A 72,089-nucleotide genomic window follows, 5' to 3' on the forward strand; every position below is an offset into this window, starting at 1 on the left:
CTAACATGCTACAATTACTGCATAAAATTCTGTGCTCTGAATCTTGACGTTTTGACATCACCATCGCGTCCGGAGCATGCCAAAACCCTCAAAACAACTCTTGAAGCTTTGAATTTCGATTCCAGATGAGGGACCAACGAAAAAACTCAGTTTTCATTATGTTCTCTTGTTTTACGCGCGATTAGGAAGCATCGGGTGTTAGTGTAAGTCCAAGCATAAATTTCATAATTATGATTAGTTATCTTAAGTATAATATATAATATCATGTATTTATATGATATTGTATTATCAAATTTATTGCTCTATTTGTAAGTTATAAGTTTAAACTTATTTAGTAATACTTATATAATTGTCCTTAGTACTATTAATTTATTTGTTTTTAATATAGATTATTTTAGAATATGAGATTTAAGATATGCTTTTATTGAAATAAACTTTATTTATAGAATACCTTGTTATTTTCTTAATGTGGTTAATTTTTAGAAAGCTTTTCTAGCTTTCTTTATAAAAGCAATAGGATCGTGTGCAAAACATGAGAACATGTTAAAAACTAAGTTTTTTCGTTAGTCCCTCATCCGGAATTGGAATTCAAAGCTTCAAGAGTTGTTTTGGGGGTTTTGCCATGCTCCTGATGCGATGGTGATGTCAAAATATCAAGATTCAGAGCATATAATTTTTTGCAGCAACTACATCATGTTATAGAATACCTCTTGACTCTTAAAACTCTGTATTTCAATTGATATTTGTACTTTCTTTGTAATTATATGTAGGATATGAATGCAAATATCCATGTAAAACTATAATATATAAATAAGGATGGCAAACCGTGGCTTTTGCCATGGGGAAGATTGGGCCTAATCGTGTGTTTTTCTCTTGTCTTTCTCAATATATTGAGTTATTCAAATCCTCTTATGTATTATAATATTGTTTGTATTTAATAGTTGAGATGTTTGATTTGTTAGATTTTTTCACTAAGTTCTATTATGTGTGTCATAAAGTTGTTTATGATTGAGATTTGATTTTCCATGTGTTCTGCTTCGTAACAGAAAGGCAATAAACTAAGTGCTCTAGAATAAGCTACCTCCTCCATTAAAACAAGTGATAGACAAATCAAAGCTCCTAAAGTCCTCACCTGACTTAAATTGAGACTCACAGGTAAGATATGACAAGGCATGATAAACATGGCTGCCTCTTATGTCTTTTAGCCTTTGACGTCCCTTTCTTCTTCTTTCCCCCTCCTAAACCTGCAACAAAAGCTTTGGTGAAGGTGGATCCACTGGCAACCTCTTTGGTGCGCTCGTTGTGCTCCAAAACAAGTGGGGCAAGCTCCTCCCATAGAAGCTTCTCACAAGTCCTCGATGTAAAAAGGCTAGTGTAGAAGACATCAAACCGAGGAGATGGCAGCTAAGTCAAAAGAATCATAGCCATATCCTCTAAAGAGATCATTCTACCAAAGGACACAAACTCATCCCTCATATCCTCCAACTTGTTAATATGATCCTTCATGAATTGAGAATCATCAACAATGAGCATCTGTAATTTCTTTTTAATGTCAAGAATCACGTGGTGGGGGGACTTGCTTAAGCTGCTACACCAAACACACACTGTATACACAAGAGGAAGCTCACTCAATAACACAAGAAGAGAGATGGAGGGCAAAACGTTTTCTTGTTGGTTTTTTCTTCTTCTTTCGCACACTATACGATGTACACAAAGTATATATAAGATACAACATAAAGGAAAATGGCCTACTAAGTCAAACAGTGCATAACTGACTACACTAATCGACTGGCGCTATGTCTTTGCCAGCTGTAGGTAGGTGTAACAAACTAAATATAATAAGTGATAAGTCAGTGGCCATGTGAGTATCATAATGACCACTAACGTGCTAAGTGTAGACGTGTAAACCCATCTAGCTAGGCGGTCCATCATCAATGTCCGCACATGTTGAGCTTGCCATCTCAACACTCCCCCTCAAGCTCAACTCTATCTCTGCAACTCCAAGTAAGCTTCGAAACTTTCGAAGCTTCTTTGCACCCAATGCCTTTGTGAAAATGTCAGCTATCTGATCCTGTGTGCTGACATATACCAAGTCAATCTCTCCTGCAAGTACCTTCTCTCTCATAAAGTGGTAGTGCACCTCAATATGTTTTGTCCTAGCATGGAACATTGGATTCCTAGCTAGCTGTATGCTGCTCATGTTGTCACAATGAATGATAACTGGACCATCTCCTTGGATGTCCAAATCACCTAATAACTTTTGCAACCATACCACCTCACATGCTGCCATAACAGCACCTCTGTACTCGATAAAGCAACTATAGGTTGCTTTTTGCTGCTCCATATAACTGCTGCACTACTAAGGGAAAACATGAATCCACTTGTAGATCTTTTGTCTAACATGCTACCAGCCCAATCTATATCTGTGTATCCAAAGACCTGTACATCCTTACCTACCTCATAAAAAAGTCCATAATGTAAAGTGGACTTCACGTACCTCAATATACGTCTAACTGCATCCAAATGAGGCTTTCTAGGCATCTGCATAAACTGACTGACTAGGCTAACAACATAGTCATGTAAATCAAACTCCCTACTATCCTCCTAAACATAGTAGGGTCTTCTATCTCATCCCCAACATCAGCACTCAACTTCACATTTTGCTCCAATGGTATTGAAAGAGGCTTACATGCTATCATACCATACTTGGATAACATATCCAAGCCATATTGCCTTTGGGACAACCATATACCATCATCATATCTGATCACCTCAATACCAAGAAAGTATCTCAGCTCACCCAAATCTTTCATCTCAAACTTCTTCTTCAAGACGTCCTTAACTTCAGCAATCCCATTGTCACTATCACATGTAATAATCAAGTCATCCACATAGATGACTATGATGACCAAACCTGCATCTTCCTTTCTCACATAAAGTGAGTGATCATCATTAGAAATACAAAATCCAATATTGACAAGATACTCTTCAATCTTGTCAGACCATGCTCTAGGTGCTTGCTTCAACCCATAGAGCGCCTTCTTTAACCTGCACACATATGTGGGATGCTCTAAATCCTCATAACCTGCTGGCTGCACCATATACACTTCTTTTTGCAATTCACCATGCAAAAAGGCATTCTTAACATCCATTTGCTGCAAACTCCAACCTTTGACTGCTACCAAGGCAATCACACACCTAACAGTTGCCATCCTAGCAACTAGATTGAATGTCTCTTCATAATCTATGCCATATGTTTGAGCTTAATCTTTTGCAACCAGCCTAGCCTTATACCTGCTAACTGAACCGTTTGCATTATGCTTGACTTTGTAAACCCACTTACAGCCAATAGCTTTCTTACCCTTAGGTAAGGGTACAAAATCCCAAGTCTTATTGGCTTCTAATGCAGCCATCTCCTCATTCATTGTTGCATCCCAATGAGCATGACCAACAGCATCCTCAAAATAGGTGGACTCAACATCCTCAACTAGTTTCACCATATAAGCATAATGGTGAGCTACATAACCTTCAAAACCAAATCTTTTAACAGGGTATCTAACCCTGCTAGATCTGTGTACCACCGGATCACTCAATGGAGCCTTTACATTACTATGAGCTCTCTGTCTGAACCACTAAAATCTCCATCAAATCCCAAATGACTGGTAGATGCATCATTACCATCTAGCACTTTCTTCTTTCCTTTGTCCTTCCCTGCAACACTTATAGATCCACCTAAAGATGTGGGACTACTCCTTAGTCTCCCAGACCAAGGGCTCATTGTAGGTATAGTACCAGATGATGTTTCTGGTCCACTAAGACTCTGTGATTCTTGTTTTTCTTTTTGTACATAGCTGTCTTTATCATTATCATCATCTAATACATCACCAATAGGTGCATACCAGCTGCCCATCTCATCAAAGATAACATCCCTGCTCACTTTGAACTCACCTGTGACATGGTTATAACAGCGATACCCTTTCTGCTCTAAATAGTACCCAATAAAAATACATTTTTCAGCCTTTGGATTAAGCTTCTTCCGTAGCTCATCTGGCACATGAACATATACAACACATCCAAATACCTTCAAGTGCGATACATCGAGCTTCTTGCCAGTAAAGCACTCTTCAGGAGTCACCCCATGAACTGCAGTTGTGGGAGTTTTGTTTATAATGTAGACAACAATATAGATAGCCTCAGACCAAAAATGTTTGGGAATATTCTTTTCAGCCATTAATGCTTGTGCAACTTCTGCAATATGCCTATTTTTTCTTTCTGCAACAACTGTTGTGGGGTATACCTACAAGTAAATTGCCTCTTTATCCCATGAGATCCAAGAAGCCATTGAACTCATTAGAGAGGTACTCTCCCCCTCCATCTGATCTCAATCACTTTACTTTTAAGCCTATTTCTGTTTCAACAGCTACCTTAAAAGATTTGAAGTGCTCAAACACATCACTCTTTTCCTTCATGAAGTATACCCATAGCTTCCTTGAATAGTCATCAATAAATGTGACAAAGTATTTGCTGCCACCAAGAGATACATTTTTTGTAGGCCCCCAAATATTTGTATGTACTACATCAAGTAATTTCTGCTCACTTCTCTATCATGCGAAAAGGGTTGTCTCGCTTGCTTACCAAACTGGCATGCTTCACAGACTTTATGCAATTCTGCAACTCTAAAAGAAGGCAACCATGTAACCAATCCTCTGGACTGCATTAATTTCAGCCTTTGCACATTTGCATGTCCAATATGTTTATGCCATATTTCAATATCTGCAACTACTCCTTTTCCTTTAGCATACATAGCAGCATCCATTGCAGAAATTCCAACATCTAAAGTGAACATTCGGCCAACTCTACTTCCTTTTGTGACCAACCTACACTTATCATTAAAGTTTTCTACAAAATAACCTTTTGCATTGAATCGGACCTGCAACCCCTGCTCTACCATTTGGCCAACAGATACTATATTCTTTGTAATTGATGGCACATGTAATACATCTGTCAAACTCTTTATCTGGCCATCATATAAGGACAAGGGAACCTTTCCAATGTGTGAAATTGGGTGGCATGAATCATCACCCGTCTGCACATAACCTGGGTTTTGTAAGTCCTGCATCTCTCCAAACCATTCAACATGACTAGTCATATGATTAGATGCACCTAAATCAACATACCATACATCATCATGTGTCCCCTTTCCTGTTGTTGGGGGTAAAGGCACCTCTGCCTAGCCGCCTGTGTATTACTACACTGACAGTCAACTGCCATTGCACATTGCAGGTGGCGGGCGCCCGTCGCCGTCACTTTATTCTTTATTCTTTTAGTGACAGTTTGAATAAAGGAAGGCTCGGTCACACATTGTGACAGTTGGAATTCCCATTTCTAGTCTCTCCCTTTCTTGCTCTTGCTCTCTCGCCATAGCTCTCGAGTCCAACCTTTGATCGTCGCTCCCTTTCAACTGGTATCAAAGCTTTGCTTTTCGACTCTTGAGCTTGGTTCATGGCATTCTGAGCATCCCATCGACTCCCTACTTGCGTTGGGTCTCCTTCTCGGCAGCCATATCCGACTCCTTCGAGCTCCCGTCACTCCTCGGCTTCCCGAGCACCTTCCCGGCATTGTTGGGCACCTTCAGGGCATTACATTAGAGGTATTTGATCATTTTCTTCAAGGTTTACTTCAGTTCTCAGGTCTCACAGGCTGTAAACAAGATTGGGGAAGCCACCATTGAAGCTCTCTTGCTTCATATCTCACTTGCCTTTGAACAAGACTTACTAGAGCTTGTTTAAGGCCTCCCTAGCTTTAACCGGACCCCTCCGAAGCTTGGCCACCATTTTTTGCAGCCCCAGGACCAGCATTTACAGTTTGCGGAATCACACAACCCTCCCATATGTGTCTTCAGCATTGACAGTCACAACAGCAGCTCTCCCCCTCCATCGGCACTTGGAAAGGCTCCATTTCAGGCATATGAACATGCTTTGATACTTGGTTTTGATGGTTGATGTGTTGGCATAGCATTTGGACTGATTTAACATTGTTTTGGGACTATCATAACAATCCACAAGTAGTTTATGACAGTGTTACATTGACATTTGATGCTACAGCTTGTTTGGCATTGTCATTTGATGCCCGGTTGGTCCCGTTTGATGCCCAGATGTTAGGGGAATATATGCCTATTGTTTGACAACCGTTTGGAGCTGATTTTGGTGCTGAAATTCTCAGTTTTGAACAATAAATCACTGTTGTACACAATTGGGCTGAAGTCATTTTACTCATGTATACTTATGCCTATGCTTTTTGGGTTATGTTTCAGACATATATGGTGATGTATTGACACTTGGGGCTTGACATAGAGCTTGGTTTTGATTCGGGATTGTTGGTTGAGCTTGAGCTCGCTTTGCAAAGAATTTGGATGCTCCATCTTGGTTGTACTTATGGCATGTATGTTGCTTATGCCTGATCGGCCGTCTTGACATGCTTAGCCTATGGCATTACTACATGCTAGTTACATTGTTTGGATCCTATTGCTAATGGAGCTCGGTCTTGGCTCGACCTTGGATTCCCAGAGCTTACTTGAGCTATTTATTGGCTTGCTAGAGTTGTATCTTGGGATGTACTTGATGTCTTACATGCTTATGGATGCTACATACGGATGCTCTACCGCCTACATGTTCGGGATGTACTATTGATGTATTGTCTTGGACTTATGTCTTTGGCATTGTGTCTTGCCTTGGCTTGAGCTCTTGAGCTCGTACATACAGCTTTTGTGCTAGTGGGAGCATTCTTGAATGCTTATCAGACATTGAGCAGGTGGTACTTTTATGCATTGAGCCGTTACATGCTATTGAGTAGTTGCAAACACTTGAGACTTTAGGACTTCTTACCTTTTGGGATGATACATCATATGTCTTGGTTCACTGTATGCTTATGAGCTAAGTCTCAGATTTGGATCCGTATCTTTGTGAGCTAACACCTACTTGTGTCAAGTTTTGGTAGTGGCAGGAACACTTTGCCCCGTTGATTGGGGGGTGTGCCTATTCACTGTGGCAGATGTTTGTATGACATGTTTGGGTGTTGGATTCATGCTTATCGACCGTCATATGCTTATGTTATGCCCGCATGATGTCAGCTTTAGTCTTGGCAGTATCTGATTGCCTTGGGATCCGACTTTGGCACTATTAGCTCTCTTTTACTGAAATTTGTAATTTATTATAGCAAGCATATATGTATGGACTGACATGGATTTTTCGTGCTGAAACATTCTGAAATGACGTATCTTCACTAGTACTTGGTGGGCAGCAGCTTTGGTTCCACTTTTCTCGTCATTTTTCCTCGATTTTGGTGATTTTTTGGTCATTTTCTGTAGTAAACTGCAAGTAGTTTTGAACTATCTACAGTCTTCCAGCCTACATTATGGCGAGTTCATCCACTGATCATGCTATTTTCAACATCACTAAGCTTGATGGTATGAATTACTCTTATTGGAAGAGCCAGATTTGGCAGGTGTTGGTGCAGAAATTGCAGATCAAACCTTTGAGGTTGAGCGGGCATCCGCCTGCAACTATGTCAGATGAGGAATGGCTTGAGCTTGATGAGTTATGCAAGTCCACTATTGTATTATCTCTCACATAACAAGTTCATTACAATGTCTTTGAGAAAGAATAGAGTGCATGGTAGTTGTGGGATAAAATCAAGAATCTCTATGACAAGAAAAGTCCAGCGAGTTAGATGTATTGGCTGAAGTAGCTTATGGATCTGCGCATGAAGGAGAATGTGACCATGTCTACTCACTTGAGCTAGTTCCATGCTATACTCAAGAACTTGACTTCGCAGGATATCACTTTTGCAGAGGCTGTCACTCCTCTTTTCTTGCTTGGTACTCTTAATGAGTCATGGGATGTATTCCGCACTGCATTATGTGCATCTACTGCTAACTTGAAATTATCTGACGTTGAGAGTGCTCTTGTGCAGGAAGAGGTTAATCGTAAGAATTTGGATGCCTCTCGTATGTCGCATGCTATGACAGTTAGAGGCAGGAATGATGGATATGGAAAGCATGGCAGTGGCAGTGGTCGTGGATGGGATTCTCAAAAATCTCGGTCCAAGTCTCGTGGGAAGTCACATCGCAAATCCCGTGGTAGGAATGGAGATGTTACTTGTCACCATTGTGGGAAAAAGGGCCATATTAGGCCACAATGCCATGAATTGTGCAATGAAAGGCACAAAGATAAGGGGAAAGACAAAGTGCAGGATAAGTCTTCTGATCGCAGCATAGTACCTGCAAAGTCTAGTGTTAAAATTGAAGAGATCAATGTTATGCAGCCTGAGAATGTTGATGATGATGATTATATCCTAGTAGCTTCTTCTAGTGCTTCGCAGATGACAGAGATACACTCTATATATGCACAGTGTTGGCTCTTGGACTCAGGTGCGTCCTTTCATGTGACACCTTGTCGAGAGTGGTTTTATTCATACTGTATTGTTTCAGGTTCTGTGCGCTTGGGTGATGACAGCTCTCTTGATATTATGGGCATTAGTGATGTTAGGCTGCAGTTTTCTTTTGGCAGCAGTTTTGTTATGCAGGATGTACATCATATACCTTCTTTGACACGCAGTCTCATGTCAGCTGGATAGCTTGATGATGCAGGATATCATGTATGTTTTGAAGACTCTGCATGGAAGATCACTCGTGGGAGACTTGTGATTGCGAGAGGTGCCAAGGCGCTGGCAGTCTCTACCCCTTGATTGTATCAGCTTCTTCCCTTGATCATGTTTTGTCTGTGGGTTCTATCCCACATGTATCTCTTTGGCATGCCCGTTTGGGCCATATGTCTTTGAAGGGAATGAAAATGCTTTCTGGTTTGCAATACTTACCGCCCCTTGATTATGCATGTTTTGATTCATGTGAGCATTGTCTTTATGGCTGGCAGACTAGGTCTATGCATAAGAAGTCTGGCAGGCCATGCATGAGTGAGCCCTTGGCATTGGTACATTCGGATGTCTATGGGCCCATGCCTTGTCAGTCTATGGGTGGTGCAATGTATTTTGTTACGTTCATAGATGATTTTTCACGGAAAGTTTGGGCTTATCCCATTAAGCTGAAATCTGATGTCTTGGCTGTGTCTCAGAGATGGCTTGCATTGGTTGAGAACCAGTCTGGGTATAGGCTAAAATGCCTAAGGACAGATAATGCGGGTGAGTATGTCTCACGTGCTTTTGAGCAGTTATGTGATGAGAGGATATTAAGCGTCAGTTCACCGTCCCCTACCCCCCCCCCCCCAGAATGGTTTGGCTGAGTGGATGAATAGAACCATCCAGGAGCGTGTACGCAGTATGCTTAGCCATGTAGGCCTACCACAGAGCTTTTGGACTGAGGCAGTTAGTACAACTGTGCATGTCATAAACATATCACCCTCTAGTGGTTTGGATTTCCAGATTGCAGAGGAGGTATGGACTGGAAAACCTCCCTCTTATGCGCATCTCCATGTCTTTGGATGTGAGGAATTTTGCCATATGCCCAGGGACAAGAGAAGTAAGCTGGATCCCAAGAGTGTCAAATGCATTTTCCTTGGTTATGGGGATGCAGGCGAGATGGGTTACCATCTCTAGGATCTACAGGCGCGGAAAGTCATCCGCAGTCATGATGTAGTCTTCCATGAAGACAAAATGCATAGGCAACCTGAGAGAGTTATTGAGATCCACAGGGTCATATTTCAGGAGGAGCCGAGAGCTCCCGCACAGCCAGTTGGACAGCCTACAGCTGCAGTAGATGCTCATGGTCAGGGTGTTGGACACGCAGCTGGGCAGGCAACAAAGCCTACCATGAGATGCAGGCAATAAAGTCCTTGAGCGCTTCCGCATGCAGGACGTAAAGCCTATTGGTTGTCCATTGCCTTCTTAGGTGAAGGTATCACAGGCTGATTGTCCGCAGACAGATGAGCAGAGGGCCGAGATGGCCAAGATTCCCTATGCATCCGCAGTGGGCAATCTTATGTATGCCATGATAGCCACTCGTCCAGATATTGCCTTTGCAGTTGGTGTTGTGGCACGCTATATGGCTACACCTGGCAAGAAGCATTGGGATGCCGTGAAGGGTATCATGAGGTACTTGAAGGGCACTGCAGATATGTGCATATGCTATGGCAGCAATGATACAAGAGTCATGGGGTACACTGATTCTGATTATGTAGGACATGGAGATAGTAGGAAGTTCACTTCCGGCTATGTATTCACCTATGCTGGAGGTGCTGTTTCTTGGATGTCTAGGGTGCAGAAATGCATGGCCCTTTTTACTACAGAGGCCAAGTATGTTGCAACCACAAAGGCTTGTAAGGAGGCCATTTGGTTGGGTTGTTTAGTTGCTGACCTTGGTATTGATGCTATCCCTACATTGCATTCGGATTCTATGAGTGCTATTCAGTTAGCCAAGAATTTGGTCTTCCATGCGAAGACGAAACACATTGAGGTGAGGTATCACTTCATACGTGGGGTCGTTGAGGACAAGTCTGTTGATCTTGTCAAGATCTCGACTAACCAGAATCCTGCAGATCTGCTCATGAAAAGCCTCTCTATAGAGCGCTTTGCCTTCCTTAGGAGGTTGATGGGCGTGGGATGAGATGACACCTTTCCTCATCCTGTTGTACATGTGTACTGTTGTATTGTCTTTTTTTCTTTTTCTTTTCACTCCTCACTAGGACAGATTTGCCTTTAAGTCGGAGGTTGTTGGGGGTAAAGGCACCTTTGTCTAACTGCCCGTGTATTATTACACTGACGGTCACCACCACTGCACACTGCAGGTGGCAGGTGCCCGTAACCGTCACTTTATTCTTTATTCTTTTAGTGACAGTTTGAATAAAGGAAGGCCCAGTCACACATTGTGACTGTTGGAGTTCCCATTTCTAGTCTCTCCCTTTCTTGCTCTTGCTCTCTCGCCATAGCTCTCGAGTCCAACCTTCGATTCGTCGCTCCCTTTCACATGTAACTGCATTCATCATATGTTGCATAACGAACACACACTCATTTTTGTCTTCATTCTGTCGTGAAGACGATGCATAGTTTCCTTGCTACAATTTACCACTGCGAATATCATCCTTCTTTGCATAGCAATGGGCTGCAATATGGCCTGTTTTGCCACAATAATGGCAAACAATAGCAGAATTTCCAGAACCTCTATTCTGCCATCCATCTCTTCCTCTAGAGCTCCCCCTGCCTCTAAAGTTTTCTCTACCTCCAGAAACCTGCATTTCACCAAACTATTGATTGAACCTGTTTTGCTGGTTATCGCCAGCACGTTCCTTACCATGGCCTCTCGAAGAGGATCTACCACGTCCCCTTCCTGAACTCGAGTAAAATGCTTGGACCTATTCACCATTTCTTTTAGACGAATCACCCTGCATATTGATCTCTTTAGTAATCATGAGAGAGATCAGCTCATTAAAATCTGGTAATGGCTTTTGTACATATACTGAAGTAACAAATGATTTCCATGCCTTCTCATTGTTAAGGCTACTCAGAGTGGATGAAACCGAATCATCATCATCCAACATTGCATCAATTGCTGCTAAAGCATCTACAATGCTCCTCACCTTCAACACATACTCATTGACAGATATTTTTCCTTTCTTCAAGGCATTCAACTCTTGCTTGAGTTGAATCTTTCGTGCCTTTGTATTTACTGAAACATGCTCTCAAAAATTGTCCAAGCTGCATGTGAAGTTTCTGCATTCCTGATATGTCCCAGCATAGTATTATCAATGACTGCAGATAGCCAGTACATCACCTTTTTGTCTTTCGCATTCCACTCTTTCCATGCTTTTAACTCATCAGCAATCGGAGGGATACCCAGCTCTGGCTCATTTTCTTCACCTGAAGCAAACTCATAAAGGCCCTCTCCAATGAGGAAGTTCGTCACATGGAACTTCCATGAAGGGTAGTTCTTCTTGTTGAGCTTCTCAATAATGGGATTTCCACTATTCTCTGCTATTATCACAAACAAGGATATAGCACAGCAAGTTAGTCTTCTGCAATCTTTCACAACACGTGCACAGCACTACACCAAGCAATCTTTTTCACTGATGATTGCTCAATACTACATGTAATCTGCAACCTATTTGCAGATAAACCTTATGTTTACTTTCTGCAAACACCTCAAAAATTACAGATTCGCAATCTATAACCTACGCACCCACTTTTGGTCAATACAACCGAAATCACAATGTACCCTGAAATTGCTGTCCGCAACCTAGCGGCTCTAAAACGAGGCCTGAAATGGTCTCAGACGCCCAAAATAACGGCGGGTCAGCCCTAAAGGGCTTCTTACAAAATAAACAGTGATCTAGTTGCATACCAAATCTCATACCAATCTAAGATTTTTGCTCGACCCTACTTCTGGTGCCTCCACAGGCACTATCCAAGAGAGAGAGTGGAAGAATGGGAGAGCTTCTTACCCGTTGCTTGCTTGCTCGAACCTTGCTTCTTCTCCTTCATTTCAGCCTCTCTCAGTAGCGTGGCTCTGATACCATGTCAAGAATCGCGTGGTGGGGGGACTTGCTTAAGCTGCTACGCCAAAAACACATTGTATACACAAGAGGAAGCTCACTCAAGAACATAAGAAGAGAGATGGAGGCCAAAACGTTTTCTTGCTAGTTTCTTCTTCTTCTTTCACAGACTATACAATGTACACAAAGTATAGATAAGATACAACATAAAGGAAAGTGGCCTACTAAGTGTAGTGGGAGCTCACGCTCAACCGCCAAGACCCACGGACCGCTTATTGCTTCAAGTGTTTCAAGCGAGCTCTAATGGCTATCTCTCACCTAGCCGACGCACCGTTGATCCTATGAGTGTAGTGAGCTTACCTTGATGCCGATACGAGTTGCCTCCTCTCTCGTACACCCCGGTAGCTCCATGATCCTAGATGCGAGCTCAAATATCCTCAAGCCTCCTCCATCTCCAAGCTCCATCCTCCATAGCCACGTGCGCGAGAAAAGAGAAGAGAAGAGAAGAAGAGAAGAGGAGATGGTGAAGAGCTTCACCCTCTTGATCCCTCACTCTCACACACTCACTCTTCATACTCTCACACTCCCTCTCTCAAGAGCACACACAAGCAAGAAGATGAGGAGAAGAGAAGAAGAAGAGAGCTCTTGTTAGCCACACACCAAAGAATGAGCTTCCATTCATTTTTTGAACTTTATATACAAGCCCTAAAATCCCATGGGCACCCATCCCTTTTTTACATGACCGACCATTGTGGCAAGGTCCTTTTTCCATTTCCCTCTTCTAGCCTTATGCCTCTAGCCTACACCCGTCTAGTATTTTACAATTGGCACAGGAGGGAGCCTGGTGCTCTTTTACAAGAGTTTTCTAAGTTTTTTGAGGCGTCTTTCATTTAAAATTGCGCTTTTTGCTCCGGATTAGCTTTGGAGGTCGCCTGCGTGTCTTTGCTCTTTTTTCATGTTTTTTTCTACTTTTTCCTTCCTTTTTCTGCCATCTCGACTTGGGGTTAACATTACCCCCCTTCTAGATGGGTGCCAGTCCCATGGCACTTCTGTGTTGTTGTAGATTGGTAGGCAATCGGCCAAGTGGTATAAATGTGAAGGCCACTTGGAGACTCAGGTGCTTTTGGAAGCTGTGAAATGATTTTTGTTAGAGAAGCCAAATGGATATTGTGTGGTTGATGGGGGCCTCCGAAGTTGGTGGTTTATTGCTTTTTGTGATGCCTGAAAGGAGAAGGTGCGGTGCTATTCCTAAGGGGAGTGCCTACCTCATTGTGTTAGTGCATTGTGCTCGTGCTAGTGGAATGGGGAGGTGGGTCTAACCGCATGCAAGCCTGGGTGATATCCCACACTTGAGGACCCCATTTGTGCCAAGGGAGGTGCGGTGCAAGTGGCTTAGGGTGACATGTCTAACCATAGGCGAGTGTTACCTCCCTAGGTATGTCCTACCCTTGATGTGCCCTAAGCGTGAAGTGGGGGAACAAAAGGGCTAGGGGGTTAGGAGTGGAGCCGGCCGACCGAAGCCACCGGGCACGCCTTACTTGAGAACCCCTAGGTGCAGTGATCGTGCTTTATGTGGTGGTAAGTGCTTCTGCAAGTGGGCTATGTTGTCCAGTCAGTGGAGAGTGTTTTTCATGCTTTTCCTTTCATGCTGTTCTTTTCTTCGCTTTTACTTTTTTTTTTGTTGAAGTTACAGTAGTGGAATGACAATCAGGGCCTAATTCTCTTCATCTAAATGAGGAGGGGAAGGGGGTCGGATGGATTTGCTCAAAAATTGGTAGCTTTGCATGTATCCTTTCAGATTCATGCGAACGTGGAGAGAGGTGGTGGAGAGGAAAGGGTGATTGCATCTAGTAAACTGGCTGTCATTCATGTCTTCTAGGAGAGCTAGGCAAAAAGAGGGGAGGAGACTAGCCCTCATCCTTAGACGAGCCATGGCACATCTGTCAATGGCGTTAGGGTTGAAGAAGAGGGGAGGCAGGCCGCGCTCTTGTGGAGTTGGGTCCTGCTTAAGTAATAGCTTAAGTAATCTAAGGTAGTTACATGTAGTTACAAAAGCTCGATCGGGGCATGAAGAGAAATCTGCGAGGAAGCGCGTCATAGAGTCATCTAGGCTTTCTGAGTTAAAGAGGAGGGCATGTTCGAAGGACACTACATTGGAGTTATAGATAATGGGAAAGTCGTAATGCCCGTGGAGGGTGGTATCAAAATCCACACCTACCCTTCGAGGGTATGCCATGTATGCGGGGTTGTTCCTCTCGAAGGGCAGCGTGTTACAAAACGCCATCCAGGCGAGCATACTAATGTCGCATACTCGCCTTCTCCACATGGGTTGGCTTTTATAGCCCTGTACTGTATGTGGAACTTCAAAAACTTTATTTTGCCAGTAGTCGGCCTCTTCAGTTCCCCAAGAGGTGGGGGTCTTCTCTCTCTCTTCTAGCCACTTTTGCCCTAGTCGGCTACCAATCGCGATCACCTCCTCCATCACCTTAAGCGGAAAGACCCTTCGCAGGCTGTTGGGCAGGAGAAAGCTAAAGGTGAATGGATCCTTTTCTTTTTCTTGTCTCTCCCAAACCACTAGCTCTGCGTCATGGAATCCAGCTGGGATGTCATCAGGGCAAGGTGGGAGGGGTGCGGACGGCTGCACGGATGTCTTGGCCCTTAATTGCTTCTTGGCTTCTTCGACTAACTTCCTACGTCTCTCTTTAAGTGCGGCTTGTCTCTCCGCAGATGGGTCCTCCTATTGTTGCTCTTGAGACTGTGGCGAGGGGGGTTGTGGGATCACACCCTCTCTGAATCTGCCCATGTCGAATTGGAGTTCTGCTTTCTCCCCTTGCCGGTCTCCTTGTTGTGCTCCCTCTTGAAATCCTATGGCATCTATTTCCTGGGGGGTTAGGTCGGCCAGCAGTAGGTATTTCCTTTGCTCTTCCAGGCTCAGTCTAACCTCCGTAGGTTGGGGTGGCATCTGCAGTCTTGCATGCAGGGCTCTGTGTGCAATGTTAAGGTTCTTTTGTGCCACCTTCAACGATTCTCCCTCCTTTGGGCGGGTGGTATCCATGATTGTGTTGAGAAAGGCCTTTTGTTAGGCACCGAAGGCCACCTAGGCGGCTTCTGCCTTGTTCTCTGCGACGATCTTCTCTTTTTCCACCAGAGCAAGGCGCTGTGCTAGTGTCTTCACCCTTCTTTCATTCTGCGTGGCCCACTCCTCTGCTCTCTTGTTCATCTCTTCTAGGCTCTCTCCTTGCCTTAGAGCTAGGGTCGTGAACCTTTGTTCTTGGTCTTCCCGTTCTTTGACCAGTTTCTCCTGTTCTTCTTTTTTGGAGTTCAGCTGATCGGTCAGGGACTCCATCTCGTTCTGCTGCTGCTCCATGTTCTATTTTCTTTCCTCGTCCTTGGCATTGAGCTCAGCCATAAGCGCTTCGACTTTGGCGGTTTTTGCAATGAGCTCCTCATACTGCATGATCAAGAGCTTGTGTTCTCTATGCATTCTCACAAGTTCCTGTGTTTCATTGTCCTAGTGCTGCCTCCAGTGCTCTTTTCTATCGTCCTTAGCCTGCACTTCTTGCTTGAGATCCGAGATCTCCCTTTGCTGCATGGCTATCATTCTAGTTTCGTCTAGTTGGAAGGCAGCTACTACTGACTCCTTTTCAGCCGCCAACTCAGCCACAGCTGTCTTTCATTCCTCCTTAGCTTTCTCCAATTGGGAGAGTAGCTCGACGACGTACTCATCGTAATTAGCTGATGGCATCATCGTTGTGTGGATTGGTGATGTCAAGGATTCCACCTTCTGCCGTTTAGGATCTTGCCTTGATTCTACATCAGTGGCTAGCCTCTTTTGCCCTGTGGCAGTAGTTTCGGTGCTTGTCCCTGGGCCATTTATTTGTTGATGAAGTATTACATCCATGCCACGAAATTCGAAACATCGGCACTGGTCGGGATGCTAGGGGTGATGGTGGTTGGTTCGGTGGGAGGCACCATGAGGGGAGGAATCGGGTGAATTGGGGCTTTGCCCTTGCCCTCAATGACAGCAGGCGGCATGATTTCTTGCGCTTGTGTGTTAGAACCAGGCCCTTCTTCGCTTTGTGGGCTCAGATTCCCCAATTCATTTGCCCTGCTTTGTTGTTTGATAGACCGGCGTCGTGTAGCCTCAGCTAGGTCTTCTTCCTCCTTTCTTCTTAGTTCCTCTTATTCCTCAACGGCTTTTCTTTGCCTTTCCGCTTCTCTTTTTCGAGGTTCTTCCTTCTTTTTGTCTTTTTCTTCCTTTTCCTTCTTTTTTCTCTCCTCAGCCTCCTGTTTTGACGCCTTCTTTGCCTTCTATAATTCCTCCCTTTCCTTTTCTTCTTCCTGTTTCTTTTTCTTCTCCCTCTCCTTGGCCTCCTTAAGGGATTCTTTTTTGGCCCTTTCCAAGTCCTCTTTCTCCTTCTTGCGGCCTTCGTCATCCTTTTTCTTCCTTTGGGTTATTTTCTTCTTGGGTTTCTTGGTCGTCTTCTTGCTTTTCTGTTCTTCCCCTTCTTCCTCAGTCTCGGTTTTGTCGGTGGACCCTTCTTTGTCCTCGTGAGGGGGTGACCTATTCAGCGTTTCTACTTCTCCTTCTTCTGCATTTTGTGTCTCCTTTATACTGCCTCCTGGATGAGCGCAGTCAAAATGCTTCCGTAGCCAATACACGAGGCCTTGGACGATGCCTTCTTCCTTTCTGTGGCCTTGGAAGCTGGAGACTCTCCACCTGCTGGCGTACTTCCCAAAGCCAGTGCTTTAGCCGCTTGGTCGATGGTTTTGCGGATATACCCATTCCAGTCGACTTCATCTAAGGTGTGGGCTACTACATTCTCTAGCACAGGCATGCTGATTCGATGCATTAAGGCGTTGTAGCACTGGCTGGAGAAGAGCGCATGCACTAGCTTTGCTTGTAGCCTGGCTTTAGCATCAGGGATGTCATGGATGCTGATACCGTCATTGGTTAGCACCTCCTCTCTTTTCATTTTTAGCATGGTGTAGACATCCATTTTCTGTTTTTTCTCTATCTTCGGTTCCAATCCCAATGCCTTCTCCACCAAGGCTGGGTTTAAGTGCACCTGTACCTATTTAGCATTTTCTCTCCTTCTGACCGTCATGGTGCCGCACTCCTGGTCGGGGTTGTATGTCCTGAGAAACTCCACACACTTTGTGTGGTCAGGCTCTTGTGCAAATTTCTCCAGGTACTTGGTGAGGTTGCACTGTCAATGACTCTCTTGGCTACTTCCTCCTTCGACACTACATTTTCGATGTTCCGGATGGTTTGAAACTTCAGTTGATTGTAGACACGGTTTTCTAGGGATATGCCATACTGCACTCTTTTCTCCTCCGTGAACGGCAGTCGGTGGGCACGGTCTTGTTGCGACATTTTATGTTCCTGTCATAAACCGTAATTTTCATTAGTGCTTTCCACATAGTAATTTGCTGATCGCTGAAAAAGAAAAACTCTATGCTTTTTGAATGAATTCATTAAGAACCAATGTAGATTTTCCTTTTCAGACTTTGATTTTTTGCCCTTTACTTCAAAGTTTCCATGCCCTTTTCCTACCCCATCTATTTTTCATAATATATGTTTATGTGTTTCACTAATTTTGATTTGATTGGCCTGATTTGATTCACCTTACCCCCTCCCCTTCTAGCTTGAGAAGAATCCTTCCTAGGATTTAGGGTCAGAAGGGCAAGCGTGTTCAGCATGGTGGTGTAGGAGTTACTTGTGAAGGAGCCAATCATAGAACTGGGGGTTGTATTCTAAGTGAGCTTCGCGGTCCAGATCAAAGGGTCGAATCTCCACTTGCGTAATGTATGTGAGAACATCTGTTAGGAAGTCACCAGAGTTGACACGGCTAGCAATGTGTAACTCTTCCTCAGTCAACAAGCGATCGAGGTAGGGGTGTCCTTTGATGTGTTCTTCCATGGGTTGGCCCCGAAGAGTGGTTAACACTCTATACGAGGTTGGCACGACATATGTGGGGTCGTATTCCACTGTTTTGATAGCGCGGCGCTGCTCAACGTTGGTCATTATGCGGCACCCTTCAACTTCCCATTACATCCTAAGAGTGTATCAATGCCTCAAGAACGGGAAGTCAGTATCAGTGAGCTTTGATAACGCTGTGATTTCTTGATCAGTGATAGCAGAAGTGGTTTGCTGATCGTATGACGTGATGAGGCGCTGTTTGATGGCTTGCTCCTTGGAGATCTTGCTATTGAGCAATTCAGCAGCGGAGCGAGAAGCTTTTGCGAATGCGAATTCAAAGGTCTCCCAGGAGCATGGCATCGTTTTAACTTCAGTTGCAAAGGGTTCCTCCAATAGTCCTAAGTCTAAACGGTCGTAGCTTAGTGAGTGACATGAAGGTGGTGTCTAGTCATTTAATGCATTCCACCACGTCATCCCCGGTGTCCTTAGCGAGGTCGACGGCCAGCGCTAAAAAGGATTTGCATTTATAGGAGGGCGTAAGGCCGATGGGTGGTTGAGGTTTGCTAGAACTAGAGCATGTGACAACGAAGAGTTGCGGTTGGGAGTGTTCTTGAGTCTGCGGTTGGGCTGCTTGGATTATGGGTGGATTAGGAGCAGCCACGACGAACGGACTGCTGCATTCAGGTTGGATTTGGGGAGTTGGATTGACTTGGTCGGGTGATGACTCTTGTGACGGAGTCTGTTGTTTGGGCCGATAGGCTTGTGTGACTCTCTTGGGTTTAGGCGTGGATAAGTCGGATGGCTGTGGTTTTGGAGAGCACTGTGGCTTATGGTTTGGAGGGTTTATGGGACTTGGGTTGATCAAGCTTGAGGGCGGCGTATGAGTAGTGCCTTTGGCCATGTAGGCCTTAGGGATCCACAGCTAGGTGTTGCCCACGTAGTAGCCTTGCGTATGCAAGAGGGCTTTAGGGACCCATCTTTGCTTGATCATGCGGCGCTTTCTGTGACTGCGTCTTGGCCTCCTAGGTTTAGAGTTTTTGGTTTTATGAGGATAAGAGTGTCGACTCCTAGGCGGCGGTTGCGGCTGCTTAGGCTGCCATTGAATTCTAGGCTGTTGGGCCTTAGGTTTTGCTGTTGTGGGCTGTGATTCATGAAATCTGGGAGATGGCGGCCGCGCACTACTCCCCTCCTCCTTGGACTTGGTTACTGATATTTCTATTGGTGGCGCTGCGGACAGTGATGAGGTTGCGCAGCCCTTGCTGAAAGCTGTGACAATGCGAACATTGCCTATTGCGAGATGGATGCGCTGCGACTCATAATCAACATTGTACTGAGTCTGCTTTTTAAAGTTTGCTGCAATAGCGACTCCGTGCCTGCGTTTTTAGCATTTGGCAACACGTAAAAAATCATTGGGACAGTCTCAAACTCGATAGAAACGACGGCTTTGCACTTGCCGAGAAGTGCATAGGAATGGGCCCCATATGGACTTAATTTCGCATTAGTGGGTTGAAGTGGTGATCTTCCAAGTTGAGTCCAATGATCGTGAGTTAAGACATTGAAGTCTGCTCCCTTGTCGATCAAAGCATTGAAAGCGCATGTTTGTTTTGCAGTGACTGTGATATGGAGGTATGCGGGCTCTACGGCTTCCTCATCCTCATCATCAATCTAAGTGATTGTGGCCACTTGTATCTTGACAGGTGGTTGTAACATCGGGGGCTTGTGCAAAGGATGGGTGGGAGGGTAGTACTTCTTGACACGACTGCCATTGAAGAAGCCTATGCCCTCACCATCTAAGGTCTCGAGCTCGACATTGCCTATGCGGCTGATCGCACGAACTTTGAAAGGTCCAAGACCTCTAAATTTCATTTTCTGCTTATGCCCCTTAACTGAGTAGAGGAGCACTAAGTCGCCTTGTTCAAAGTCGCACTGCTTGACATGCTTGTCAAACCAACTCTTGCGTCGGGCCTTCTCACATATAAGCACATGGGTGGCTAGAAGGTGAGTCTCTGAGAGGCGTTCGAGTTCAACCAGGTGTTGCGTCCATGCCTCCTTCCCTTCCCATCGTTCTTGAAGTGCTATTCTTAGGCTAGGAACGAAGAATTCTAATGGTAGAACCACTTCAGTTCCATAGGTCAGCCTAAAGGGGGTTTGACCGACAGCCGTTTTATAAGCTATGCGGTAAGCCCACAAAGCTGCCATCAGCGTGTTGTACCAGTTGCTGCATGAGGTTGAGACCACCTTGGTCAGGACATTGTCAAGAATCTTATTCGTGGATTCTGCCTGACTGTTTACCTGAGGATAATATGGTGAGGATTTGAGATGGATGCTGAGAAAGGTGGACAGGAGATGTGCTATCACTTCATTGATGAAGTGCGTGCCTTAGTCACTGACCAGTTCGATGGGGCAGCTAAATCGTGAGCTCGCTTGCTCCCATAAGAACTTGGCAGTCGTCCTAGCATCATTTTTTTGTGTTGCTCTTGTCTCTGCCCATTTCATGAGGTAGTCCGTGGCCACAATGATGTACTTGGCCTGTGAATCTTGTGCCATAGGATTGATGGGTCCTATGAAGTCAATTCCCCATTTTTCGAAGTGTTGTCGTGCAATACCTGGGGTCAACTCCATCTCATCCTTGAGAATCGAGACTTTTGTCTATTGGCACTTGTCACAATGCATGACGAATTGCGCTGCATCGCGTAAAAGGGTGGGCCACCACAGTTGAGATTGCAACACCTTTCGTGCTGATGTATCTCCGCTAAAGTGCCCTCCAGCAATGCCGCTATGTGCCTCTGAGAGCACATCGTGCATCTCATGTTCGCATACGCACCTACGTAGCAATTAGTCTTGCCCCAACCTATAGAGTTGGCCTGCGATCAGCTGATAGGGCTGGATCTTAAGGATTAATCGCCTAAATCGGGCTTTTTCTATCAGTCGATCAGGTTGTCCGTGTTCAAGCACTTGGACTATGTCATCCACCCAGTATGGCATTAGATCAGCCTTGAATAAATCTCTCTCGGCTGGACATGTTAAATAGATGGGCGTCGGGTAATTCGTCAACAATGCCTTATCCAGCGGCTTCTCCCGTGGGAATGCATGATATATAATCAGCCATGTAGTGCTATTTTCCTTTTCGTACAACCACGGAGAAGTCGAATTCCAAGAGCAGAAGGAGCCACCGAGCTATGCATCCTGTAGTGCAAGGTTTGTTTACTAGATAGAGCAGGGCTTGATGGTCCACAAAAAAGGTAAAAGGTGTGGCCAATAGATAGTGCCGGAATTTCTTCACAGCAAACACCATGGCTAATCCTTCTCTTTCTGTCGTCGAGTAGTTCATTTTCGTCTCAGTGAGTTGTTTGCTAGCAAAGCTCACTGGATAGTCTAAGTTGTGTTCGCTAGGTTAGCACAACACTGCCCCCACGGCAAACTTAGAAGCATCGATATGCACGTGGAAAGTAATGGTCCAATCTGGGGCTCGTAGAATTGGTGTTGTGGTTAGAGCCTTTTTCAACTCTTCATATGCTCGTTGGCATGCCTCGGTCCATTCGAAGATGATCAGCAGCTTGTACAAAGGTCTGGCGATCAATGCATAGTTCAGTACAAACCGCCGATAGTACCTCGTATGGCCTAGGAAGCATTGAACTCTATTGTAGTTGATTGGGGCTGGAAGGTCAACAATAACCCTGAATTTTGAGAAGTCAGTGGCAATGCCGTTCTTCGACACCACGTGCCCTAAGATGCATCCATGCTTTACCCAAAACTGGCACTTTAAGGGGTTCAAGGAGAGATGATATAAGCGACATCGCTCAAAGACTACGCGGAGTTTGTCTAAGTGTTCGATCCAGGTCGAGTGGACAAACACAGAGGTCGTCGACAAAGACTTCCAACTCCTTGCGAAGCATGTCTTTAAAGATGGTGCACATGAGGCGTTGGAAGGTGGCATGGGCATTAGTCAACCCGAAGGGCATGACTATGTAAGCAAAGATGCCCCACTCAGTGGCGAAGGCAGTCTTGTGCCTATCCTTAGGATGCACTTGCACCTGGTTATACCCTGAGAAGCCGTCCAGAAAACTGTAGGCTTCCTTGCCTGCCACTCTCTCAAGCATGTGCTTGGTGTACGACAATGGATATTTGTCCCTCTTAGTAGTAGCGTTCACCTTCTTGTAATTGACACACACTCGGATTTTTCCATTCTTCTTCATCGCGATGACTATGGGCAATACTCAGTTTCAATTTTGTAAATGAATCCTGCTCTCATCAGCTTATCAATCTCCTCTTTGACAGCATGAGCATGTTTTGGATTCATAGGGTGCTTGACTGGTGTTGCGTCTGGCATCATGGGTATGTTGTGAGTCACGACACTCAGATCTGCCCCTTTAAGCTCTTCTAAGGACCAGGCAAGCACGTCTATGTACTTTCGCAAGAGAGCGACAAGACTTGTTTCTTCTTCCTCAGTCAAGTCATCGTCGGCAATGAAGATTGGTCAGGGTGTTTCCCCTTCCTGGGCTAGGTTCACCTCCTTGACCTTGGCTGGTCCCTCGATTGATTCGCTCGTTTGCCCTTGATGCTTGGCACCTAACAGAACTACTACCCTATCCCCTTTTTTGAATTTCGTAAATTGTTTAGGGAGGTCTTGCGGTTTTCGATGTTCTTCCTTTCGTGTATCCTTGGGTTGTTTTGCCTTTTTCTGCCTTAATCGTCTACGCCTCAGGTAGATGGGTAGGTCCCCCTTGGTATGTCTGGCCGTGGGTGGCCTAGGGATTTCTAGATCACTATCCGAACTAACCTCCGACTCAGAGTCGAAATCCCCGTCCTCGCTAGAAGAGGTAGTCTCCCCTGGTGGACGTAGTTCGGACGGCAACTTTGTCCTAAGCACTGATGCCGTTCCTGGCTAGGTAGGCCTACTTGCTCAAGGTCTATGGCTCCTACGTGTTCCAACCAGGCACGATCACATTCCATGCACATGACTCCTCACTCTATCTTGAAGGTACTCTTTTTCTGCGGCTTGGAGTCTGCTCGTATTTGCTCTATTTCTTGTCCTTCAGTGTCGTATTCCACGGTATCTACCTCACCCTCACTTTCGTCACTAAAGGATTGGCAATCTTCGTATTTGTCGTTAGAATCCTCTTCATCAGACTGCTCATCGTCTCCTAGGGCTTGGTATATCTCTTGTTGTTGGTTAGGAACTAGGGCCCAGTTATACATGAGGTTTAAGTCATGCACTCTAGTCCATTGCCACTTGGATTCATCTAAGAGATCCTGGAGTGGTTTGAAGTTTGCAGCTGGATTGCCAGCTAGCTTGTCCGTTAAGTATTCCAGTATCTCCTGGAGTTTCCTTTTGTTGGTTGGGACTTGGAAGTTGACATGCTTAGGTTTCCCACGAAGGGTTCCTACCATCATGCAGACTGGTACGGAGGGTGTGTCGTTAGACTTGCCGATTGGTTTGATGGCTTGCTCATACGCCTCATGATCTGAGAACAGCAGGTCGATTGTAGCAAGGACATGCATCCAATCCCGCTCGTCCTCTGAGCATGGGATATACTTGGTCAAGGGCCCATAGGACTTCTTGACCTGGGTGTTACCCTTGAGCATAGCAGAGATGGCATTTAAGTCGACTAGTGAGGTCTTCCAAGTGTCCATCTCTATTCTCACGGCATCCGTTTTATTGCCAAGGAAGATCAAGCCGTTACCCCAATCTTCGATGACTCTAGTGTTGCGTATCTAGGGTCGGCCTAATAGGATATCGTAGTCCACTTCCTTCATGACTATAAAGTCCACAAAGAATTGGACACCTGCGATCTTCACTGGCCAATTCTTAAGCACCCCGAATGGCTTGACTCTCATACCGTTTGCTAATGTGACATTAAACCTAGCAGTTTCGGCAGGCGGGTTTTCCCAAGTCTGAAGCATCGCATGGCTAAGCACACTAACCCCAGCTCCCGTGTCCACGATTCCCTTTCTCATTGTATCGCCTAGGGCTAGAACCGGTAAGACCGCATGCATCTTGGAACCTTCCCAGAAGGCATTGACGTGTAAGGATTTAGGCATAGAGTGCAGCGTCAAACTCGGTATTTGCATCTCTGATTCATGGTCATGAGGGTCTACCATGACCTGTCTCGTGGACCTTCAACCCACTGCTTAAGATCTTGCCATAGGGTGGGATGCTGCCTAAGCAGATCTCCCAAGCTAAGTGTTACAGGGATACGTGGTCAGGAGATCGTTGGGTGCTCGTCTTTCTCCTAACCTGGATTGTCCTGACCAATGGCCGTGACTGATCTGCGGCCTTGTAGCATCAAGGCTTGGCCTTAGCAGCACTGCTTGTGGTGCAGTTGCTTCTCCTGACCTTGATTGAGGAGGTGAGATTGGCATGTTTATGTTGGAGAGATCATCGATCTCGTCCTCTATGATGGGCTCAGCGTCTTTTAGATGCTCTTGAGCCTCCTTCACCCATTCCTTCACTTTTTCTATGGCCTCTAACTATCATTTCGGATGCGGGTATTCCCCTACCTTAGCACTTCCCTTTTCTGCCGTCTTAGGGGTTGAAGTCTCTGCCTCTGCGTCAGAGACCTTTTTTCCAGCAGGCAGAGTTGTAGCGCTCTCCGTTTTTAGTGCGATTTTAGCTTTCAACCTCTTCTTCTTCCGCCTGTGACTTTTCTTCCCTATCGAAGCTGCGTCAAGGTTGCTAGGTCCTGGCAATGATATGCAGGCCTGCTTTGTCTAGGCACGGGTCATGACCCGCAATGGGATAGGTGTAGTCTCCCCATCGAGGTTCTCGATACCAAACAGCCCCAATGGGACAAATGGTACGTTGCTGAGCTAGAAGACGGCTTTTGCTTTGGGCAATCGACGAAGAGATAAGTGATTCTGCACTCAGCACACCTTTGGTCAGCCTTGTCTCTATTTTGCTGCTCCCTTTCAGGGCAGCATGATGAGACATAACCTGGGTAACCACAAGTCCAACAAGTGATTGGATCCTACGTCTGCCCTCCTAGGCCTCTACCTCATCCTCTTCCTAACGCCATCACTAGCACGGGGTGATAATCCATGAGGACAGCGTTGCCCTCATCATCATGCGAGATGTAAGGGCATATGTAAGTTTCTTTCTCATTTGGTTCTTCCACGTAGTGGACTGGAGCATCGCTCGATGGATGGGTCACGTAAGGACCAGGTGGTTTGGGTATGCCAGTAGGGTTTATGTCCATCCTAGGAATAGCTGGCTTAATGTCGTTAGGCGTAGGAAGGGCCAATGGGGCTCCCCTTCCAAAGAATGGCTGCGGCCTGTTCGCTAGGTAAGGCTGGCCATAGGGTTGCGAGTACGGAAGTCTTCTTGGTAATCTACAATGTGCGACGTCATGACCGAACCTACCACAGTTAACACAAGGTCTTGACCTAGGGTCTTGACACTCGGCTGGCAAGTGGTTTCCGCCACAGTACACGCATTGGATGTGTAGGCGCGTTGGTCATCTCAACATGTCTTACAACTTGGCTAACTCCATCTTTACATCAGCCAAGTCTAGGTTCGTCTCGGTGGCCTTCCCCTTATGTTGGGATGATGGGACTGATCGCTCACTAGAGGCTGACGCTCTCTCTGAGCTTCGCGAGTTGGTCTCTTCTAGATTCGAGCTCCTGGAGCTCCGCTCTTTCAGCTGATCATCGACTCTAATGGCTTACTCAAACACTCTAGCTAGCGCGTCTCGCTACAAGCTCGAATTGCTTGCCAAAGCCTTATATAACTCCTTGTCTCGAATTCCGCTGATGAATACAGTCGAAACTGCTCTTTCAGACGATCACTTGCCCATATGGATTCTCTTGAAGAGACTCCTCATGTGGGTTACGTAGTCACGAATGTCCTCCTTCTCTTTCTACTTGATGTTCATCAAGCGTACTAGCAGATTATCGGAGTATCCAAGATCAGCAAATCTCTTAATGAAGAGATCCTTGAGGCCACTGAAGTTGGCTCGTTCTGTGGCATCTAGGCTTGTGTACCAAGTCCTTCCCTTGTCACCTAAGCAGAGCCCAAACACTTGAGAGCGTTGAGTTAGGTCGTTGAGGCCGTTGGCTTCACAGACTTGCTGAAAGTGCTCTACAAAGCTGTATGGATCGTCGTGGGGTTTGTATTTGTCGAGTTGCTTGGCAACAATAGGGATTTTAGACTGGCTCTTTGAGCCTTGGTTCGCTCCTAATCCTATGAGAAGCGATGTCGCTAGTGCCGTGGCACTTTGCTCTTCTGCCGTGTTATCTAGCAGTCGCTTCATGAGAAGCTCACTCAACGTCAAGTCTCCTTCTAGGGCTCTCTCGTGATCTGTTCGGTTTCTGCCTGCTAAGTTCAGCACTCGCTGTACCTCACGCAACTCCGTGCTTTGCCTTTGGCTCCTAGCCTGTTGGTCCCTATTGTATTCGACTATGCTTTGCAAAGCCTTGTGGGCTAGTTTTCTCTCTTCCTCTAGGTCTGCGATGATAGCATCTGCCGTCCTACCGCGGTGCTCGTACCGGGCGTGTGCATCATAGCTATTGACCAGCTCTGCTGAATAGCCTTCGGGAAGACGTTCAAGTCGAGTTCCTCATTAGACCTATGGTTTAAGCCTCCTTCTGCCATAGTTGTATTGTCGTGCTCCACCAAGCTGTCGATCAGGTTGAGTAGATTTGTCAAATCCATGTCTTTGACGCCACTTGCTTGGTCCTACTTCATGCGTTGATGGTTTGTCTACGTCTTGGGTCCTCTCCTACTGGTGGGTTCCTTGAGTGGTTTATCTGAGTGAGTTCCTTTAGTTATTGAATACAATCCTCAATTTATGGTCACTCAGTGTGCGTGTCACTTCTCGTGCACTTGTGCTCAATCAGGCTTTCAATTTCCTTAAGTGCATTCAAGTGTGGAAATTCAAGGTGAGTGGAGTAAACAATCTCGAAGCGTCTTACGCACTCTCGCTTTGTTTCAGGCCTGATAGACTCGTTGGTCAATTTTCTGGCCGCCTTGACAGGGTTCAGGGTTTTTCTAATATGTTGCCTCGTTTGTTTTTGGCCAATCAGGTTTTAACTGCTCAGCGCTTTGCGTCTAGGTCTTTGGGTCTCGCTGTTGCCTACTTCAAGCTGCTAAGCGGCTGCTCCCTACGATTTCATCTATTTCGTGTGCTGGAATCAAGTTCTGAGCGTCAGAAGGACTTTTGACAGTTTGCCTTGCTGAGCTCTAGCCGGGTCAGGTCAAATTTTTGAGAATTTGATAAAAATTTACACTCAGCCCAGCTGGTCTGAATTGCAGAGTCCGAGTGGGTCACTTGGATGGGTTGAAGCACTTGATCCGAGGGCCGAATTCATGACTCGGACAGGGTAGACTCGAACGGGCTGAGGCGCATCAATTTGCCTTTTCAAAGCATCCACCTCATTCTCATGTAATTCCTTCATTTTTCCCATTTCAACTTGCATAGAATCTCTTTTAGTTTTCATGGACTCTAACTGCTCCTGCAAAGATTGCACCACACTTAACTTAACGGCACCATTAGCCTGCATATCCTTCATGAACCGATGTAACCCTGCAACCAAAGAGCAAGCTTCACCAAGACTTTGAGGAACGTAACTATCATGAGCCACTTCCCTGTCATAAGACAAACCCATATGCTGCTGCATAGCATCACTGTGCTTTGGTATAGGCATAGTCTCCATCTTCAACTTGGAGAATCTAACCTTCTTCTTGACCCCTATAATGAGCACATCTTCACAAACATTGTCATTCTTGACATCATCATTTAACCATGCTGATATATCTAAAGGCACAGTGCATCCCAAAGTACTAGCATGTGAAGCTTCAGGAGATGAAAAATTCATAAACAAAGGATCCACAAACTCCTTTGACTTAACGTTCTCAAGATCATTCAATGCATGATCATGAGACAAATCTTTATCATAACAGTCAACTATTATCCCATCCACTAATTTCTACCTTTTAAATGCAGTAACCTTGTTCATACTTGGAGATTCCCAAAGTGATGGATGAAATGTTGGACATACAACCTGCTGGCCATGTTTCAGCAGGTGTGGGAAACGGGGGTCATGCCCTCCTCATGGAAAGAAGGCCTTATCAAACTAATTCCAAAGGTCCCTTCGCCGTCAAAGTTGCAACACTGGCGACCAATCTCTTTGATGGGCTCCATGTATAAAATCTACTCCAAAGTGCTGGCGAATCGGCTCCACAAGCACCTTCCAGCTATAGTGCATCCTCTCCAATATGGTTTCATTAAGGGCCGCAACATTCTGCATAATATCTTAAATGTGCAAATGGCCATTGACTATGCGCGGCACTCCGGTCAGGAAGTGGTATTGATCCAATTGGACTTGGAAAAGGCATTTGATTATGTGGACTGGTCTTTCATTGCAGACCTCATGTCGGCTATGGGCTTTGGTACCCGAATGTCCCGATTGATCTACACCATCAGTGCTGAGGCTTCCTCCAGAGTTATGCTTAATGGTGGAGTTACAGAGCCATTTGTCCTTGCACGCTCGGTCCGACAGGGTTGTCCTTTGAGCCCTCTCTTCTTTGCCCTGGCGACTCACAGACTAAAGTCACTCGGACAAGTTGGCTCAGACAGGCCGAGGACCGGGCCGAGGGCCGAATTATTCGATGGTCCGAATGGTCAACTCGAACGGGCCAAGTAGGTCTGGGCCGAGGGCCGATTAGGGTTTCGGGTCGAGTGGGCTGAACAAAAGAGGGCCGAGGGCCGATTTTGGGACTCGGCCCAGGAGCGACCTCTCGGACGGGCCGAATGCGGCGCGATGATGATAGCGAGAGGTCGATTTTGCTCGATTCTTGCAATTTAATCATATACTTGAATAGAGCGGTAGGCTCATCGATGGTGGTGCGATTGGATCGAATTGTGCGATGGCTCTCTCTCTCTCTCTCTCACTGAAATGGTCACAAATGAGCTCTCCCTTGGCCTCTTGGCTCTTATACCCCTTCCCGAGTATGGTGTTGATGCCCCCAATCACTCACTTGCCGATATTAGGCATCACAAGCGAGCTTTTTACCATTTTTTGCACGATTTTGCCCTGTTTTGCCCTATTTTGCAACAATAAACCCTACCCTTCTCCGGTGCGATTTCCTAATCCTAACCTACGCTAAATGCAACAAGAATCGAAAGCAAAAAACTGAAATAATTTCTCCATTTTGAAGATCAAAAACACCTAAACTTCCTACCTATCTCAAGCTTCGTTTCCGGGATGAATCCCTTACTTCGATGCTCGATATGAGGTGCGCAAGTGCTCAAGCTTGAATCCGTTGGTCCCGACCAAAATGTAGTGGGAGCTCACGCTCAACCGCCAAGACCCACGGACCACTTATTGCTTCAAGTGTTTCAAGCAAGCTCTAATGGCTATCTCTCATCTAGCCAATGCATCGTCGATCCTATGAGTGTAGTGAGCTTACCTTAATGCCGATACGAGTTGCCTCCTCTCTCACACACCCTAATAGCTCCACGATCCTAGATGCGAGCTCAAGCATCCTCAAGCCTCCTCCATCTCCAAGCTCCATCCTCCATAGCCGTGCACGCGAGAAAAGAGAAGAGAAGAGAAGAAGAGAAGAGGAGATGGTGAAGAGCTTCACCCTCTTGATCCCTCACTCTCACACACTCACTCCCTCACACTCTCACACTCCCTCTCTCAAGAGCATACACAAGCAAGAAGATGAGGAGAAGAGAAGAAGAAGAAGAAGAGAGCTCTTGTTAGCCACACACCAAAGAATGAGCTTCCATTCATTTTTTGAACTTTATATACAAGCCCTAAAATCCCATGGGCACCCATCCCTTTTTTACATGACCGACCATTGTGGCAAGGTCCTTTTTCCATTTCTCTCTTCTAGCCTTATGCCTCTAGCCTACACCCGTCTAATATTTTACAATTGGCACAGGAGGGAGCCTGGTGCTCTTTTACAAGAGTTTTCCAAGTTTTTTGAGGCGCCTTTCATTTAAAATTGTGCTTTTTGCCCCGGCTTAGCTTTGGAGGTCACCTGTGTGTCTTTGCTCTTTTTCCATGTTTTTTTCTGCTTTTTCCTTCCTTTTTCCACCATCTCGACTTGGGGTGAACACTAAGTCAAACAGTGCATAACCGACTACACTAATCGACTGGCACTATGTCTTTGCCAGTTGTAGGTAGGTGTAACAAACTAAATATAATAAGTGATAAGTCAGTAAGAGAGAGAGAGAGAGAGAGAGAGAGAGAGAGAGAGAGAGAGAGAGAGAGAGAGAGAGAGAGAGAGAGAGAGAGAGAGAGAGAGAGAGAGAGAGAGAGAGAGAGAGAGAGAGAGAGTGTGTGTGTGTGTGTGTGTGTGAATGTGGATATTTGTGTGTGTGTTGATAAAGATCCAAAGCTATTAATGTGAGAGAGGATCTAATGTAGTATTATATGAGAGAATTGCAGAAAAAAATTAAAGCCTTACTAAATTTCTAGCAACTCTCTCTTATAATACTACAATACTACTTTTAGGCCTCTCTTACATTAATTTGAAAAAGATACATCTTTATCCAAACTACATTTCATATTTCTTTCTTTTCTCTCTTATCAACGATTTTTAAAAATACACTTCTCTCTTATCTCTCATTAGTAATTAATTTTATATCCTCTCTCATCCAAAAGTTTAGATGATCAAAAGATCCACTTCACTACCCTCCATTTAAAAGACTTTTCTTAGAAAGAGTGGAGGTATAAAAAAATGAGAAATCAAAAAATTAATAGATGGGATGAATTCAAATCACAAATGGCCCAAGTATTTGTCTTACCCATGGAAACAAAGAAGTTAGCTATTAGGAGATGATATTAGTTTGATCAAAGGAACCTATTAGTGAGAGAGTATATCAACCAAATCTTCAATTCGACCATGTATGTAGAGAGTGCTAGTGATAATGCCTAGTTGCATAGATATATTTATAGGCTAGAACTAAGCTTATCAACAATTGATGTGATTACACAAAAGAGAGGAGAGAGAGGAAGCAACCAAGAGTGTATGCGTGCACACACACACAATGGAGACTTGAGCGTGTAGAAAAGTAGGGCTAAAATCTTATTCTTCTTTTTTCTTTCTTTTCCACACAAAGAAAATTAGTCTACAACATGATTATAAACTAGTATGAAAGTTCCAAGACATATGTACATGTGGTTACTAAGTGTGAACCTACAAAGGATAGATGAGATGACATAATGAATATATCATAACCAAGAGTGGACTATGTGGATATAGTTCAACTTTACATAATCATTGGCATATCCTCCATGTCAGCCACCTAACATGCCAACTACTAACAACTCATGTGGAGCTTGACATCTGAGTGCTTCTCATTGAGCTCAATATGAGCTCATGTACTCCAAGCATAGTCCTGAAGTCACATAACTTCTCAACTCCCAAGGCCTTCGTGAAAACATTTGTAGCTTGATCCTATGTATTGACATAGATCAAGGGAATACCACTTGCTAGAAGATGCTCGAGAATGAAATGATAATGGACGTCTATGTGTTTGGTACATGCATGATACACTAAATTCTTGGCTAGCTGAATGTTATTGAGGTTATCATTGTAGATGACAACCTTTCTTGTCCACTTGTAGTCCCAAAGCACCAAGTAGTTTATGCAACCAAGCTAGTTCACATGCTACAACTACAACACTCTTGTACTTTGCCTCAATACTAGATAGTGCAACTATAGGTTGCTTCTTACCACTCCAAGTAACAACATTACTCACAAAAGAAACATAAATCCACTGGTAGACCTCCTCTCTAAAATACTACCATCCTAATTTGCATCTGTGTAACCATGCAAGTCCAATAGTATATCTATAGCATAAAATAAGGCATAGTCAAGTGCAAACCTCGTATAGTGCAATGTGTGCCGCATTGCATCGAAATGTGACTTCCATGGAAACTTTATAAACTTGCTCTCTGAACCAACTGTGTAGTTTAGATCTAGCCTAGTGATTGTCAAATAAATAAAGTTGTCTACAATCTTTTTCTATATATAGTGATATCATGAATCACGCCAGCTTCATATGCATTGAGCTTAGCATTGACATATAGTGGTATCAAGATTGGCTTACAATCATCCATACCATACCTTTTTAGCATATCTAAAGCATACTATCTCTATGAAAACCATATACCCTCTTAAGTCATGATTATCTCTATTCCAAGAAAATAGTGAAGCTCTCTGAAATCCTTCATTTCAAACTTAGCATTGAGAAGAATCTTCACATGGTTTGTCTCATTGTAATCCATGATAATCATGTCACATACATATATAATAATGGCCACGATATCCACATCACTCTCATAGATATAAAGTGAGTGATCACCTTTTGCTCCACAGAATCCAATGCTAACTAGATATTTTGCAAGCTTGCCATGCCGTGCCATGGCTACTTGCTTTAGCCCATATAAGACCTAATGAAGCTTGCATAAATAATCAGAATAACTATCATCCACATAACCAAGTTCAAGCTCAACATAAACTTCTTTTTATAACCCCCCATGCAAGATGGCATTTTTAACATCCATATGAAGCATGATCCAACCATTTGATGTAGCCACTACTGTGACAACATTCATAATAGCTATTTTATCCACTAGAGAAAAAGTCTCCTCATAATCAATGCCATGAGTTTTCACATATCCTTTGGTAATCGGCCTTGCCTTATATTGCTTAATAGATCTATCAGACTTATTCTTCACCTTATAAAACCATTTGCAAACCAATATGATAACCAGCAAATCAGTGCAAATAAAGGCACCAAAATGTGCTAAACATGGAAACATCCTTTGTAAATTGACACTTTGCTTTTTTACCCCTTTGTAAAAAATCAAATATGAAGCAATGTAAAATGTGTAGTCCAAAAGAGACACACTGTAAAATATTGCTAGGGAAAGGAAAGGTCAAACCCTTTTGTCTCATGCTAAAAATTGAAAGGTCCTTAGACCTTAGTCCATGTATACAAATTTGAATTTTTATAATTCAAGAAAGGAAAAGGAGGTGGTTGCATTCGTGGGGTTTGGGGAGGTGGGAGGTTGAGGTGGTTACACCCTCTCTCTTCCTTTATCTTCTCCTCTCACGGTTCATTTCTCCCTCTCTCATTTTGGCACAACACTTGCCTTCTTGTTCTTGCTTCCCTCTCTTATGCTCCTTTGTCAAATCCAATGGAGAGTGAGGAAGAGGAAGAGGGTGAGGATGGAAGAATTGTCTAATTTCTTGTGTGCCTTCCTCTTGTGTGTTTGGAGAGCATGGTTCATGGTGAGAAGAAGGAGAGTTTTCTTGCAGGTTTTCATGGCGATCAATGTATTTGCAGCCTCTACCTAGCCGGTTCGTGGTTTGATTTGTGCCGTGGCAGGGGGCTCTTCACAATAGCTTTCTTGCCTTTTAGTAAAGGTACCAAATCCCATGTGTCATTTGCCTTAAGTGCAACCATTTCTTCATCCATAGCATTATCCCAATTCTCATTACCCATTGCATCCTCAAAGTTATCGGGCTCTATGTCTTACACAACCTTAGCCATGCTTGCATATGGATGTGTTACATAGCTATTCCTAGCATTACTAATCATAATCTAGATTTGGATGGCTCTTTTGGGAAGTTGTGGCCTCTCTAGTTTTGCTTGCAACCTCTAGCTCATAGAGTTTGTTTGAAACAAATGATTGTGCCTTGGCTACACTAGTTAGTTGGTTGTTTCCATCCTCTATTTCAGCAGTGCTTTTTCCTACCCCATTATATGGTACATACCTCTTCCTTTGATCATGGCTATTGTATGGGTTCCCTTTTCCAAATCATATGGTATGATGTAACAATATCTAAATGCTCACATCTAACCATTTGAAGCAAATTATGGGCTCAATTATTTAGGTCAAGTGGATGGGGCCAATGAGCTGAGTTTGAAACCACCATGTGGAAGGATGCTACAACCTAGTTGGGGAGAGAAATGAGGATGGAACACCTATACATATGCTAAGAAGGCTTTTTTGAGTTGATTTCTATAGGATCATATTGACCCTTAGAAATTGGAGTGACTGCAGAGCTTGAAGTGAGGGGATTAGGATATTCAAACTTACAAGGTCCAATTATTCTTTTTGCTCCAACAGATTTCCAACAATAAGCTTACTGTTTATTTTCCTTGATTTGTCTTGCAATTTGCACACATCTTTGTCTACTGAAGATTTAGCTAGTAATAATCTTGATCATTTTTTCAAGGCAATATGCAGGGTGAAACATAGCTTGTTGGTTGGTTCAAGCAAGAAGCGAAAGAAATCTTCCAAGCTCCTAAAAAATACCAAAAAACTCAAGACAATGACTTGGATTTGAATATGGACCCAGATGTAGATAGTAGTAATAAAGTAAAGGACTTAGATGAGGATGATAGAAAAATCCCTTAAAGTCTAAAGGGAAGGACAAGGGCAAGAAATCCTCAGATGGTAAATGAAAATCTACTGATAATTTGGGCCACTTGGTGGCTTGAATCAATGATGGTCTGATATCTATGAAACTTCTAGTCATAATAATGGCACGTGTTGATATATAGCTCTAGTTTGATGGTCCATATATGATGGACTATGGAATAAATGCACCTACTAGTTGGAATGCACCAGGGTCATCTAGGGTATTTGTACTAGTAAGTGTCTTATTATGCCCAACAAGATTTTCCTACCCCTAGCTATAGAAATTACACGGTGCAATAGACAGAATTTGAGCAAGGAGTAGAGAACATACATCAAATATGATAAGAATAGAAATTGTTTTAATTTCAAAGAACTGATACAAAGACGACTCTATCCATCCATGTACTTCCACTATGAATCTTAGATGGCTATCCACATAGATGATAGGCAAAGAGCTTAAGGATACTTGGAAGAACTCTGATTGGGTGAAAGATAGATCGATGATGGCTTTGGAGGGGTCTTCCTTTTATAGCTCAAGAAGGTGGTCTAGTCAGTTTGTCCGAGCATATTATGAGTCTTTCCTAGTCAATCAAGGAATATTCTCTTTATCCCCTAGCTAGGGGCTACTTCCATGGCTCCTAGACCCCAAGGTAGGGGTCACCTTTTTGTCATGCGGTCACATAGATCTCAGTTGACATACAAGTCATGGCCCAACCATAGCTTCTCCTCATAATGGGGGTCTTACAACTTAGCACCATGGATCATTGGTAGCACCTTACGAGGCTGGGGCATTGAGCATATCTAACACCCCCTCTCAATATCCACCTGTAGGTGAACTACATCCCTGACCCAATGATAATTCTTCTAAAGATGAACTTGAAGCAAATCCTTCATAAGAGCTTTGGTGAAGATATCTACTCCATTCTCTTCCATTGGATAGTAGACAAGCTCTACTATCCCATTCTCAATCAAATCACTCACATAGTGATACTGGATCCCTTGGTGTGTGCATGAAAAACTAGATTTTTGGCAATGGCGATGCAACTCTAATTGTCACATCTTAGCACTATTGAATCTTTATCATGTATTCCTATATGCCATAGGATCCTCCTTAACCATACTACTTCACATGCATCAAAACAAGCTACCTTGTACTGTGCTTCATGAACCTAGAGAGAAATAATATCCAGAAACCGATTTCTTGGAATCACTGTCACTTGCCCAATTTGAGTCATAGTTCTCTGCAATAGCAATTACGGAACTATATGTGAGACCGTAGTCAAGAGTCACCTTTAAGTATTTGAGCAACTGCATCCCAACTTTCCAATGACTTTCTTGTGGGTTTTTTTGAGAACTTGCTCAAAGAACCAATAGCAAAATTGATATATAGCCTAGTGTTGCATAAGTAGTCGAGGCTACCAACAACCAACCTCATAAACCTAGAGAGAAATAATATCTAGAAACCGATTTCTTGGAATCACTATCCCCTGCCTAATTTGAGTCATAGTTCTCTGCAAGAGCACTTATGGAACTATATGTGATACTATAGTCAAGAGTCGTCTTTAAGTATCTGAGCACCTACATTCGAACTTCCCAATGACTTTCTTGTGGGTTTTTTTGAGAACTTGCTCAAAGATCCAATAGCAAAATTGATATCTAGCCTATTGTTGCATAAGTAGTCGAGGCTACCAACCAACCTCATGTATGGATAACTTCACATTGTCCTCCATAGGTGTAGCTACCTCCTTACACTCAGTCATGCCAAATGATTTTAAGATCTCCCATACATACTTCTTTTGACAGAGAAAGATTTTGCTAGTCTCTTGCAGGCTTCAATCCCCCATCAATAGTGCAACAAGCCCAGTCAATCATTTCAAACTTAGAGCTCAAAGCCTTTTGAGTTTGATGGATCATATCTTCATAGTCATCTATAATAAGAACTTAATCCACATATATGACAATCATTATAGACTTTTCAGCATCCTTGTAAACATACAAGTCAACATTTGAGGTATATATTTTAAAATTCAAGTCTAAAAGAATTTACCTATCTATTGTTGGTAGTATGCTCTAAGGGATTGTTTCAGCCCATACAGTGCCTTCTTTAGCTTACAAACTTTGTTCTTAGAATGGGGGGAATTAAACCTCGGTGGCTGATCCATGTACACCTCCTCCTTGAGATAATAATCTCATCATCAAGGCCATATTTACTATGTGAGCAGAAGCCTTTCTTTGCTCATCTATTCTTAGAGACCTCCTTGGTCCATCTACCTTTTCCTCAACAATAGTAGGCATAAGATTACTATGTCCATAGAGCTGCTTCACCCATCACGACAATGGATTTTTTGGTAGTGTGATTATATGTTGGTAAACTTTTTTCTCATTATTTGAAGATGATGCTTCCTCCTCCTTGAGGGTAGGGATAGATCTTGGGATAGGTTTGTAGTGGACTACTTCTTCACTAGATGTATGTGGCTACTCCTTGAAAACCACATCACGGCTTGCTAAATATGATCTTCTTTGCCTCCTGATCATACAATTTGTAAGCCTTTTGCTTATCACTATAACCCAAGAAGATACAATTTGTGCTTTTTGATTTTAAAATGTTTCTCTTATCCTTTGGAACATGTGCATAGCATTCACATCCAAATGTTCTAAAGTGTAAAATAGACAATTTCTTACCAAAATAGGCCTCATGAGGAGTTATGTTCTTAAGAGCTATTGTGTAACTCTGATTGAGAATGTAGACTGTAGTATTAACATCTTCTGCCCAACTTCTTAGCCAATCCCTTGCTCTTAAGCATGTAGTTGCCATTTCCACAATGGTGCGATTTTGGCATTTAACAACACGATTTTGCTTTAGTATATGAGGTGTCTTCAATTGATGCTTAATTCCTTTGCTCTTGTAAAAGTATTCAAACTCATTTGAGTTGAACTCACCATCATTTATTCTAAACTTCTTCACACTTTGCCCTATTTCATTATCCAATGCTAGTCAAGGTAGCTGATAGACAAAGAGCTTAAGGGTAGCTGGAAGAACTTTGGGTGAAAGATAGATTGACGATGGCTTTGGAGGGGTCTTTCTTTGATAGCTTGAACGTAGTCTAATCGGCTTGTATGACCATATTATGAACATAGATAAAGGCTAGATCCACAAAGGTAAGCTTTTTGCCATCCGCTCATATAGATTACATCTAACATACAAGTCACACAAGGCTTCTCCTCATAATGGGGGCCTTACAACTAAGAGCACCATGGATCATTGGTGTCACCTTACAAGGGTGGGGTATTGAGCATATCTAACACTAGCATGGGCCATGGTGGTAGAGGGTAGGGCCCATGTAGATGGGATGCCCCATACTTTACCATGGAAACAATGCTTCTTTTTATGCAAGAAGGCCATTGGTGGGTAAAATGCTTGAAGTCTTAAGCATATGATGATAAGAAGTAAAAAGAGGAAGACAAGGCATTGATGCCTTTACTAGCATGGTGGTATTGGAAGAGCTACCCATAGGCTATTACTATCCCAGTCATAGTATCCATAAGGATTGTGGCCTGTAGTGAAAACTCAAGCCCCACCAATAGCATTTGTTCTTTTGTCGTACTTTATCAATATTCCCATGGGCCAAATCTTAGATTTGGTTTCAATCTTTGATGATCACCTTATTAAAATTCTTGAGAAATTCTTCAACCTGAATTGACCTACTCTTCTAATGTTAGAGGTAACAGCCATGACAGTGGCAAATTTCATAAATGAAGTGAAGAAAGATCAGGGTGAGTGGATGTAACCTATTATCCCAATGATTTCTAGGTAGTATTAGGGCTAGATCATGTATGATGTGCTATTGGACATTGATTCTAGAGTTGACTACTTGTAAAGAGTTTGGGTTGATGGAATGGGATTTGGTACCATTTATAGTTTGAATGGCAAACCATCGACCACTAAGAGTGCTCTAATTCATGCTAATTGAAGTTGTTGATATTCCATTTTTGTTGCCTTAGTGGTAATGAATATATATATAGGAGAAGATTATCACCTCCTTTTGGGATGCGCATGGATTTGGCAAGATCAAGCCATCCACAACTAGGATTGGGATCGCTTGACATTGAGGTAGCACAAAGTTTGGTTTTCCCTCAACAAGATACCTCCACCACCTTTTGCATGTTGCCCTATGGTTGTGGAGATAGTGAATATGGTTAAAGAGATGGATGATGATGAGAAAGGTAAATTTTTGGCAGCTAATGTTGACATGGTATCCATTTTCTTAGTCAACATCTTTCAAATTGGCAAGTAGTACTTGGGAAAGGATTCTGATTCTAGAATCCCTTCCATACCATTGAAATTGATAGCTAAAGATGTGGAAAATGTGAAGGTTAATGTGTGTATAGTGGCTATAGGAGCATTGATGTAACTAAAGTCTTGAGCCAAGAGTGGGAATTTGAGGTCCATTTACAGAAAGTCACTAGGGTCACATGAGATGAATTAGCTACTGTGTATTTGGTCCCTAAGAAAACTAAGCTAGTAAAGATTAGTGTCCATCTAGATCTAGAATATTGGGACCAATTGTTTTTCCTATTGCTGGAGCTTAAGGATGTCCTTGCTTGGTATTATGGAGATATGAAAGGTGTGGATTCTAGATTTGATCAACATTTCATTCCATTAAAGCTCGATATAGTCCCAATCTAGAGCAACAATGTCAAATAAATTCCCACATGGCAAAATTGGTGAAGGACTGATAGTTTATTGTGGGTTATAATTATTACTCCTATGGATATGGTGGAGTGAATATTTGTAATCACGATAGTTCCCTTTATTCAAATGTCACTAAAAGAATAAAGAATGAAGTGACAATGATGGGTGCCCACCACCTGCAATCTACAAGTGTGTGGTTATGCAGGTTATTGTCAGTGTAACTAATACATGAACGACTAGGCACAAGTGCCCAGATTTGTTCTTAACCAAAGCAAGCCAATGTTGAAATGCAGCCAAGACCTCCGGTTTGTGCTTTATGGGAAATGCCTAAACCTTATGTACATAATCATCAATGAAAGTAACAAAGTACTTTGCACACTAGGCATTGAACCACATACATCCAAATGAACAAGAGCCAATGGCTCACCCATGCATGTTATACCAAGCTTTTTATGCATATTATGTGTCTACCTGCCATATAAACAATGACCACAAGACTCAAAGCACTTATAATCAAGAGACAGAAGGTATTGGAAATGAGTAAGCATTTTCATTCCTTTCAACAAGGACACGTGATCAAGGTGATGATGCCAAAGAGATACATGTGGAACTACATCCATTGCCAAAATATCTTCAATTGACCCAGATACAAGCAAGGGGTGGAGAGTATTAGACTTAGCACCACGCGCAATGACAAGATTCCCACGGGTAATCTTCTATGAGGAATTACCAAAAGAAACTACATAACCTGCATCATCCAAAGTGCTAGTAGAGATAAGTCTCTTCGTGAGAGCCGGTACATGGCAAGACATCACCAATACCAACTATCTCCAATGCCAAGTCATTACCCAAATGAATAGATCCAGTCAAAAAATTGCAATAGGAGTGAAACCACTCTCTATGAGGGGTCACATGAAAAGAAGCCCCTGAATCTATCAATCAACATTGAGTATACCCTAATAAAACATCAGTTAGCTATGAAGTGTCAAGAGAAGAACCCGCAAGTATATGAAATCATCATCAGAATCAATCTGCACAACATTAATCTCTTCAATCTTAACACTAGACTTGCTAGGGATAATGCTACAATCATCATACCCTTACCCTTTTCGTTGTGCTTGTCCTCATGCATCTTATGGCATTGGGCCGAATATGCCTTGCTTTTCCACAGTAACGAAAAGTCAATGAGGACTTATGACCATGGGATTTATTGTGAGATTGTCCACGTAATTGAGAGTGAGACTACTGTGAGTCTCTGCCATGGTGGTCATTATCGACCCTACTATTATTGCCTCTAGCTATTAAAGCATGAGAGGTGCAGGAAGTGTCGACATTCATTTTGTTAACCTCTTTAGTTAAGAGTGCACCCTCTACATCCTACAACTATAATCCATCAGTAGGTATGTTGATACATATAACAATGCAAAAGGTATCCTATGATTCAGGTAGTGTATTAAGAGAAATAAGGAAAAAGTAATATCCTTAAACTCAATCCTTTGCGAAGACCAATGACTGATAATGGAATGAAACTCATTTAAGTGAACTGACATAGAAGTGCCCTCCTTCATGCAAAGGTCCATGAGTTGCTTCAACCAATACATCTGAGAAGTGGAACTCTGCTTGTCATAGACGTTGCAAATCTTTTCCCATGATTCCCATGCAAACTATCCATTAGAGACAACATTATAGAATACCTTCTTAGAGAGGGATAATATGATGGTGGACTTACATAACTCATCTAACTCAACCAAATTCTTTGCATTAATAAGTTTGGGCTTGATAACCTTCTGTTTTAAAGGCCCAATCTACACTTTTTGCACTGAAACTTGCCAGCTTTGGGCCTTCCAATAGCTGTAGTTGGTGCAATCCAACTTGTCAATATTAAAGATAGCACTATCACTTGAGCCACCTGCCATAATGAAGGCAAACAAGTACACAAACTATCAAAGTAGGCTACTCTAATTATTGCAAACAACCCTAAAACCACTACCAGATCAAGCTGAAAACAAAAAATACTCTCAATGCAAAGAACTGTGAAATGAAGGTGATTGCTTGTATCAATAGAGCAGTAAACTACAATTACAACATGTTGAAGATGAAGTACATCAGTAAGAAATCAGTGCCAAAGAGGGGAAATCATTGATATATGACAAACTACAACTACCAGGGAATAGCTCCAATACCATTGAGTGAATATGCAGTTGGCACCAAGAATTATAAAAGAATCAGTTTGTCGATTTGAGATACATCCCATAGACATAACCATCATGTATCGAGTGGGTCTCACATGTAACATAAGAGACCAATTGTAGACACAATGGACTAATCAATGTACCAAAAGATCAATACATAACCAACCAAGATGCATACATCAGTGACAATATCATGATAGAGATAGGTTTGGCCCAAGAGTAATATTAAATCAGCCCACTAAGCATTAACTGCATACATAAAGCATAAGGTAGTGAAATTGGTGGATGAGCTGCTACACTATTTGAGGTCCATCCAGTAGGTAGCATTTGTGCTACACCATGAATTGCCACGTTTACAATATGTACACTTGACATGGGTGACTCAGGTTTCCCATTGCTTGTGGGAAAATATGTAGGGACATAGTTCTAAATGTGTGTATCAAGTTGGTGTGGTAGTTTCAAATTACTTGAAGTTGAAAATAATGTGGCCATTGACCCCATTGTCAACAAGCCATCTTTAGGATGGTTCTTTGCATTGCCATGTAATTGTCCTATTCTCGCAACTTGATCACAGACATTGTTAGGATCTTGTTTTGTTGGATACAAGGGCAACATCTCTGAAGGAAGTGAATCTCAAGTTAACTCATACCTAGAAGGCACTAACACCGGAGGTGTCTGTTGTTCCTGAAAAGGCAAATAAGATGACTTTGATGGAAGATAATATTGCCTTTTTGGTTGGTGAATAGGATTGTCATTACTTATGCCATCACTTTTTCACCACATAAATTTTTGGATAGGTATGGCTAGTGTTTGGAATGTTTCCACCGTTCTTTTGCAAAGCACTTGTGTCCTGAATGGCTGCTAGCTATAGAATGCTACTATCTAGCAGACTTGGGGATGAGACTTAGGCATGGCACACTTAATTTCATCTCGATTGTTGCCTAACTAAGGTAGTATTTCATCTAACTAGATCAATAGAAGTTCCAGCATATTACGTTAAGTGCTATTGTGTAGAGAATCTTCTATTGTGTAAGGGCGCAAGGGAGGGACAATGGCTCTTGAGATGACAACTGTTGCTCAACATGGAGATGATCTCTTTGGGCTATGAGCTATGCATTGTAAAGCTATTGTACTTGTTGCGTTTGATGTTCTTGGTCTCATGCTTGAAGGGTGACCTATAGTCCTAAGAACTATCCTTTCAATGTCACTGGAAGGTCTACCACAATCTTTAGAGTAGCATTGATAGAAAAATGGCTTTCCCTATATCCATATCCACCCATCTGAGCATTTAAGAGTTTGTCTTTCTTATGCACGATATTGGCTTCTTGATATTGTGGATAATATTGTCCAAAGAAGCTTGGTCTACCTCCAAAAGGTAAATTATCAAGCACGCATGCCTCGATGCAGTAGTGCATATGATGTTCTTGAACATGAAATATTATCACTGCATAAAGACTTGCGGCATGGGCCAGCTCCTGAACCTTATCATACAGGGCTAGGAAATTTAGATTTCATCAAAAGTGAATAGGCCCCTACTCTCATACTAGTGTCCTAATGATAGATCACAGAGCCTAGTTTTGAATTGCCAGGGAGCACTTACTACTGCACTACTGAAGATTGTTGCATATATTGTGGAGTTGGAGAAGATAGCTATTATAGGGGTTGCAAAGGTAGACTTATTTTATTTATATGTGCTATAAAAGAGTAGGAGCTATGGCCTAAGATGCATGGTATGGAACAACGTATGGTCCCTGTAGTATGAATGGCTCCTTATCCATCAGCAATGAGCTCCTCTCATTAGTGTGGAGGACATGGCTAGTAAAAGGGACACTCTCATTGTGAAATCCTAAAGCTAGACCTACAACTCTACTAGAGGTGTAAATACTTATAGACCTCCCTATCAACCTAGCCATACCACTCCCAAAAATGGAAAAAGATAGTGTTACATTTGAATTTCCATGTTTCATGGAGTAAAGGTTTGCTATTGCATTTGTTTTTGCTTAGAAAGAATACCATCACATTGCTGAAGGGCATCAAGCCTTCATTGGATCTAGATATAAATCAATAGATACTACACCCAGACTGAATGCCGAGGGTGAACCACTCTTGTAGCTTAAAATTGGAGAATTGGAGCACTTGAATATGTTGGTGAAATAAGGATGATGGACTTGATGTGCTAGTATTTTCATTCTAGATACACTTTACACACCTAGCAAGAATTGTGGAAAAGAATTTGCATGCATTGTAGCAACCTATCATGTAATATTTGAGGGGTTAATTCAGCACACTTTCATGAATCAAAGGAAAGAATATGAAGTAAGAACATGTAGAGATTGAAGCAAGTTGTCATAAGTATCTAAGAGGTCCATTGGACAATGAGCAACCACTTGATAAACTCAAACATGGCTCCTAGTTCTAGAAACACCATATTAGAGAATTTGGGAATTTTCCAAGTTTCAATTTCAAATAAGTGATAAATATTAGACCACATGGCTAAATCTTGATCCATATTTGAAAGTGGGATTTGAGAAGGTAGCTTATATAGCATTTAGAGTAGACTCCACCTTTAAGTGAGACAACAAGATTTGACCATGTGGTCAAATAATATTCCCAAATATAGTGTTTAGATCCTTTTCTCACTCTTGGCATCCCCAAATGAATACATTGAATGTTACTCTATGGCAACAAGAAGCTCTCTAGGTTAAGAGCCACAATCAACTAATTGAGCAATACAATTAGTTCATGTCCTAGATGGATCGAGTGATCTCAACCATCTTAGTCACCAACATGCAAGCCAAGAAAATCAATGAAAACTTGCAATCCTTATCACAACTCAAGTTTCTCAAATGGTTGAGATTAAAATGATGGATCAGTGTGATTATGAGTAGCAACATGGTCATTCTCAGGAAAATTATGAGTACATGATAATTGGTATGGTTCTGATGAGAAAAGGTAGCAATATGTGCCTAGTTATGGTCAACATCATGCGTATGATGCCCAGGGAGTCCGCCTATAAGAAATCATCTATATAACGTGCATTTGAAGAATATTAAGAAATACCCTTTCTTTACATGCTATAAGGCCTTAAAATGACCCCTTTTACTTTATGAAACTTATAGATTTTTTTCAAATTGTAATTAAAAATCTATTTTATAAATATAATCTTGTAAAATTTCTTAGAAATAATATCATTTTTTTAAACTCATGTGGTATCTTACTTGTTTTACAAGGGGACTCCCCGAGGTATGATGATTGTGCATAGTATGAGCAACAACATGCATCTGATGATTATGCACATTCTTATGAGTTGCACTATGGTCATGGGCATGGACAACCATCTAGGTAGCCTTATGTACATGGAAAGGATCATACAAATGTATATGAATATGTACATGGGGAGCAATGTCACTATCAACACAACTGAGTGCTTCATACCATCAGCCACTTGATCCTATGAGAAGCATGAGCATCCTTATGAGCAACATGATGCTTCTCACAGAAGATGCCATGATGAGAGCCTCTCACTACAGTTGCATGAGAAGGAGCCCCTTTAGTCCAAGGCTCTTAACTTTGACTACCCCGTAGTAGCCATGAATGTGGGGCTCATGGACATGCAATGCCTAGGGATTGATGGAGTGAATGCAATGGTGATTGCAACCTCATCTGCTCCAGTCCTACATGGCATAGTGGTTCTTGATGATGAGTTTATGGACAAGTGCCACAATCAATGCTTGCAGATGACACCATGAAATGCTTCTATGATACACTCGATGTATTGGATCACAATTATCCTTTTGACCCTAGTGGTAGTGCGAAGACCCATGCTTGTATGGATGACCCTTATGCTCCTGATACTTAGATGTAGGTTATCCATTTTATTTGAGGGAAAGAAATGGTTTGGAAAAGCCCTACCTTGATAAGCATTTCACTAGTGCAGCCCTCCCTACTTCCAGGATTGATTGAGGATTACCTAACTTTGCCCCAGTTTGGATTATAGAAAACTTGCAGATAGTACAGAGTTTTAGAATAATTTTTATCATATATTAATGACAATCAAGTGGCCCATATAGAATGCTTCACGAGCTTCATTTTGACATGTCATACGCCTCAATCGGAGCTTCCCATAGAAAGTTATGACCTATTTTCTCTAGTAGGCCTGTTTGGGATAGGATGATGTCCCCAGCCCCTAATTGTCAAGAATTGGTGGCCAAACTCATACACTATCAACTTAGACATGTTGCATATATCCTATATACATATGTATGCTCCAATTCCACATGATATTGTACATTCTCATACCTATGTTATCATTTGAAATGTTGAACAAAGTAGTACGTTGTAATCCCCCCTATGAGCCACACCTTCTTTTTGTTTTGAGAGCAAAAACCTTTGGGATTGGGATGGAATGTAAAAGAGTGAAGATAGATGGGTAGGACATGGCGTTAGTATAGTGTCATGCCACTGCACAAACACAATGTGAAAAAACCTTGTGTGCATCATCATCCACCTTTCTTATTAATCTAGAGAGTTAATGTCATATCAGTCATTAGTGTTAGTGTCCATAATATGGATGGTTCAAACTTATGGGATTTTTGGATAATTTTAGCCTATTTTTGATATTTTGGATATTATTTCTTGTAAATATCCTCAAAAGGTGGAGAAAATTTTTGGAATAGAGTGTCATACATAAAGCAAGTTGCTTCTCAACCAATTTTGGAGATTTCATGCAAACAGAAGGGCTGTAGAGGCAAGCACAAGCTCTACCGCCAAGACCTCGGACCGCTTATTGTTCAAGCATTTCAAGCGAGCACTAATGGCTACCTCTCACATAGCGACGCGCCATATCTCTCTCTCTACAAATGTAGTGAGCTTACCTTGATGCCTGATTGAGTTGCTTCCTCTCTCAAACACTCCGATAGCTCCACGATTCTTGATGCAAGCTCAAGCATCCTCAAACCTTTACCTCCAAGATCCATCCTCCATAGCCGCACGTGAGATGAGAGAAGAGAGGAGAATAGAAGAAGAAGAGAGGAGATGGTGGAGAGCTTCACCTCCTTGACTCCTCACTCTCACACACTCACTCCCTCACACTCTCACACTCCCTCACTCAAGCACACACAAGCAAGCAAAGAGAAGCGAATGAGAGGAGAAGATGAGTCCACTTTGCCACGCACCAAAAAATGAGCTCTCATTCATCTTTTGAACTTTATATACAAAGCCCTAAATCCCATTTGGGTGGTCATCTCCTTTTCACATGGCTGGTCATAGCCTAGGCCCTTTTTTTCATTGTCCGCCTATTTAGAAGTGTATTGCATGGATGATGGGGTCCCTGAAGATGGTGGCAGGGTCTTCACGTGTACCTAGAAAGAAAAGAAGGTGCACTACCTGGGGTGTGTCTGCCTGACTGTGGAGTGCGTGGTGTCGATGCTTGTGGAACTGGGAGACGGGTCTACCTTGGGCAAGCCCTTGGTAGTGTCCCACACTTGAGGACCCAGTTGGTGTAGACGAATGGTGCGGTACATGGAGCTTAGGGTGACAGGTCTAACCATAGGCGAGTGCTACCTCCCTAGGTGTGTTTTTCCCTTGTTGTGCCCTAAGCATGTGTCATGGGGGGTGGGGCTAGGTCTAAAAACACTAGGTGCAGTGATTTGTGGCATGCAAAGTGTTTTTTTTTGGATACTAGGGGTGCTCTCTACCCTGATCTTCCTCGGACGAGTCGCGAGGTGGTCTTGGTGATTTAGTTAAGAAGGCACAGCTTTGCAGGTATTCCTTGATGTTAGCCCTCGTATTAAGAGGTGTGGTTGACAAAAAGGGTGGTTGCTTCTCATAAAGTGGCTATCACTCATGTCTTCAAGGATTCTCATGCAAAACAAGGGAAGCAGGGTTGCCCTCATCATGACCCTAGCCATAGCACATCTATTTATTCTAAGGTTAATGTCAAAAAAGAGTGGGAGGAGGTGGGCTTCCTCAGCTACTGGATTTTTTTAAAGCAGAAACCTAACGATCCTCAAGTAATTACAAGTGGTTATGAAGGTTGGGTCTGTGCAGGAAGAGAAATCCTTGAGGAAGTGGTTAATAGAAGAGCGCAAGTCCCCTACTTTAAAGGTCATGAATTCCTTGGGAGTTGCTGCATTGACATTGTAGATCTTCAGAAAGTCAAACTTTCCATGCACCTCCCCATCATAATCCACTCCATGTCTGCAAGGATAGGGCATGTCTGCGGGATCATTCCATTAATCTACGGAGCACTGCATCTATTTCTTAAAGGTGAGTCCTAATAATGATTCTTGACGTGTACCCTTTGTATTTGGCAATACATACAAGATGAGGGATAAGCTCTCAGACTCGATAGAGACTACAATCTTGCATTTCCGTGGGAGTGCATATGACTTGCCCCCGAATGGACTAAGTTTAGAGTTGGTGGATTGTAACTATGGCTGACCAATGAGGGTCCAATGCACGTGAGTTACGACATTACAGTCAGCTCCCTCTTCAATCAAGACATCAAAAGTATGCGTGCGCTGAGCAGTGGCTGTGATGCGTAGGTATGCTGGTGCTACTACCTCTTCATCCTCGTCCTCTAGTTCGGTGATGGCAGCTACATGGACATTGATAGGGGCTTCCAGCATGGGGGGCTCATGCAGTGGGTGTGCGGGAGGGTAGTACTTCTTTATGCGACTGCCATTAAAGAAGCCTATGCCCTCACCTTTAAGGGTTTCAAGCTCCACGTTGCCCATCCTACTAATGGTGCATGCTCGGAAAGGTCCCAACCCTCAAAACTTCATTTTCTACTTGTGGCCCTTTACCGAGTAGAGTGAAATAAGGTCTCCCTGCTCAAATTTGTGTTCTTTGACATGCTTGTCGAACCACATCTTTTGCCGTGCTTTCTCACAAATTAGGGCGTGGGTAGCTAGGAGCCAAGTCTCAATGAGTCATTCCAATTCCATGGGGCGGTTGGTCCAACCTTCCCTCCCCTCCCATCTCTCTTGCACTACTATCCTTAGGCTAGGGACAAGGAATTCTAATGGCAAAATTGCCTCAGTCCCATAAGTCATTTTAAAGGGCGTTTGTCCCCCACAACTGTTTTATAAGCCGTCCGATAAGCCCATAATGCTACCATAAGTTTGTTGTCCCAGTCACTTCGCAAGGTAGAAACTGCCTTCGTAACGATGGTGACTAAGATCTTGTTTGTGGATTCTGCTTAGCCATTAGCTTGAAGGTAGTAGGGTGAGGATTTCTTGTGGATGACTAAGAAGGTTGAGAGCAAGTGGGTAATCACCTCATTGATGAAGTGTGTGCCTTGGTCACTTACGAGTTTAATAGGGAAACCAAATCATGAGATGACTTGCTCCCATAAGAACTTCGCTATGGTCCTATCATCATTCTTCTTGGTGGCTCATGCCTCGGCCCATTTCGTAAGATAGTTAGTTGCTACTATGATGTATCTAGCCTGTGAATACTACATTGTGGGGCTGATGGGGGTCCGATGAAGTCAACTCCCCATTTCTTAAAGGGTTGCTGTGCAATGATAGGGGTTAACTCCATCTTATCCTTTCAGGCAGGGAATTTAGTTCTTTGGCACTCTCGCAATGTTTTAGAAACTTAGCAGCATTGCAGAATAGGGTGGGCCACTACAATTGAGACTGCAGCACCTTGCGAGCTGTCATATCCCCACTAAAGTGCCCTCCAGCAATCCCTCCATGCACTTCACTCAATACATCGTGCATTTCGTGCTCACACAACACCGCCGTAGCAACCCATCTTGCCCTAGCCTATAGAGTTGACCGGCCATCAATTGGTAAGGTTGGATTCTTAGAACAAGTCACCGGAGCTTGGCCTTCTCGATAGGTTTGTTGGGTAGACCGTGCTCTAGCACTGGACTATATTGTCGGCCCAATACGGCATTAGATCAGCTTTGAACAAATCTTTCTTGCTAGATAAGCTGAAAAGGTGAGAGTCCAAATCATCAGCTATGCCCTACCCAACAACTTCTCCTGTAGGTATTCGGGACATGTGATCAATCATGTAGTGCTGCTTGCCCTTACGTACAAGCATAAAGAAATCAAATTCTAGAAGAAGGAGTAGCCATCTAGCAATGCATCCAGTAGCACATGGCTTATTTACAAGATAGAGCAATGCTTGATGGTCTATGAAGAAGGTAAAAGGTGTGGCCAAGAGGTAGTGTCAAAACTTCTTTACAGCAAATACCATGGCCAGCCCTTCCCTTTCTATGGTGGAGTAGTTCATCTCCGTGTCGATGAGTTGTCTGCTAGCAAAAAACATGGGGTAATCCAAACTATGCTCCCTTGGCTGGCACAAGACAGCTCCAATAGCACACTTAGATGCATCTATATGCACATGGAAGGTGATGTCCCAGTTTGGGGTGCATAAGATGGGTGTAATTGTAAGAGCCTTCTTCAACTCCTCATATGCTTGTTGGCACTCATCAGTCCACTCGAATATGATCAACAGCTTATACAATGGTCTTGCAATCAATGTATAATTCAACACAAAGTGTCGATGGTATCTTGTGTGACCTAAGAAGCACTGAACTCCCTTATAGTCTTTTGTTGGCAGCAGGTGACCTTGACCTTCGAAGAGTTAGTGGCTATGCCATTCTTGGACACCACGTGCCCTAAGATGCATCCATGCTTGACCCAGAACTGGCATTTCAAGGGGTTCAATGATAGGTTGTAAAGTTTGCAACGTTCAAATACTGCTTGCAGCTTCCCCAAGTGTTCTGCCCAACTAGAATGCACTCATAGGTCATCTACAAACAGCTCTAGCTCTTGTCTAAGAATATATTTGAAGATGGTGCACATTAGCCGTTGAAAGGTTGCAGGTGCGTTCATCAATCCAAAGGGCATTACGATGTAAGTGAAAACACCCCACTCAGTAGCAAATGTATTCTTATGCCTATCGTCAGGGTGTACTTGCACTTAGTTGTATCCAGAGAAGTCCTCCAAAAAGGTGTAGGCCTCTTTTCCTGCTACCCTTTCAAGCATGTGCTCTGTGTATGGTAATGGATAGTGATCCCTTTTTGTTGCAGCATTAACCTTTTTATAATTCACACACACCCGTATCTTTCCATTCTTCTTCATGACTATCACAATTGGTGATATCCAGTCCGTGTGCTCTATTTCATAGATGAATCTACCCTCATTAACTTATCGATTTTCTCCCTGACGGCTTGGGCATGTTTTGGATTCATAGGTTACAGTTGTTGTTTCATTGGCACCGCATCAGGGGCTGTTGGTATGCTATGCGTCACCACTCTAGGATCCATGCCTTTGAGTTCATCTAAGGACAAGAAAAACACATCCACATACTCCTACAAGAGCATAACGAGACTGGCCTCTTCCTCCTTGGTCAGGGCATCAGCTATAAAAACCATTTGAGGCTTCTCGCCTTCCTTCGCCAAGTTGACTTTCTTGACCTTGGTGAGTCCCTCTATCACCTTACTTGTCTGTCCTTGTCTCTTTGCTCCCAATAGGACCACTACTCTGTCTCCCTTCTTAAACTTCTTAAAGCATCTCGGTAGGTCTTGTGGTTTCTTTTGCTGTTTCGCCGCCTCCCTCTTCGCATGTTCTCTCCTTTTTTCCTTCAACCGCCATCGCCTTAGGTGGACTGGCAGGTCCCCCTTGGTATGTTTGGTCCTAGGGGGTCGGGTATCTTTGGGTTACTTTCTGTGTTCACCTCCCATTCAGAATTAAACTCGCAATCCTTGCTAGAGGAAGAATCTTCCCCTGGTAGTCAGACCTCGATGGGTGCGTCTGTCCTAAGCAAGGATGTTGTTAGTGATTTGCTATCCCTGCTTGTTTGTAATTGATCGCTCCCACATGCTCCAGCCAAGAGCGCATCCAAGAGCAATTGCATTCCATCAGCATTACTCCCCTCTCGATCATGTGAGTACTCCCTTTTTGGGGCTTGGGATTAGCCTTGAGCTGTTCTATCACCCTTCCTTCAGTGTCATATTCTACGGTGTCTACCTCCTCCCCGATCTCCTTGCTACTAGAGTAGCAGTCCTCGTACTCATCATCAGAATCAGCTCCTCTTGTCCGATCGTCATCCTCTAAACTCTCATCTCTAGCCTATCCTTTGTCGGTAACTAAGGCCCAATTGTACATTACGTTCAGGTCATGCACCTTAGTCCATCTCCACTTAGGAGCGTTCAAGGTCTTTGAGGGGCTTAAGATTAGCAGCAGGATTGCTAGTCAACCTACCCGATACTCAAGGGTCTCGTACAGTTTTAGCTTGTTGCTAGGAACATGGGAAGGGGTAGTTCTAGGTCGGCTGCTTGAGCTCCTAGCCATCATATAGAGTGGCACTACAGGCTCCCTCCTTAAGACACTTGCAATTTTTGCAACTTGTTTGTACGTCTCCTCCTCATCTGAGAATGGGAGATTGATGATTGCTAATACATGCATCCAATCTCCTCTTCGTCAAGACAAGGGATGTATTTGGTCAGGGGTCTGTGAGACTTCCTTATTGGTGTGTCACCCCTGAGCATGGCAGAGATGGCATCCAGGTTGATAGGGGTTGTCTTCCAAGTGTCCATCTCAACCTTTACCACTTTCGTTTGGTTCCCTATGAACATTAGACCATTTCCCCAGTCTTCAATGACTCAAGCATTTCTCATCCAGGGTCGTCCTAGTAGAACGTCGTAGTCCACTCCCTTCATCATAATGAAGTTCATATAGAACTGGACACCTCGAATCTTCATTGGCCAAAATTTTAAGACTCCAAATGGCCTTACTTTCACTTAGTTAGCTAGAGTGATGTTGAACCTAGTAGTTTTGACAGGCAGGTTTCCCCAAACCTGGAGCATAGTATGGCTCAACAGACTCACTCTCGCCTCGGTATCCACAATTCCTTTTTGTGTGACGTCTCTTAAGGCTAGGATAGGCAAGACTGCGTGCATTTCAGTGCCTTCCCAAAAGACATTTTAACATGTAATGAATTCGACATTGAGTGCAGTGTCAAGCTGGACATCTGAGTGACTCTATCATGATCCTGCAAGTCAGCGATAGCATGCTCTACCGGTTATTCTACCCAGGGTTTCAATTCATGCCATAGCGTGGGGTGCTATCTGAGGAGGTCTCCTAAACTCAGAGTCATTGGGGTGGTTACTAATGTCGCGAGGAGGTTGCTGGTTGCTTGCCTCTCACCTTATCTTTGGAGTGATAGTTTCTGCCTCTACATCCGTGACCTTCTTGCCAGTCACTAGTGTTGTCACACCCTTAATCTTAAGAGTGACCCTTGCATTAGTCTTTTTCCTCCTTCTCTGTCACCTCTTTTTTCCTATTGAGGCTACATCTACATTGCTGGGCCCTAGCGGTGATATTCTTGCCTGCTTTATCTATGCTCTGGTCATGACATGCAGCGGGATGGGTGTGTCCACTGTCGAATGTCTCGACTCCGAACAGCCCCAAGGGCACTGAGGGCACGTTTGCTAGGTTAAGGGATGGCTTCTGTCTAGGGCAATTAGCAAAGAGGTGAGTGATGCCATACTCGGCACATCTAAGGTCGACTTTTTCCTTATTCAATTGTTCTCTCTCTGGACAACATGATGATATGTGGCTCGAGTGATTGCAAGTCCAACACGAGATTGGATCTTGGGTCAGCCCTATGAATCCCCTTCCCCTACCTCTACCTAATGCCATTACTGGTACCGATTGATAGTCCATCAGGATTGGGTTTCCCTCTTCATTGTACAAGACAAAATGGCTTACGTAGGCTTCATCTTTGTTAGGCTCCTCCACGTAATGGACTGGAGCATCACTTGGTGGATGGGCAACGTAGGGTCCTGGTGGCCGGGGTATGCCTGTTGGGTTGATCTCTATCTTAGGGATGATGGGCTTTGCATCATTTAGTGTTAAAAGTGCCAGCTGGTATCCTCTTCCAAGGAAATTTGGCGGCCTGTTCCCCAGGTACGGCGGGTTGTATTGCTAGACATAGGGGAATCTCCTACGCAACCTACAGTGCATGGCATCGTGGCAGAATCTACCACAGTTTACACAAGGCCTAGACCTAGGATCCTGGCACTCGTTGGCCGGGAGGTGGTTGCCGCCACAATGCACACATTAGATTTGTGGTCGCATTGGTTTCCTCACCAATTCCTGCAGTCGTGCTAACTCCATCCTCACCTTGGCTAGCTCGTGGCCTTTGTCTATACTCTTCCCCTTGTCCTGCGTGCTAGGAGTTGATTCCTTTTTGGAGGCGGTGGTCCCCTCTAAGGTCGTCTCATTGGAGTTATCATGGTTCGAATTTTGAGAGCTCCTCTCTCTCAGCTAGTCATCCACCCTAATTGCTTCATCAAACACCCTTGCCAGCATGTCTCGCTGTAGGTTAGAGTTACCTGCAAAGCCTTATACAACTCCTCATTGCGAATTCCATTCATGAACATGGTGGAGACTGCTCTTTTGTTTGGTCACTCATTCATGGGGATTCTCTTGAAGAGGCTGCGCACATGAGTGATGTATTCCCTTATGTCATCCTTGTCCCTTTGACTGACATTCATCAATCGGACTACGAGGTTATCAAAGTATCCCGCTTCTAAGAATCTCTTAATAAAGAGATCTTTTAGTCGAGCAAAGTTTACCCACTTTGCCATGTCTAAGCTTGTGTACCATGTCCTACCCTTATCACAAAGTAGAGTTCAAAAGCTTGGGAGCATTGTGCCAGGTCCGTGAGACTATTGGCCTCACAAACTTGCTCAAATTGCTCAACAAAACTGTAGAAGTTGCTATTAGACTGGTACTTGTCCAGTTGCTTATCTATCACATGGATTTTTGATTGGCTCTTTGCCCCCTGAGTAATTCTTAGGCCTGAGAGTAGCGAGGTCGCTAATGCTGCCACACTATGTTCAGCAGTCGTGTTGTCGATGAGGCGCTTGGTCACAAGCTCACTCAGCGTGAGGTCTACCTGCTTTCTCTTTCTCTGCGGTTGGTCCTGCCTTGTTTTTGTCGGCTAAGGCTAGCATGCATTGAGCCTCGTGTACATCTATGTATTGTTGTAGCTTCCTAGTTCTTTGCTCACACTTATAGGTAGCTATGCCCTGTAGTGCTCTCCCAATCGCTTTCCTCTCTTCCTCTAGGCTTGCCACCACCTCCTCTACTAGCCTATCGTGGACTACTGTCCTAGTTAGCATGTCATATTTGTTAACCATGTCTTGGATTGCGACTGGAAATTCACCCAAGTCCAGCTGGTCCTCTCCCTGGTTTGCATTTGTTCTTGACATCATTTCTGCTTTCTGCTCCACGAGGTTGTCAATTAGTCCTAGCAGCTTGGTAGCGCTTTGCCCTCAATCTTGCTATCCTTTTGGTCCCACCGCTGTTTTCGAAGGTCATATTGATGGGGCTCCAAAGCATCCGACTGTGTTATGGGGTCTCCTCCTATTGGTGTGTTCCTTGAGTTATTAAGTTTGATTGCATTCCTTATTATTGAAAACAATCCTCAACTAATGTACACTCAGTGCTCACATTGAAAACCCTACTATGTGCTCACATTGTTTTAATCCTATCCTCCCTAATGCAATAAAAAAATCACCATATAGCATTCATGCTTCTTTAACCTACTTATCCACACATCCAAACCCAAAAATACTTACTTGTTTTCAATGATTAACACACTTAAATCTCTTATCTACCTGAAGCTCCGGTTCGGGGATGAAACCCTTACTTCGATGCTTGATTTGAAGCATGCAAGCACTCAAGCTTGAATCCATTGGTCTTGGGCAATGGAACCAAAATGTAGAGGCGAGCACAAGCTCTACCACTAAGATCCTTGAACTGCTTATTGTTTCAAGTGTTTCAAGCGAGCACTAATGGCTACCTCTCACATAGCCGATGCACCGTATCTCTCTCTCTACAAATGTAGTGAGCTTACCTTGATGCCTGATTGAGTTGCTTCCTCTCTCAAACACTTCGATAGCTCCACGATTCTTGATGCAAGATCAAGCATCCTCAAACCTCCACCTCCAAGATCCATCCTCCATAGTCGCATGCGAGACAAGAGAAGAGAGGAGAAGAGAAGAAGAAGAGAGGAGATGGTGGAGAGCTTTACCTCCTTGATCCCTCACCCTCACACACTCACTACCTCACACTCTCGCACTCCCTTCATCAAGCACACACAAGCAAGCAAAGAGAAGAGAAGGAGAGGAGAAGATGAGTCCACTTTTCCACACACCAAAGAATGAGCTCTCATTCATCTTTTGAACTTTATATACAAAGCCCTAAATCTCATTTGGGTGGTCATCCCCTTTTCACATGGCCGATCATAGGCCCTTTTTTCCATCGTCCTCCTATCTTCCTAGCTTTCTTCCTACCACCCATCTACCTTTACAATTTACACAGGTGGGAGCCCAGCACTCTTAAAATAAATCATGGCGCGCCTTGCGCTTTTTTACAAAAGTATTGACTTGCACTTTTTCTTGTGTGCCTTTCTCCTTGATTTAGGACTTTTCTGCACTTCTTGTGTTTCCATGTTTTTCTTGGCGTGCTTTCGTCTTCTATTTCAATTTTTCCTTGGCCTTGTCCTCTGCTTTAGAGTTTCCCGATGTCTCACCTTGTTCATGTGAGGGTTAACAACAAGGGCTCCCAAATTTGCACCATGGGGAGATCACAATTTTTCAACAGCAAATAGTACTCTAGATAGTGAGGAGGGGAGAAGGAGCAATTTGGGAGAGTTCTAACCAAGTAACTTGGAGTTTTACCCCTTTTCAAAGCCAATAAAACCATTAGATTTTTTGTCTAAGATGCATAGTAGAAGCTAGTGGTTGGTGTGAGTTTTTGGGTATAATAGATATGGTATGAGGAGAGTCATTATAAGCAGGTTTTCTTAATCAAGCATTGGTTTTGGAATACTTTGGATATCTAATCTCTTGCATATATGTTGTCTCATCTCTTGTTGGCCTCTACTCTATGTAATCATCATCTCTGCTCTCATATAAGAATCTACCTAATCTCTTACTACTACTGTTATTTCTCCCTTAAGAATCCCTCTAACATCATATACATTGATCTATCCCTTACTACTCTTATTGATTCCCATAGCCAGAGATCCAATGTCTTCATGGCATATGCACATATTATCTTGATTTATTTTTGGTGAATCCAATGTGGGGGCCAGGGCGGAGAGTCAGGTATGGATGTAGATGCATAGAAACTTTTAGGACAAGATATAGAGTAGGTTATGGAGTATCTTCATAGTTGAAGTTAGATATGTAGATGATGCAGTTGGGATGCAACTTTTGGTTATACGTCTAATGCTTCTAAAGCTTATAAGTCCCTAGTGAAATTGGATGAGTCTAAGGATAAACATACAATTTCTATGTGAAAGATACAACAAGTGTTGGATTGTCCGTGTAGAGATGAGCGAGCTTGGATATGTAACCTATGTCTCTTATGGATTTTGGAAGAAATTTGAGAATGTATGCAAGAGGCTTATTGTAGCATACAAGTATCAATAGCAACAATGGGAGAAGCAAGAAGAGGAAGAACAAAGGAGGTGGAATGAGGAAGAAGCAAGAAGACAACTAGAGGTATTTTAGATGTTGCAAGAGGAGGAATTAAGGATGCATATGCAACCAAAGATGGATAACCGTATAGAGGAAGCACAAGCTTTTGCCCAAGCTTCACTACTTGCTACTAAGACCGAGCGACAACCTACTATGGATGTTTTTGATGCACTTACTAAGGAGTCGAGTACTTGTTGAGTACTTATGTAGTGAGTGCCTATGCTCAAAGTACGGAGGTTGTGATTTTCCCTACCAAGGATGCTTACGCTAGTGATGCTTTGAGTTGCAATTTTGATGAGGTCTCTATAGTTACTATGGATGCTTAAGTCACGACATAGATGATGTTTGTACAGATACTTTTGATGCTATGAGTATCTATGTAGATGATGTCTTGAATGAGCCTAAAGTGGATGATAGGAAAAATGCATATATAGATTTTCTAAGTGCTTGTGAGGAAGCCTATGAGGGTCATATACTACTAGATGTAGTAGAGATTATTGATAGGTTGATTAGTCATACCACAGATGCCTTGGAAGATCCTGTAGTGAAAGAGTTAGCCATTGCATATACAAATTTTCTTAGTGCATACAAAGAAGCTTACAAAGCTCATGTTTTACTTGATGTAGGGACTCAGAAGGAGATTGGTGACTTGCTGGATATACATGATTTGCGAACATAGTTGTCTTTGAGACACTTCATGAGCTAGAGGATATGTAGATAGAGGATCCTGTGTATGATGCTCCTCAATTGCAAAATGTTTTAGATGCTTTGTCAAAGGCCTTAATATGAAATTCAAAGATGCTTCAAGATACAGACTGCTTCACTATTTTGAGTGATGGTCAGCATGTGTTGGACGTAAGTGAGGCTCAATTTATGTTTGATGTGGCACACAATTGTTAATATAAGTAGTTTTCCATATGTTGGACTTTGAAAGAATAGGCATGTTTCTATGTATTTTTTGATGGGCGTATTGATGGCATGTATACGGAGATTCAACAACCTCTAGTATATGATGCACACATCCAAGGTTGATGATCTTGGAGTGGGTGTTTGGTATGGTGTTAGAGTTGTGCAAATGCTAGCCATTTTGATCTATAATCTAGGGGGTTGCCTTCTTATGTGCATGATGAGCAACAAGTTGATGCTATGGGTGTTTGACCTAGGTGGATGCATCATTGGCACATCTAAAGGATGTGCAAGTTCAAAGGGGGTGGATATCATGCCACTACATGGACACACTATGAAAAACCCTTGAATGCATCATCATCTGGATTTCTCATTAATCTAGAGAATCAATGTTATATTAGTCATTAGTGTTAATGTCCATATCATGGATGATTCAAATTTAAGAGATTTTTGGATAATTTTAGCCTATTTGTGATATTTTGGACATTACTTCTCGTAAATATCCTAAAAAGCTGTAGGAAACTTCTAGAATAGGGTATCATGCAGAAAGTAAGTTTCTTTTTAATTAGTTTTGGGAGATCTCATGCAAAAAGAAGGGGCTCCGAATTTGCACCGCGGCGCGATCACAATTTTCCGGCAGCAAATAGCACTCCAAATGGGAGAATGGAGAAGGAGCGATCTAGAGAGTTATGAATAGGTATCTTGGAGCTTTACCCCTTTTTTTGGGTTCAATAGAACCATCAGATTTGCCATCTAAGTAGCAGAGTAGAAGCTTGTTTAGTGAAAGTTTTTGGGTACAATAGGGTGAAACAAGACACGATGAAGGGGAGACTCATTATAAACATGTTTTCTTAATTAAGGATTGGTTTTGGGATACTTTGAGTCTCTGATCTCTTGCACTTATGTTGTTTCATCTCTCATTGGTCTCTACTCTATGAAATCTCTATCATCATTTCTGCTCTCGTACAAGAATATGCTTAATCTCTTACTACCATTAATTCTCACTTAATAATCTCTCTAACATCATATACATTGATCTATCCCTTACTACTCTTATTGACTCCCACAGCCAAAGACCCAATGTCTTCTCAGCAAACATGCACATTATCTTGATAACGAGAATACTCAGTTACACTAATGAGGTATTTAAGGTGTTTAGAGACCAAATGAGGGCATCAATTATCAATAATCAGGTCTCTTTTACCCTCTCTTCTAGATTTCATGGCTTCCCTTCTCTTTCTCCCCCTTTTCCTCTCTTTCTCTCTCTTCTAGTATTTCTCTCTTCTTCTCTCATCTTCTCCCTCTTTCTCTCTCCTATTTGCAATCTCTCCCTTCCCTCCTTCTCTCTCCTACGTCTCCTTCATTACAAGCCATTTCTTTTATCATATCATAGTGTCCTTTTTTAATATCTTGACAAATTAACTCTTTAAAAAGGACTCTTTGAGGTGACATTGGATAGCTTTGATGAAAGGTCACTACTTGTTGTAGATCGGAAATATACAATAGAAGCTTAAGTAGTGTCACTTTAAGAAGAATTTCAAAAATGGCATGATAATGAAACATAAGCAACATTTGAGCCTTACTATATTCTATGAAAAAATAGAAGAAGAATCTTCTTGAAATATCTAATGTATGTATTACTTTCCATGTTTTAAAGATGCATGGTTTGCATAATTCAATTTTATATCTTTAGGACTTGTGATTGGGGGCTTGGGATTTTGTTCTTGTTTAGGGTTTCTATTTATATTTAGTGTTTATACTTTTTATTTTATGATTATTCAAAATTACTTACATTCTCCATGTTTTAAAAATTCATGGCTTACATAATTTAAATTTATTCATTTGTGATTGGGCTTTGGGCTTTCTATTCTCATTTAGGGATTTTATTTTCATTTAAAATTTTTATTTAGACTTCTAAATTTTATGGATATGCAACAATAGAGAATCAGAGGTCGTTGGGTATTTGGGTCCATTCTCCATCATCCATGGAGGTATGCCTCTAATGAAACAAGGGAATTATTTGATGGGCAAATACAAGATTTATGCTCCCATTTTTGCAAGAAAATGAGAGGAGAAAGGGGATTACATTAGCATACAAAGTTGTAAATTCATCCCAAGGAGTTAAAATTTATTGACTTAAGCACCATAAGATTCCATAGATGCTAATATTGCAAGGATGTATGGAGTCTTGTGGTACTCAATCCAATTATGTAAATGCAGTTCTTTAATTACATACAAAATCTAATGTAAACATGTTTAGAGATGTTACAGAATTCCCTGTGGATTGTCATCCTCTTGAGATGATAATGATGATGATAACTCTTTGTCTATTAATAGCAATTAAGCTTATATTCTTAGATGTGTTTTAAGGTTTAGCATGTAGTTGTAGACCTTATCATATCTCTTTTTCATAAAGCAAGCTAAATATTGCTTACCATGCATCTTATAGCATTCTTTTCATATATTTTGTACAAACTTTTCCAGTAATGCATGTTTAATAGTATATGTAGTGCAAAAATTACAGTCATATTGCATTTAAAGCAACATTAAAAGTACCATAAAAATTGCATTCAACTTACAACTAAGGGTGCATTTACAATTGTGTTTATCCTGGGCAAAATACATGTCGGTTTAAATGTGGATATTTTTAAAGCACAATGTTAGATGCACTTGTAAGTTTGTTTTTAAGTTCAGAAAATGTGTTTAGGTGGCCATCTATGAGCCTAATCCCTTTTCATGAATACCAATTATTATTTTCTTTGATAAAGAAGTGCTAAATTGGGTGTTTGTGTATTAACACTAGTATATGGATCAAGATATGGAGCCATCAATGAGCTCCACAATAGGTTGCATCATGTCGAAATGTTCACAATAAGTGCATAACCATGTTTACAACATTTAGATAGGAGATGATCATTGTCATGATGTATGTACTAGAGGTTTTTCCTGTAGGGATGGGATGAATTTAGGGGATCTATCATTTTCAAGAGATCTTGTCGATGCTTTATTATGTCAATTCTAAAGTTTTGTATTTGTGTTTCTCCAAGTTCTACCTTACCCTTGCTAGATTGGGATTATCTTTGAGAGTTTTTGTCATTTTCTCTAATTCATTCTTTATAAAAGTTGTCAATCTTGATAGCATCATTTAAATACTCTTTGATATCAGAAGATGAGCCTCAGCTCATTGTTGTTCTTCTTCCATTATTCTTCCATCATACTCATTGAAAGAGACTTACACACATAGGTATGACTAACCAAGACTAACTGTGGTTAAGTCACTGACTACACTAACTTATTGAATGTCACACATGTGTACAGCTATATCCAGTTAATATCGGTCACACACATAAAGTAGATTGACTAAAGAGTAGCGGGAGCTTGATATTCCAACACTCCCCCTCAAGCTCAAACCATCTGATAAACTCCAAGTAGCTGCCTGAAGTAAATGAACTTTTCTTTACCAAGAGACTGGGTAAATATATCTACTACCTGGTCTTCAGTCTTCACATGAATCAAGTCAATCTGCCCTGTAAGAACCATTTCTCTGATGAAATGGTAGTGAACCTCAATATGTTCGGACCTAGCATGGTAGACAGGATTTCTAGGCAACATAATGTTAGATATGCTCAATGCCCCACCCTCATAAGGTGTCACCAATGATCCATGGTGCTCAAAGTTGTAAGGCCCCCATTATGAGGAGAAGCCATATGTGAGCCCGGACATTGGTTGAGTCATGACTTGTATGTTAGATGAGGTCTATGTGACCGGATGGCAAAAAGGTGACCGTTGTGGGTCTAATCTTTGGGTTAGACAGAGTAGTTAAGTTGGTAACAACTCAAGGCACATTGCATCGAGTTGCGGGGTAAGAGAGTTATCAGGGGCCCTAGTCAATGGTAAAGGGAATATTCCCTAAAATATTCAATGGCCAACTACTGGAGGTGCACATGGAAGGTCAACAGACACATGTACATATGGAAGGTCAACAGACACATGGGCACATGGAAGGTCAACAGACACATGGGCACATGGAAGGTCAACAGACACATGGGCACATGGAAGGTCAATAGACACAAGTGCATATGGAAGGTCATCCATCATGACCCCCTTCATAAGCTATAAAAGCTAAACCCCTTCACAGTCATCTATTATCCAGCTTTCACCTAGTCAGAGTTGCTCTAGCTAACCTTAAGCTCTTCACCTATCTTCTATCTAGATCGCCATTTAAGCTTCATAGTGGAAGCGCACAGGTGGACAGAGCCATCTTTGTATCAGTTGTTTGGAGATAAAGAAATTTTGTTATTCTCCTCTTATCTATTGTGTACTCTCTATCTCTTTCTCAGATTCTGTTCGCTGCGCAGTGTAATTTTTACATGGTATTAGAGCCCAGGGGGCTCTAGGGATCGAAGAATGCGCAAGAGGCAAAGGCTTCAACAACAAAGAGGAATGATAGCATCTTTCGAAAGTGAGTCTGGCGCATCAGGAAGTGGTGCAGGAGGTGGTGCTACTGTACCAGCTATTCAAACACTGAGGATTCGTCCACCAACCTTCAACGAAGGCAAGTTAGATGGTACAAACTACACCTTGTGGAAGTTCAAAATTACAACTATCCTTGATTCTTATGAGCGTTTGGAGACTGTGTTGGGGACTGATGCAGAATCACAACCTACCCCCGACCCATCAAATTCTAGTGTGATGATTCCTCAGAATGCAGATCTTCTACGAGCTTGGAAATAAAGGAATGCAGATGTATTACGTGCCTTAGTTACAAGTTGTTCTGATAGTGTTTTGACTTTGATTCAGCATACAACCAAAGCATCAGAGGCTTGGAATGTACTGAGGAGTCAGTATGAAACAGAAACCAAACAAGGATTCAAAACTTGGAGAATCAACTAGGAGCGGATAAGTTTGCTGAAGCAGAGACGCATGAAGCATTCATCACTCGGATTAAGAATCTGTGTGACCAGATGGCTGTCAGTGGGGTGCAAAAGAGTAGCAAAGAGCTAGCTCGGATGTGTCTTCAGATTTGTCCACAAAAGTTTGATGGACTAGTAACTGCCCTTAATACTCAGGTGAGACCTCAAACTTTGACTTTTGAGGAGTTTTGTGCATTATTGATGGAGGAGGAGTTGAGGTTGAAAGCTCGAGAAGGAAGCAACAATGGCGATGCTGCATTCTCTGCCAATGCAAAAGGCAAAGGTGGTTCCTCCACCAAAAATGATGGGGACAAAAAGAAGGGCAATAAGAAGAAGTTTCAAGGGGAGTGCTTCTACTGCAAGAAGAAAGGATATGCAATCGCAGATTGTCGTGTCAAGAAGGCAGATGAATAGAATGGTACCCTTAAAAGTAAAGGGAAAGAGATAGCCAATATAGTTGAAGTAGAGTTGGAGTTATTGATGGCGACCATTGAGGAAGTGTGCTCCTCGGCGCAAGAAGAATCTACCTCTGACTCATGGGTGTTGGATAGTGGGGCCTCCCATCACATGACCAACAAGAAAGGTCTATATAGTTCTATGTAGCATCTACAAGAATCCATCACTGTGACGGTTGAAAATGATGCAAAATGCCCTACTACGGGCACAAGTACTATTTCTTTTATTGCTGCAAATGGTGAAGTCAAAAAGCTTTCAGATGTGTTGTATGTTCCTGAAATTAGGAGAAATCTATTATCAGTTGCTACCATAATTGATCTTGGTCATGAAGTGAGGTTCAAGAAGACAGGTACAGAAATTCTTGATAGTGTTGGCAAAATTGTTGGCAAAGGAGAAAGAAAGAATAACCTGTATGAGCTAAGTGCTCTTACAGCCACCACTGGAGTGGCCACAACTAAGCTTTGGCATGAAAGGTTTGGACACATTGGATTTGCAGTGTTGAAGGAGATGCAAAAGCAAGGTATGGTTGCTCACCTACCTATAGTGACTGAATTGAAGGAACCATGTGAAGCTTGTATGATGGGCAAGCAACAGAGAAAGGCATTTCCACAGGAAAGCAAGAATAGAGCACAGGCTCCTCTAGAGTTGGTGCATGCTGACTTGTGCAATAAGATGCCTACACAGGCCTTGGGGGGATCTTCTTATTTTATGTTGATTGTTGAAGACTATAGTAGGAAGATGTGGGTGTACTTCCTTCGTGATAAGGCTCAAGCTTTTGGTAAGTTTAAAGAATGGCTAAAACTTGTTGAGAATGAAACAAGGAAAAGTGTGAAGAAATTTAGAACAGATGGTGGTGGTGAGTTCAACTCAAAGGAGTTTGAAGACTTTTGCAAGAGCAAAGGGATCAAGCATCAATTGACGACACCTCACACACCTCAGTAGAACGGTGTTATGAAATGCAAGAATCGCATCATTGTGGAGATGGCAAGATGCATGCTAGAGGGCAAGGGATTGCCTAACCATTTTTGGGCTGAAGCTGTTAATACTGCAGTCTACATTCTAAATCGGAGCTACACAAAGGCTCTCAAGGAAAAAACACCTCATGAGGCTTACACTGGTAAGAAACCATCTATCTCACATTTCATAATTTTTGGATGTGAATGTTATGCACATGTTCTAGATGAGAAGAGAAACAAGTTAAAACCAAAAATCAGAAAATGTATCTTCTTGGGTTATAGTGATGAGCAAAAGGCTTACAAATTATATGACCAAGAGGCAAAGAAGATCATTGCGAGCCGTGATGTGGTGTTCAAGGAGGAGCCGCATACAGTGGAGGAGGAGAAGGTAAGTTCTTCCACTTTATCATCAACCGAAGAAGTAGTCCACTATGAACCTGTCTCGAGAGCTGTCCCTATCCTTAAGGAGGAGGAAGCATCATCTTCAGATGATGAGGAAAAGGTTCACCAACCTGGCATCACCCCACCAGAAAAGCCATTGCCACGTTGGGTGAAGCAACTCTATGACCACAATAATCCTATGCCTGCATCTGTTGAGGAGAAGGCAAATGGACCAAGGAGGTCTCAGAGAATAGAGGAGCAAAGGAGGGCTTTTGTTGACATAGTCAATCTGGCCTTGATGATTGAGATTATGAGAGAAGTAAAGGAGCCAACTAACTTGGAAGAAGCACTTGTAGATCTAGCATGGAAGGCAGTTATGCAAGTCGAGTATGACAACATAATGAAGAATGACACTTGGGAGCGAGTGGATCGGCCAGCAAAGCGAAAGGTTATTGGCACCGAGTGGATCTGGAAGGTAAAGTACAAGGCTGATGGTACCTTAAAAAAGTACAAAGCCAGACTGGTTGCCCAGGGATTTTCACAGGTTGAAGGGTTTGATTTTCAAGAGTCATTTGCCTCAACTGCCAGAATGGCCACTATACACACAGTACTTGCAGTGGCCGCCCATAAGTAGTGGGCAGTTTACCAAATGGATGTTAAATCAGTGTTCTTAAATGGTGACCTCCAGGAGGAGGTGTACGTGGCTCAGCCACCAGGGTTTGAGGTCCCCCATTCTGAGAACAAAGTGTGTAAGCTGAAGAAGGCATTGTATGGGCTAAAACAAGCCCCTAGAGCATGGTGCCAGGGGATAGCTAAGTTCTTTTTAAGCTTAACCTTCAAAAGACTTGCCTCAGATGCCAACTTGTATGTTTACAGGGATGGTAAAAAGTCTGTAGTGATTGTCCTATATGTGGACGACCTTCTTATTACAGGTGACTATGAAGATATGATCAACCAAACTCGAAAGGCTTTGAGTTCTGAGTTTGAAATGACAAACTTAGGCTTGCTGCACTATTGTTTGGGGATTGAAGTTTGGCAAGAGTCAGGAAGGATCTTCATCTCTCAGAAGAAGTATGCATGGGAGATCTTGAAGGCATTTGGCATGACTGAGTGCAAGGAGATAGCTACACCTATGGAGGTGAATGCAAAGTTATCCATTGAGGATACATCAGCACTAGTAGACATTGGGAGGTACAGAGGTTGGTCGGCAATCTGATCTATTTGTGTAACACCAGACTAGATATCAGTTTTGCTATTGGTGTTTTGAGCAGGTCCTCAAACAAACCTCATGAGAGTCATTGGAAAGCTGGGATGCGGGTGCTCAGATACTTGAAGGAAACTCTTGACTATGGTATCACATACAGTTTCTGGTTATTGTTTCTCTTTAGGTTCAGGAATTTTCTCTTGGATTAGTAAGAAGCAACCAACAGTGGCATTGTCTTCTACCGAAGGAGAGTACAAGGCAGCTTGTTTTGCTGCATGTGAAGCAGTATGGTTGAGAAGGATCCTATGGCATATGGGAGTGCAGGATGAAGAACCAACTGTGCTGAGATGTGACAATCAGAGTTGCATCGCCATTGCCAAAAATCCAGTGTTTCATGCATGCACCAAACATATAGAGATCCAGTATCACTATGTGTGTGATTTGATCGAGGATGGGATAGTGGAACTGGTCTACTGTCCAACAGAGGAGAATGGAGCAGATATCTTCACCAAAGCACTTACGAAGGATATGCTTCAAGTTCATCTTCAGAGACTTGGCATTGGGCTGAGGATATAGTTCACCTGTGGGTGGACATTGAGGGGGGGTGTTAGATATGCTCAATGCCCCACCCTCATAATGTGCCACCAATGATCCATGGTGCTCAAAGTTGTAAGGCCCCCATTATGAGAAGAAGCCATATGTGAGCCCAGACATTGGGTGAGTCTTGACTTGTATGTTAGATGAGGTCTATGTGATCGGATGGCAAAAAGGTGACCGTTGTGGGTCTACTCTTTGGGTTAGACAGAGTAGTTAAGCTGGTAGCAACTCGAGGCACATTGCATCGAGTTGTAGGGTAAGAGAGTTATCAGGGGCCCTAGCCAATGGTAAAGGGAACATTCCCTAGAATATTCCCTGGCAAACTAGTGGAGGTGCACATGGAAGGTCAACAGACACATGTGCATATGGAAGGTCAACAAACACATGGGGACATGGAAGGTCAACAGACACATGGGCACATGGAAGGTCAACAGACACATGGACACATGGAAGGTCAATAGACACAGGTGCATATGGAAGGTCATCCATCATGACCCCCTTCACAAGCTATAAAAGCTAAACCCCTTCACAGTCATCTATTATCCAGCTTTCACCTAGTCAGAGTTGCTCTAGCTAGCCTTAAGCTCTTCACCTATCTTCTGTCTAGATCACCATCTAAGCTTCATAGTGGAAGTGCACGGGTGGACAAAGCCATCTTTGTATCAGTTGTTTGGAGATAAAGAAATTTTGTTATTCTCCTCTTATCTGTTGTGTAATCTCTATCTCTTTCTCAGATTCTGTTCGCTGTGCCATGTAATTTTTACACATAACATTGTAGAGTTTATCAAAATTCAATCTCACTTTGCTTTTTGGCTATATTCCCAAGTCTTTCAGCAGTTTCATCAACCAAAGTGTTTCGCAAGCCGCTAAGGTAGCTCCTCTGTACTCAGCTTCTGTACTAGACAATGCAATAGTAGGCTATTTCTTACTCTACCAACTGATCATACTGCTGCCCAATCCAAATGCATAACCAATGGTGGGCCTCCTATCATAGACACAACCAGCCCAATCAGCACCAGTAAACCCTATCAAGTCAAGGGATTTTCCATATGCATAGAACAGTCCATAATCTGTAGTACCCTTTACATATCTCACTATCCTCCTAACTGCATCTAAATGTGGTTTGCGAGGCTTCTACATGAACTGACTAATCAGCCCCACTGCATAACATAAGTCACGATGGGTAATAGTCAAGTATATCAAGCTGCCCACCATCTATCGATACATGGTCACATTCTCTATGTCATTCCCAACATCATTTGTAGCTTGACATTCTGAACAAGAGGTGTCTCCATAGGCTTGCATTAAGCCATACCATACTTTTGTAACATGTACCTTGAGGCATAGAGACTACCACAATCCCAAGAAAATACTTCAGCTCACCAAGGTCTTTGACTTTGAATTCAGCTTGTAAACACGATTTAATTTCAACAATGCCCTCTTCATCATTTCCAATGATGATAATATCATCTACATAAACCACTAGAAACACATATCCATGATCTATCTTCTTTGTGAAGAGATTGTGATCTGCATCACCCAATATAAATCCATGTTGCTGTAAATAACTATTGATCTGAGCATTCCATGCTCTAGGTGCCTGTTTCAGCCCATATAAAGCCTTTTTTAGCTTACATACATGTGTAGGAAAGTCCGCGTGAACATAGCCTTCAGCTGCTCCATATATACTTCCTCAAGAAAATCACAGTTCAAGAAAGCATTCTTGATGTCCATTTGCCATAATTTCCAGCCTTTGCATGTTGCTAAAGCAATGACAGTTCTGATTGTTGCCATTTTAGCCACTGGACTGAAAGTCTCCTCATAGTCAAGGCCATACTGCTGTGCATACCCTTTTGCAACTAGCCTGGCCTTATAGCGTTGTGACAAACCATATGACCTGCACTTAACCTTGTACACCCATTTGCAGCCAATGGGGACTTTGCCTTTAGGCAACTCAACCAATTCCCATGTCTCATTTTCAGCCACGGCTGCATACTCCTCATCCATGGTAGCACACCAGTTATCATCTGTAACTGTATCATCAAACTATGTAGGTTCTTTGTAACCTGTCACACTAGCCATATATGTGTAATGGTGGGTTGAATAACCAGTGTATGTAGACCTATCAACTGGTTTTCTGATTCTCTCAGATCTGCATAACTATGGCTCACTCTAAGCTTGCCTCTCATGAGGCGGTACATAATGACTCTGCCTTGCTCCAAGCATCATAACAGATGGAATGCCCAACTCACTATCCAAACTGTCATAGTTGGATGACTCATAACCTGCGGTAAGTGGACCTATCACATCCTCAAGTATCTTTTCTTTTCCCTTATCCAATCTCCCCCTCATTGACATATCCGTGTTAGTGGATGTAGGAGTACAACTCCGCAAGCGTCCTAGACTGTAGGTGATCCATCACCTGTAGGACCACTCATAGATGTACTCATTGTAGGTGTATTTTCAGCATTACTAGCACTGGCTGATCCATCAGTAGCCACTACAACCGGATTACCATACCACGATGCCAGCTCATCAAAAACAATATCTCTGCTAATCAATGTCTCATGTGTAGACAGTACATAACACTTGCAAGCTTTCCGGTCTTGTGCATAACCAAGAAACGCACTCTTGATAGCTTTAGGATCCAAAATTTTCCTCTTTTCATCAAGAACATGCACATATGCAATGCTGCCAAATACCTTCAAGTGTGAAATATCAAGTTTATGACCATAAAACCTCTCATATGGAGTTACATCATGAATCCCTACTATAGGGGTTTTATTCAGCACATAGAAGTAGTCACTACTACTTCAGCCCAACAACCATTTGGCAAACTCTTCTCATTCAGCATAGCTCTTGTCGATTCCATAAGTACCCTATTTTTCCTTTCTGCTACACCATTTTGCTACGGTGTGTAACTCCAAGTTAACTGTCTTCTGATCCCATATTTAGCAAGGACCTGTCAAAGTAATTAAAGACATATTCTCCACCTCCATTTGATCTAAGACATTCAACATGCTTCTTCAAGTCCTTGAATGCATCAAATACATCATCCTTATGTTTCAGTACGTAAAGCCAAGTGTACCTGTGCTGAAATCATCAATGAAGGATACATAGTAACGAGCACCACCAAATGAAGCATTATGAGACAGACCCCATACATCTGAATGTACCAAGTGCAAGGGTTGTGAGCTATTCCATACATGTCTCATAAATGGAAACCTTGCATACTTTCCAAACTGACATGCATCACATACATGTCCAAAGTCATGATACTTGAACTTAGGTAGTCCAAGCATAATATCCTTTTGTTGCATAAATTTTAGCTTTTGTACATTCACATGGCCAATCCGCTTATGCCATATCTCAACATCCGTAAAGCACCACCATCATGTGCAAACATGGCTACTTTCAATTCTAGAATTGACGCATCAAGAGTAACCATTCTACCATCTCTTTGGCCTCTCGCAATCAATTTGCAGCCATTACCATATTCTTCAACAAAGCATCCATCTCTATTAAATCTCACCTGCAAATTCTGTTCTGCCATCTGCCGTCCAATTGACAAAAGATTCTTGGTTATTGTAGGTACATGTAGTACATCATGCATGCTCTTTTTCTTGCCATCCGACATCATCTAACTGAACAATTCCTGTGTGTTGAATGCCATGCTGGGTGTCATCCCTAGTACAACCATGTGAACATGCAACCATCTCATCAAACCATTCTCCATGGGGTGTTATATGATTCGAAGCCCCTGAATCAATGTACCATCTCTCATCTCTATTCTGCCTAGATGCATTCTTAGACACGTGCTGCATGGCAAACAACCTGTCACTCTGATCATAAGGAACTCCACTAGATGAAGCATAATTTCCATGCCATCTACCCTTGGCTTTCATGCCAGCCTACTTCTTATGACAATCTTCGGCTATATGCCCATATCTACCACAATAATGATAGTCCTTGTTCCTATTGGATTGATCATTTGACTGCCAAGATCCTCCTCTACCTCTAGGGAATCTCCCCTACCTTGAAAATTGCCAGATCCACGCTGGCCTCGTGTATTCGTGCCATGCTAGGCATTCTACTGTTGCTGTCCATAAGTGTTTCAAGTGTCTCCTTGACCTCGAAAAGAGCCACGGCCTTTGCCTTCTTTGCCACGTTGGCTAGAGTAAATAACAATGTCTCTGCTTTGAGATGTACTAGAACATGTATTCAGCCCAAGCTTAACTTCCTCATGCAGCAGCAAAGCAATCAGCTCATCCCAATTAGGGGATTCAGCTCTCATAGAAATAGACGTATCAAATGCTTTATACTCTTTGCCAAGTCCATTCAATGTCAATGCAATCATATCATCCTCAGACACTGAAGATCCAATGGTGGCAAGCTGATCCGCTATGTTCTTGATCTCTATAGTGTAGGTCTGAATACTTCTGTCATTCCTAGACATATTATTGAACTGTTTCTTCAGCTAAATCTTTCTTGCATGTGTTACATTTCCATAATTTTTCATGAGTATGTCCCATGTATCCTTTAGGAAACTGCATCCAGTAATCTGTATCACCATAGCATCTGATATACATAAGGAAAACCAATGTAACACCTTGCATGCTCTCTCAGTCCATATCTTATGAGCCCTTTTTTGATCATTTGTTGGATTCCTTTCAGGCATTTTAGGTTTAGCTTCATCACATGTACATAAGTCCCAATAACCTCTGCCAACCAAAAAATTCTTCATACAAAACTTCCATAAAGCAAAATTTGTTGTCGAGCTTTTCTCCCACAATTTGAGTGATATTGTCAGTGCCTTGAGGATTTGCCATAGTTGCAGCTTAGGTATTTAATGATGTATACAACCTGTAAGTATTTGACTCCTTTTCCTACAGTTCAAAACCAGTTTCCTTCAATTCAGGACAATTTTTTGCAATTTAGGACAGTTTCCTGCAATTCATGATAGTTTCTTGCAATAATTTTTTGCACAAAAAAGGGTATTTTAGCCCTTTACAACCTCAGAAACATTCACAAACGTGTGGGATAACCCGTAGGTATTTTAGTTAGTACATAGAATCTGCAAGTACTATATCTTTGTCTTATGTATTCTTACTGTAGTGAAGAGAATATGCAATCTAAAACCTGCAACCTGACATTTAGGAAATCAACTCCTTTGAGATCCTGAGTGTTATTTTAGATCTGTAATCAGTTCTTCAAGCTCCCATGTGAGCTCTCAGTCAAACAATGATGCTATGACATGTTGTTTATCGCAGTAAACAACCAGTTTGCATAGGTATGTGCTGAATATCTCAAAATCTATGAGGAATTTGAAAAAACTTTCTTTTGCAAAGTTGTAGATCACATCAAAATGGTTAGGAATCATGAGCTGTTTCTCCAAAATTCATTTTTATAGCAAGAAATAGCTTGTGAAAAAAATGGGATGCATGCACAGTCTCCTTTGATGACATTTT

The sequence above is a fragment of the Lygodium microphyllum genome, chromosome 12, assembly GCF_053477565.2.
Source record: "Lygodium microphyllum isolate KBCC chromosome 12, Lygodium_microphyllum_v1.1.10, whole genome shotgun sequence".
Classification (NCBI taxonomy): Eukaryota; Viridiplantae; Streptophyta; class Polypodiopsida; order Schizaeales; family Lygodiaceae; genus Lygodium; species Lygodium microphyllum.